The 72,089-nt window shown below is 35.8% G+C and overlaps 2 protein-coding genes across 5 annotated transcripts; one reads left to right on the top strand and one right to left on the bottom strand.

Annotated features, from left to right (window-relative positions):
• The first annotated feature begins 39,697 nt into the window (after positions 1-39,697).
• On the top strand, positions 39,698-40,520 carry LOC127133603 (zinc-finger homeodomain protein 6). The gene has a single exon (XM_051061745.1). It carries the CDS (start codon positions 39,841-39,843, stop codon positions 40,378-40,380), a length of 540 nt encoding a protein of 179 aa, XP_050917702.1. The 5' UTR covers positions 39,698-39,840; the 3' UTR covers positions 40,381-40,520.
• Positions 40,521-43,682: 3,162 nt separating this feature from the next.
• LOC127133619 (putative 3,4-dihydroxy-2-butanone kinase) lies at positions 43,683-53,616 on the bottom strand. 4 transcript variants are annotated; one of them, XM_051061747.1, is made up of 21 exons: positions 53,316-53,616; positions 52,196-52,269; positions 52,038-52,104; positions 51,717-51,829; positions 51,564-51,611; positions 50,855-50,926; positions 50,686-50,775; positions 50,312-50,485; positions 50,042-50,086; positions 49,246-49,329; positions 48,041-48,096; positions 47,263-47,393; positions 47,079-47,171; positions 46,824-46,888; positions 45,990-46,127; positions 45,847-45,887; positions 45,502-45,585; positions 45,344-45,417; positions 45,119-45,231; positions 44,942-45,037; positions 43,683-44,073 (listed from the first exon to the last, which is right to left on the bottom strand). In XM_051061747.1, exons 1-21 carry the CDS (start codon positions 53,350-53,352, stop codon positions 43,948-43,950), a joined length of 1,821 nt encoding a protein of 606 aa, XP_050917704.1. In that variant the 5' UTR covers positions 53,353-53,616; the 3' UTR covers positions 43,683-43,947. The 4 variants fall into 4 exon arrangements, with proteins under 4 accessions (XP_050917704.1, XP_050917703.1, XP_050917706.1 ...); XM_051061746.1 differs by having other exon boundaries at positions 45,990-46,133; XM_051061749.1 differs by lacking the exon at positions 53,316-53,616 and adding an exon at positions 53,105-53,296 and having other exon boundaries at positions 45,990-46,133.
• Positions 53,617-72,089: the final 18,473 nt, after the last annotated feature.

Below are 72,089 nucleotides of genomic sequence, written 5' to 3' on the forward strand. Positions count from 1 at the left end.
TGATGGGATCTCCACCTCTACTGGGAGTACAGCCTCCATGCCATAAACAAGAGAGAAAGGGGTTGCCCATGTTGAAGTGCGGACAGATGTACGATAGCCATGCAAAGCGAATGGTAGCATCTCATGCCAATCTTTGTACGTAACAACCATCTTCTGGATAATTTTCTTGATATTCTTGTTAGCAGCTTCAACAGCCCCATTCATCTTGGGTCAGTACGGAGAAAAATTATGATGTGCAATCTTGAATTCACTACACAGCTCTTTCATCATCTTGTTATTCAAGTTAGATCCATTATCAGTAATGATCTTATCTGGCACACCATATCGACATATGAGTTGATTCTTGATAAACTTCACGACCACCTGCCTGGTCACATTTGCATACGATGCCGCTTCAACCCACTTGGTGAAGTAATCAATTGCTACGAGAATAAATCTGTGTCCATTGGACGCTTTCGGCTCTATCATGCCAATCATGTCAATTCCCCACATGGAGAAAGGCCATGGTGATGAAATCACATTCAGAAGTGTCGGAGGAATATGAATCTTATCCGCATAAATCTGAAACTTATGGCATTTCTTCACAAATTTGTAGCAGTCAGACTCCATTGTCAGCCAATAGTAGCCTGCTCTCAACATCTTTCTAGCCATGGCATGTCCATTGGAATGAGTACCAAATGAACCCTCATGGACCTCAGTCATCAACAGGTCTGCTTCGTGTCTATCCACGCATCTGAGCAGAACCATGTCAAAATTTCTCTTATAAAGCACATCACCATTGAGGTAGAAACTGCCTAACAATCTCCTCAAAGTCTTCCTATCTTTCACAGACACCCCGGGTGGGTAAGTCTGGTTCTGAAGGAAACACTTGATATCATAATACCATGGTTTGTCATCTTTTACTTCCTCTACCATAAACACATGAGCTGGCCTATCCAAGCGCATCACGGTAATATTGGGAACTTCATTCCAAAGTCTGACCACAATCATTGAAGCAAGTGTAGCAAGGGCATCTGCCATCCGGTTCTCATCTCGAGAAATATGATGGAAGTCAACCTCAGTAAAGAACGTTGAAATCCTCCTCGCATAATCTCTGTATGGAATGAGGCCAGGCTGATTCGTTTCCCATTCACCCTTAATCTGATTAACAACGAGGGTTGAATCACCATATACATCAAGATGCTTGATCCTTAGATCAATACATTCCTCCAATCCCATAATACATGCCTCATACTAAGCCATATTATTCGTGCATTTGAAAGTTAGCCTTGTTGTAAAAGGAATATGCACGCCCTGAGGAGTAATAATCACGGCCCCAATACCATTTCCATACTGATTTACAGCGCCATCAAACACCATACTCCATCTGGAACCAGGCTCTGGCCCTTCATCAAGTGTAGGCTCATCGCAATCTTTCACTTTCAAATACAGAATTTCCTCATCCGGGAAGTCATACTGAACTAACTGATAATCTTCAATAGGCCGATGTGCCAAATGGTCAGCCAAGATACTACCTTTAATAGCCTTCTGAGCTCGATACTCAATACCATACTCAGATAACAACATCTGCCAACGGGAAATTCTCCCTGTTAAAGTAGGCTTCTCGAAGATGTACTTGATTGGATCCATTCTGGATATCAACCAAGTCGTATGATTTATCATATACTGGCGTAAGCGCTTAGCAGCCCAAGCCAAAGCACAGCATGTCTTTTCAAGCATTGAGTATCGAGACTCACAATCAGTGAACTTCTTACTCAGGTAGTAAATAGCGTACTCCTTCTTCCCTGATCCGTCTTGCTGACCAAGGACACAACCCATCGAGTCTTTAAGAACAGTCAGATACATGATCAAAGGTCTTCCCTCTATAGGCGGAGACAGAATCGGAGGCTCAGACAGATATTCTTTAATACTGTCGAAAGCTTTCTGGCAATCCTCGGTCCAATCATGGGACTGATCTTTCCGGAGGAGCTTGAATATAGGCGCACATGTGGCAGTCATGTGGGATATGAATCTGGAGATATAATTCAAGCGGCCAAGAAAACCTCGGACTTGCTTCCCAGTTTTGGGCGCAGGCATCTCTTGTATTGCTTTGACCTTTGCAGGATCAACCTCAATACCTCTTTCACTAACAATGAAGCCCAATAACTTGCCAGAACGGACTCCAAATGTACACTTGTTGGGATTCAGACGAAGCTTATATTTCCTCAAACGCTGGAAAAGCTTCAACAAATGCTCTACATGTTCAACTTCTGTTCTTGACTTAGCAATCATATCATCAACATATACCTCAATCTCCTTGTGCATCATATCATGAAACAAGGTGGTCATAACTCGTTGATACGTGGCTCCGGCGTTCTTCAAACCGAAGGGCATCATTCGATAACAGAATGTTCCCCAAGGTGTGATGAATGTTGTCTTCTCCATATCCTCGGGTGCCATTTTAATCTGATTATATCCGGAAAATCCATCCATAAACGAGAAGACTTTAAATTTAGCTGTATTATCTACCAACATATCACACCGTCCATCTTTCTTAGGCACGGGCACAATATTGGCCACCCATTGAGGATATGTAGAAGTCACCAGAAACCCCGCATCGATTTTCTTCTGAACTTCCTCTTTGATCTTCACTGCCATATCAGGATGAGTTCTTCTGAGCTTCTGCTTTACAGGCATGCACTCAGGCTTTAGAGGTAGGAAATGTTGCACAATATCAGTATCTAGACCAGGCATGTCTTCATATGACCAGGCAAAGACGTCAACATATTCTCGTAGAAACTTAATCAACCCCTTCTTAACAGATTCTTCCAGAAGTGCCCCAATCTTTACCTCTCACACACAGTCTTCAGACCCCAAGTTGATTGTTTGTAGATTCTCAAGATGCGGCTGAATGATCTTCTCTTCATGCTCAAGTAGTCGGGTGATCTCATTAGGAATCTCTTCAACATCATCTTCCTCTGCCTCAAATACATGGAATTCAAAATTGGGAGATGGTGTTGGGTCATTATGTTCAATGGGTCTAGAAATCAACCTGCATAATGATTTTGGATATGGAAAGCTTTAGAATTCAAACAAGGCAAATCATTATGCAGATGAAAAGATTGATTTTATTCTTATTTTTAGGGTTTTATGTGATCACCAATTTCATGCAAAAAGCGAAAAGGGAAAATAAATGGAAAAACAAAACATTTAACATGAATTTATTGAATGAAAATATCATTGTATTTATGCGCCATCAATGTCATCACTCCTCCTTTTGGCATGGGAGAAGGGTTTCTAAACAAAGTGATCATTACGTTGACTTATGGACAACTGTTGGAATATCCACAGCGACCCAATTGTTGCAGACCCCTCCAGGGATGATGAAATTGCCAGAATCCTTTGTATCTTCTTCTAAAGTGGCAGCAACCTCCTCATCTAGACCAGTGTGGATGAAACCTCCACTCTTGAATAACCCTTGCTTGTTGAAAGTACTAGAAGAAAAACCTATGCCAGCCCGGGACTCGTTGTCTTCTAACTCAATCATTTTTCCTAAACCAGTGGTTGCACCACGCTCAATGGCCAACTTTGCATCTTTGTAGGAAGCAAATGAAGGAGTTCTCTTCTCAATAGGCTCAGCTATAGATAAAGCTTGGAAAGGAGTTCCAATTTCAACCTCAGCATTTATATAAGAGAAGGAAGACAAATGTCTAACCATGAGAGCCTTTTCTCCCCCTACCACCACCAGCTTCTTCTTTTTCACAAATTTCAAATTTCTGGTGTAGGGTGGACGTCACGGTGCCTGCTTCCTGAATCCATGGTCTGCCTAAGAGACAGTTGTACGATGGGTGAATGTCCGTAACCTGGAAGGTAATTTGGAAATCACTGGGTCCGATCTTGATTGGGAGATCAACTTCCCCAATCACAGTTTTACGAGACCCATCGAAAGCCTTCACAACTACTCCACTCTGCCTCATGGGAGGTCCGATCTTGATTTTGGTTACATTTTGATTTGGGGGCAACTCTTGATTACTCTATCTTGTTTCTCTAACCTGTTTGTTGAGTTTTTTGTGAGGGCTCACATGACTCTTGCAGAGATGGTCTGGTGTTCCACTTTATTTGTGGGATACCCCCTGGAGGTTTATTCCGATTACCTATGCTTAATGGCTTGAGATATTTGTTTGTGACTGCTTATTCCAAAGGATGGGAGCTACTTGGATCATCAATATGATCTCAAGAGGGGAACTCCCAATGTGGTTTTATTTTCTTTTCCCTTATCTCTTGTATGTTTAGGAATTTAACCCTTCTTTTTTTTCCTCATTCTAACCCAAGCCAAAAAAAATTGTGCAAACAATAACTTTTGTTTTCAACATTAGAAACCTAAGCCTTATGCTTTTGATTTTCAAAACTTATTTTTCATAACACTTATTTTGAATTGAACCTTTTAATCCACTTTAATCCTATTTTTCTAAATACTTTTAATTGGTAAATATAACCCATTCAAATACTTTTTGTGGTTTCAATGGCCACCTTCTTAATCAAACCTTTTTTTTATAACCATTAGCTATTAGGTTTGAGTTATCCTTGAGGTAGATATAATACTCACCTTTATCCTTAGTGATGGACAGTGAGTCTTCCATGCTTTTTATAGGGTTAACCCCTCACTAGCATGTTGAAGTTATCCTAATCTTTTTTTAAGATGGTACGTAGGCAATGGGTTCATCCATTCAAATACAAAATGTAAATAAATTTGTATATTCTTTTCTCATCCCTTCAATCATGTTTGCACAAATAAATTTTCACAAAAAAAAACAACAACAACCTTACAACAAATGTGAAAAGGGCTCCCTAGGAGTACCTAGGATGCTTTGGGTGCCTAACACCTTCCCATTGCATAACCAACCCCATTACCCAGATCTCTGACATTTTTACTAGTTTTTAATTCGATAAAACTTTTAGGTTTTTGTTCGCTCTCTAACCATTCCTTTGGATAAATAGAAGTGCGGTGGTGACTCAACTTGTATGATTTACCTTGGATTTAGTCAATATCTCTAATGGTAACGAATACCCCGCTACAGGCATCTATCATGGTCATGCTCATAATGACTGTAGTCACACAACAAATGATGCATCTGGACCAGAGACTGTTGAATATGACTGACATATTTGACCTTGTATTTTCCAGGGCAACCCTGGACCATGTTGACAGATTTCCCATGTTCGGGCAATGCGTTCTTCTTCACATTAGGGCCTACGTCCTCAAAACATAGAATACCACACCTCACAAGGTCTTGAACCTTGGTCTTCAAAGGGTAACAATTCTCCACGTCGTGGCCGGGAGCACCAGAATGGTAAACACAATGTAACTCGGGCTTATACCACCACTGGGGGTTAGCAGGTATAGCCGGTGGGTCTCTCGGAGTAATCAGCTTCCTTTCTATCAAAGAGGGATATAACTCTGCGTACGTCATAGGAATAGGATTGAAGGTGACCCTTTTCCTCTCGTAACTCGTGCTGGTTTGATTACTATTTCGAGGCTGGTAGGCCTGCTGCTGCGGTCGGTGTTGTTGTTGTTGATATTGCGGATGTGGTTGCTGATTGTTACTATGTTGCTGATACTGTTGATTGTCTCTGAAAACAGGTGCTATATGAGCCACCTGGTGTTGGTTACTGGCGGGACGCACAGTCTTTCTCCTCACAGAGGGTCTTCTTGGTTTCTCATGGGAGATCACAGCATGTGCCTCTCCATCTTTCTTCTTTGCAAACGCCCCATAACGTTTGGCAGAAGAGCCTTCTTCTCTAGTTAACCGTTCTTCACGGACCCCTTCTTCTAGACGCATCCCCATATTCACCATCTCGGTGAAGTCAGAAGGAGCGCTAGCAATCATCCGCTCATAATAAAAAGAACTTAAAGTCTTCAAAAAGATCTTAGTCATCTCTTTCTCTTCTAGCGGAGGCACGATCTGTGCTGCCACCTCTGGGCGTACTCCTTAAATGTTTCTTTATCCTTCTGGGACATGGCTCTCAATTGATCTCTATCGGGAGCCATATCCACGTTGTACTTGTATTGCTTGACGAAGGCTTCGCCGAGATCATTGAAGGATCGGATGTTTGTGCTGTCTAAACCCATGTACCAACGCAAGGCGGCACCATACAGACTGTCCTGAAAGTAGTGGATGAGCAATTGGTCGTTGTCGGTCTGTGTCGACATCTTCCTGGCATACATGACCAGGTGGCTGAGAGGACAAGTATTTCCTTTGTACTTTTCAAAATCAGAGACCTTGAATTTCACAGGGATCTTCACATTTGGAACCAAGCAGAGTTCGGCAGCAGACTTGCCGAAAAGATCCTTCCCTCTGAGAGTTTTCAATTTCTTGCGAAGCTCAAGAAATTGATTGTTCATAGCATCCATCTTCTCATAAACATCTGGACCCTCAGACGGCTCAGAATAATAGATGGTGTCGTCTACCCTGGGCAAAGTATGCACGACAGGAGGAGGAACGGCAAGGACCGGGCTAGATGCCGACAGAGAAGCAAAGGTAGGAACAGGACCCTCGGGCATGAAATTGGGAGGCATCCCCCACGGGAACCCGGTTGGCATGCCTGTTGGAACAAAGTGTGCACTGGCAGCGGGCACAGTAGCGGAGACAATCTCGGGGATAACTGTCCTCTGGGGAGGAGTTGAAGGTGTCGGAGAAGACTGGCTCTGGGCAGCCATGAATAACTCCATTAGGGCAGTCAATCAGGCCACTTCCTCTTTCAGCTCGCGGTTCTCTTGCTCTAAGTGATCCATCAGTCTTGAAATGTTGGCTCTAGTGTAGTACCGGTGAGTCAGCTTGTCTTCAAAATAAATGAAGGACACAGAGTTAGACCACAGGGCAAGGGACTGGGAACAAAACCTGCTTATGCATATGATGCATGCAATGCTTGTGCATATGATTTGTTTTTTATTTCAAAGGAACTTTAGAGTTTTATTTGCAAATTCTGGAAACATTAAGCATTTTATCACATATGGAAATATCTCATCAAATAATATCAGGGAAAAGAAGTGCAGCATCGTCAATCATATACAAGAGAAAACGAAAATAATCATCCTATGGATCCCTAGAAACAATCATCCAAAGCTCGGGACACAGGAAGATAAGATGCGCGAAGCCTCTTCACCTCCCTCTCGTAGGCTGCCTCCATATCGGCCTTCTCTTTGGCGAGTCGATCATACTTCCTCTTCTAGAACTTAGAAGATTGAGGAAGTAGAGAAGTTCATACATCATCAGGGTCATCAATAACCTGATGCTCAAGAAACTCAATCAACGCATCCTTCTCCTTAATCTGCTGAAGCAACTTTTCACGTTCACGGATCCAGGCACGTGAACGGTCTTCGTCTCTCAACTCCTCTACTCCTTGATTAGGGAGGGTTGAAGGCCCAGCCATAGTCATAGGTGTAGGTCTCGGATACTCGTAAGGCATGAGATACTCAGACGCTCTCTTCCTTACCCAAGCAGTGTAAGGCTCCCAAGCAATGCAATTCTTCGGACCTAGCTCCCTCCTTCCTTTCCTATGAATCTTGCGCCAAGCGCGGACCATCCTAGCTTTCAAGCCTTGGGGATCTTTACCATCCTGAAAGAATACACCCTCTAACAGAATGTTATTGGGTTTATCCTTTAAGGGGAACCCAAGTTGCCGACGTTCCAAAACAAGATTGTAGTTAATCCCACCACATGTACCAAGAAGAGGTACATTGGAGAATTCGCCACAAGAGTCAATAATCCGCACACCATCATACACATGGTTATACCAAGAGATATCATCATTAGTGAGAGACATAAGTCTCGTGGACCACCGTAGACATTCCTTGTTCTCCTTTAAAGCGACCGTCTGAGGTAAGTGAGAAATAAACCACTTATACAACAGAGGCAAACAACACACAATGGCGCCACCACCCTTTGCATTCCTCATATGCAAAGAGAAGTAGGTATCGCCCAACAGAGTCAGAACGGGATTAAGAGTAGAGAAGATCCTAATAGCGTTCACATCCACAAACTTGTCGATATTGGGGAACAATACCAATCCATAGATGAGAAGTACAAGTATGGCTTCAAAGGCATCCTCACTCATGGCCTTCCCATATATAGTAGCTTGAGCAATGAGGAACTCAGAAGGGAGACCTTGGATTCCTCCTTTGGTAGTCATATGAGCATCAACCAGAGATTCATCTATGTGCAACATGTCAGCTATCTCTTGAGAAGTAGGAATACTCTCCAAGCCACTGAACGGCAACTGGTCTAGAATAGGTATACCCACAAGGTAAGCATACTCCTCAAGGGTAGGCAAAAGCTGGAAATTCGGAAACGTGAAGCAACGGTACAAGGGATCATAAAACTGCACCAATACACTCACCACTCCTTCATCCACCTGAGTAGTCAGAAGAGGAAGAAGCTTCCCAAAACGAGCCTTGAAACCCAAAGGATCTAATACATAGGATGTCAGATTCCTTAACTCTTTCAAATCTGGTTGCCTGAAGTTGTACTTCTTTGTATTCCTTCTTTGTCTTTCCATGTCTGAAAACTTTGCAAATAAACCCCTTAAGTTCCTTGAAAATTTTCTTATTTATTGATGATATGGATGCAAATGGGTGCATGAATGCATGAATGCAACAATCACACTCAAGGATCAAGCAAAGCACACCAAACAAAGGTCATGGGATGGATCATGTTATCCTTAATATCAATCATCCATTTTGGTGGATTATGGTTTACACCTTATCAACACCCAAGTTCCATTGATATTAAGGATACATGAACGGATCAACCATGAATCAAAGGTTTGTTGCAAGTCACGAGCATGGAGTTTAGGTTAAGAACCACCCAAAGGGAGTGTACTAAGGTTTAAACCTGCCAAACATGTTCTACAAGAGGTTCCCATAGTCATCATCCCATCTTTCAGATATTATTGGAGAAACGACTACTCGTATTCCGAAAATATTCTCAAGAGAGACTCTTATGAGTGTAGTATCGCGTAACAATCGTATCAAATCTTACATTCGAACGACTTTCGCACTACATCCTACGAATAGGCCAAGATGGGTTTGGTAAACTAAGGTCTTTGGCTTCTAAGGTCTATATTGGAAAGAGTAATGTCTAACCACAACTACTTGTGTGACATTATTGATCCCAACATGACCTCCACCAAGTGAATGGACTTGCAAGTCAACTTGCTAAGGAATAACTCCACACAAGTCGACAAGACTATGCCATTCTCCTATCCTAAGTGCACTCGAGTTCGAGTACAGAACTCATCTCACAAAGATCACCAAGCACAAAAGGAATTAATATCAAGCAAATCAATCATTACATACAATATAGTAATCCCAAATTGCACAAAAATATGTCACACAAACAAATACAATACAACAAGCATGAAAAGTCGGCAAAACCCACTAGGCAAATACACCTCCCCAGCAGAGTCGCCACTTTTCTGTAGCGGGGTATTCGTTACCATTAGAGATATTGACTAAATCCAAGGTAAATCATACAAGTCGAGTCGCCACCGCACTTCTATTTATCCAAAGGAATGGTTAGAAAGCGAACAAAAACCTAAAAGTTTTATCGAATCAAAAACTAGTAAAATTGTCAGAGATCTGGGTAAAGGTTGTGTTTTGGGGTGAACGACGTTACTACGCAATCTACCGGATGCTCGACCTTTGGAGACTTACTCGCCTGTAGTAGAAGGAGATAACGTGTTCTTAGGAGAAGAAAAATCAATGAGTTTGGGGTGTTTAGGGATGCTCATGCAAAAAGGAAGTCCTAGATGAAGGAACCGCGTTACCTTAAATGACATGCCACGAGAGGCTATACGAAACCTAAGAAATTGGTAACATGCGGGAAAAGTAAAGGGATCGAGAGATCTATCGTACGGATAAAGATCCGAAGTAACAGCAATTAGATAAATAAGAAACCCAAAGACTCATCCAAGCTAAACACCATCAAAGAAAGCGAGTCAGTACAGGTAATCGGAATAGACCTCCAGGTGGTATCCCACAAATAAAGTGGAAGACCAGGCAAGCCATCTCTGCAAGAATCATATGAGCCCTCACAAAACAAAATTCAACAAACAAGTTAGAGAAACAAGATAAGGTAATCAAGAGTTTCCCCCAAATCAAAATGTAACCACATGAATCATGCCATTAAAATTCACAAAAAGCAACCAAGGGTAGGAGGCCTAAACCTCTTGTCAAACACATGCATCAAAAGGGTATCAAATTCACCCATAATACCTCATGCATTCAGAGCATTTAAATTAAAAGCATAAAGTAATGGGAATAAGGGCAAACCTGATTGGAGAGACCGATGAAATTGAATGGCACGGTTGGGTTTGCAAAGCACTCTTAGGGTTTATATAAGAGGGAATTGGTTCTTTGCCGATGAGTTCCCTTCAGTCTCTGGAGGTTGCTCTGAACTCTGTTAGCTCTTCTCTCACTATCTTTTTCCCTGTCAGGGTAATAGGAATAGAATTCTTTTGTTTCACTGAAACTCTGAATTTATAACCTGATTTTTGTGGACCTGTGGGCTCAAATGAGAGAGGCCCAAGTCCAAAAAATTCCTGTTATATTTTATTTTTTTATTTACTTTTTTTTTAAACACATGGGCTTCGCCTAGCGAGCATGACAGTTCAAGAAATTCCTCTGAGCGTAGGTGATTCTGGTGGCTTTTCTTGGGACTCGCTAGGAGACCCATTCTGCTCGCCTAGCGAGCATGACAGCTCATGAACAATCTTTTGCTCCTTCAAGATTAACATTTTGACTGACGAATAGACCCCATTTGAACCTGTTGGAAATATCTCAAGCCATTCCCTTGTGTTGACTGATCATCTAAATAGAACCCAAAAAGTGTCTTGGATGATACTCAAGCTTCAAACAAAAGATGTTAGTGACACATTTTTGTGCTTTTGGTTAGTAAACAAAAGTAAGAGAAACAATGATGTATAGTTCAAGCATGCTTGGTGATCTCAAACCAATCATAAGGAGTCCCACCCAAAGGCAAAGGGAACCAAGATGTTAAAGATCCTTGAGGCAATGCAAATGCAATGTTATGATTCCATGAGGGATCTTAGGGTCAAAATTGGGGTCTTACACGATGCATGTCAAAAGGGGAAGAAAACCAAGTCAACTTTCACATCCAAAAATGTGGTGTCCACTTCTAGGCCACTACAACTGTTACACATGGACTTATTTGGTCCATCAAGAATAAGAAGCTTCGGAGGTAACTTATATGCTTTAGTTATTGTTGATGATTATTCTAGATATACTTGGACTTTCTTTTTAGTGCAGAAAAGTGATGCATTCAAAGCATTCAAGAAGTATGCAAAACAGATTCAAAATGAGAAATCATTAACAATTGCCTCCATAAGAAGCGATCATGGTGGAGAATTCCAGAATACCTCCTTTGAAGATTTTTGCGAAGATCAAGGTATATTTCACAACTTCTCGGCTCCAAGGACTCCACAACAAAATGGAGTAGTTGAAAGAAAGAATAGGTCATTGGTGGAACTTGCAAGAAGAATGCTTAGCGACTCAAATCTTCCTAAGTATTTTTGGGCGGATGCGGTTAGCACGGCATGTTTTGTAAGCAATAGAGTTAACATAAGACCTATCCTAAAGAAGACTCCATATGAACTCTTCAAAGAAAGGAAACCCAACGTCTCTTTCTTTCACATCTTTGGATGCAAGTGCTTTGTCCTAAACAATGACAAAGACAACCTTGGTAAGTTCGACGAAAAATCGGATGAAGGTATTTTTCTTGGTTATTCTCTTATAAGTAAGGCATACAGAATTTATAATAAAAGAATTTTAAATATAGAAGAATCCATGCATGTTAAGTTTGACGAATCTAACCCCTCGAAAGAGGAAATTGTTGTTTGTGATGATGATGATGATTTTGTAGAAATTCCTAAAGAAGATACTTCAAACAAGGATCAAGAAGCACCGATTCAACAAGAGTCGAATGAAAATGATCTACCTATGGAATGGAGAACTCATAGAGATCATCCCATTGACAAAGTAATTGGTGACATTAGTCAAGGTGTTGCTACAAGATTGAACCTCAAGGATGCATGCTTAAACATGGCGTTCATTTCGCAAATAGAACCTTCCAAAATTGATGAAGCTCTAGAAGATGATCAATGGATTGTTGTTATGCAAGAAGAATTAAACCAATTCGAGAGAAATCAAGTTTGGGAACTTGTTCCTAGACCAAGTGGTAAGCACATCATTGGAACAAGATGGGTGTTTAAGAATAAGCTTGATGAGAATGGAATAATTGTTCGAAACAAAGCAAGATTGGTTGCTCAAGGGTACAATCAAGAAGAAGGAATCGAATTTGAGGAAACTTTCGCTCCGGTTGCAAGGTTAGAAGTTATTCGTTTATTACTTGCTTATGCATGTTCAATGATTTTTCAGCTTTTTCAAATGGACGTCAAAAGCGCCTTCTTAAACGGCTTCATCAACGAAGAAGTCTATGTCAAACAACCCCCGGCCTTTGAAGACTTCAAGTATCCTTCACATGTATACAAATTGAAGAAAGCGCTCTATGGATTAAAACAAGCACCAAGGGCGTGGTATGATCGTCTAAGCAATTTTCTATGTGAAAAAGGTTTTGAAAAAGGAAAAATAGACAAGACTTTATTTATCAAGAAGATAAAAGGGAATACCTTACTTGTACAAGTCTACGTAGACGATATAATCTTCGGTTCATCCAACAAAGAACTATGTGAAGAATTTGCGTTGATAATGCAGGGTGAATTTGAAATGTCTATGATGGGAAAGATGAACTACTTCCTTGGATTGCAAATCAAGCAACTAGAAGACGGAATCTTTATCAACCAATCAAAATATTGCAAAGAACTGCTAAAGAGATTAGAAATGGATGGTTGTAAAGCAATGTCAACACCAATGGGCTCTGGAACTTATGTTGATCAAGATGAATCGGATGTGTTGTGCTTGGATTGTTTAATGCAGGGGGGGTTTTATATGTGATCATCTCTAAGACGATAGGGGGAGTATGAGTTCAAACTCTATTTGGTTGTCATCATCAAAAAGGGGGAGAATGTGAAGACAAGCCTCCTACAAGGTTTTGATGAAGACAACATATCAAGCTCTCCACAATCAAAAGAATGGAAAAAGAAGATTACTTCAACTTTGCTCAAGCCTTCATGAATCTAATATAGGTATATGAAACTCTTGACAAAATACTCCTAGTGCTCATAAGCTTTTATCCTGCATTAAAAATTATCATTCTAAAGTTATTTTTATCATGGTTAATTATTTTAAATGGTGTTTAAAAATTGCATGTGCAAAAGTTTTTTACTTAGAAAAATTTTCAAGATTTTGGACATGTCAATCGATTGATGCTACATGACAATCGATTGATCAAACCTTCTGTTTTAAAATTTTTCATTTTTTAAATTGAACCAATCGATTGATGCTACATGACAATCGATTGATCAATCTTTCTGTTTTAAATTTTTTCGTTTTTCAAACAGAACCAATCGATTGATGTTGTATGTCAATCGATTGATCTTAGTATATTTTTTCATTTTTTAAGTTATGTCAATCGATTGGTTGAGTATGTCAATCGATTGATGCTGGAAATATTTTGAAAAATCTGAAAAAATATTTCATCATTAATTGCACCATTTCATCCTAACTTTCCATGATTAAAGCTTGCAACTTTTCATGATCAAATGTCTGATTTCATTTCTAAACATTGTCTTGTTATGATTGAAGGGATGCATTCATACTATAAATAATTTTCATATTTTCATTACAAAATTTTCACCTCTTTTCAAAACAATTTGCAAAATCTCTCTACATTTAATCTTCATCTATTTCTCATATTAAGATACTTTTGGAAAAAGAATTTTCATATCATTTTCTTCAAAACGTACTCTTGAGCACTTAGAGATTTTTTGCCTTTGAAATTTCATATTGTAAGACCCCAATTTTGTCCCTAAGATCCCTCATGGCATCATAGCATAGCATTGCATAACCTCAAGGATCATTTGAGCGTCTTGCCTTCTTTCCCTTTGGGTGGGATATCTTGTGAGTGGTTTGAGATCACCAGGCATGTTTGCATTATATATCATTGCTTTTCTTGTTTTAATCACTAACCAAAAGTACCAAAAATATGTCATCTAACATTTGTTTTGCAGTCTAAGCAAGCACAGGTCAAGCAATTCAAGAGCATCCATTGTACAAGAGCTTATGGTATTTTCTTGATGTGAGGACCACATGATTATCATATTGAGCTTATATGAGCTAGAGGTCCATTTTGAGCAAATTCCCCAAGTGGTAAAGGTTCAAATTCATCAAAGCATGTCAAGGTCATCTGAGGACCAAATGATCAACTGTGCAGTCAACTGAAGGCTTTGAGGTGTGGGAAATGATTTGAGACATCCCATTCATGTTCAAACAAGGTCTATTCATCATTTCAAACATCTATCTTGAAGATTTTGAAGTCATAGCAAAAGTTTCCCAAAATGGAAAGTGACCTGTAATTTCAAGTTTCCAAAAATGGCAAGTTTTTGGTCCATATTCAACTTGACTTTCCAACATCAAAGAAGCTTAAATTAATTTTTGGTGAACATGAAAGTTGAAGATCTTTCTCTCCTCTTTTCAAAAAGTCCTATATCATGATCATCTGATAATTGGTTGAGAAGTTATGAACAAATGATCACAAAGTATGCATGGAACTTCAAAATGCCATAACGTTTGATCCAAAACTCCAAATTGGTCCACTCTTTTTGCAACATGCTCCTTGTGGCCAACACTTTCCAAATCAACCATTGCCTTGCATGAAAGAAGCTCACATGTTCAAGTGTCCAAACATGTGCATTTTGGAGGGAAAATGGAGAATTCAAAATTGGTGGATCATATAAGCCATTTAACCATTCCATGATGTTTATTGGATGATTTGGAGTGAAAATGAACCTTGCATGGCACTGTTCACGTGCACATTGCTCATGCCACCTCACACTTGCCAAATTGGTCATTCACCTTATTTCTCTTTAATTTTCAATTAGCCAAAGCCTAATCTTGATTTCAGCATGATTAAGGGATGGTATATAAGCTAAATCTTAATCACAATTCAGGAGAATAACAAAATTTGGATCAAATTTTTCATTTCCCTCTCAATTTTCTCTCTCTTCAATTTTCAAATTTCCTCACACAATTCATCAAAATTCTTGCATAAACATGTTTATCATGCATCATTGATGAGGAATCAAGGCTTGGATTGAAGAATTTGGTCAAGAATCGTGCATACACAAAGCTTGAAGATGAACATGGAAGCTTCAAATTAAGCTAGATCTGGTGGATTTCAATTGCTATTTCGTGTATAAAGCTTCAAATCAAGATTACTGGAGTGGATCTGGAAGTTCTGGAGCCTTGAATACAAGAATTTGAACACTGCAAGTTCAAGTAAGCTGAAATTCAAATCTCTTGTTTTGCCTTTTCATTGCCATAAACATGTAGATCTTGTCTTGCTGATGATGCTGATAGTTTTAGAATTTAATTTGGTTAAGAATCGAGTGAGATATGTGGAAATGAAATTTTGATGCTCAATATGTTTCTCTTCAATCCATGCGTATCAGTGAGAATTAGATCAAATGAGTGTGAGATTCGTGTTCTACATAGAAAGACCTTCCCAATGATGTATGATATGTTAGTTTCTGGAAAAAACGACTGGAATCACTATTCCGGCCGTCTGGTTCAGCGCCCTAGGGTTTTGGCAATTAGCGCGCGTTAACCGTCCACACCTCAGTTCGAACCTTCGCGTTTGCACTTTATTTTGTTTAAAATTCCACTTGAGCGCGCATTTGACCTTAGAGACCTGTGTTCAAACCTCAGCGTTTGTATTCTTTTGATTTTCCAATTGAGCGCTTGGTCCTTGGATGCACTGGTTCGATCCCTGCCTGATGCATGTTGCTGATTTTTCATTTCAAATATCATTTTCCATTATTTTCACTATTATTTCCTTTTATTTCATCAACCTCTAAAAATCATAAAAAATAGTATACATGTCCAAATTAATCCAAATTGTTTTTCACATGTTTGTTTTGATGTCTATTATTTTTTTATATTAATTTCCTGATTTTTGTATTTCTGGATTTTTAATTGTGCTTGATTGTTTGAACATGATGCCAAAATGACATGTTGTGCTAATTGATTTGTGAAATGCTCATGGTTTATCCAATTGCTTTGAAATTTGACATGCCTGATCATAACATGAGACATGAATTTTTGGCTTTTGTTTGGCATTTTTACCATTTAATATCACTGTTTTGGACACATGGACATGTAGTGTGACATTTGGTGTAACATTTTGTGCCTTGCATTTGTGCATTTTCATTCATACACCAATTGAACTCTTCTGGACATAATTTTTGGTATGATACTTGTTCTTAACATGTTGAATTCACATAAAAAAATTCATGATCATTGGATGTGTTTTTGTTTTAATGTGGATTTTCTATTTTTGATGTCCAATTTTGATCACATTGCTTGCCTTTGCTTCATCTTGTTCATTTGATGGATTTGCATTATGAATTGGCTTTGGTACTTTGGAGGACTCTTTCTTGTTTGATTGATTGTGCTTCATGTGAAATATTGACTTCTGTTTTGGTCATTTGACTTGCCTTTGACCCTAGTCTTTGCACTAGTGGTTTGTACTCACCAATCCTGTTTTGTGTTTCAGGTATTGAGCATTTAGCACTAATGATTGGTGTGGCCTCATTATTTGAGATGCCATTTGCTTTGATCACTAACTCTTGTTGTGTTGTAGGTCTATTGATGTGATGAACTCACTTGAGTGCTTTCATTTGTAACTTACATTGTGAAGATATTGAAAAGTTCCACTGTGTTGACTGTTGGTTTTTCTGAATACAATATTAATTGTTTGGCTTTTGTACAGGTACATTAGTCGCTTTTAGCTCTTGCTTGAGCTTTGCTTTGGTTTGTGGTTGGTATACCACTTAGGTAACCACTCTCTTTCTCCATGTAGTCTGGAAGTCCTGTCGCCTTTTTGGCAGGCATTTGGCTGAAGTCCTCCTTAAGAGGCCATGATTGTGATTGTTTACATTTGTGCTAAAGACCTCTAAATGAGGCATGTTACTTGTTAAGTCCTCCTAAGTGAAGAGGCAATTGACAGATAGAAGGGATTTGCAATAAATCCCCTGTTATCCAGTTGAGTCTTTCATTATGCTCGCACTACGTGCTGATGCTTTTGAATAAACACCCAAGATCTTGTATAGAGTCAGTCAGGTGGAATAGGGTCCCTCATTCTGGATCCCCACGCCTTCTTTATCATAAGCTCACCCAGGCCAGGGTTAAGAGCATGAGGTCTCATCCTCATTTCCATTTCATCAGCTTCACCCTAACTCTCAATGTTAGTGGTTAAGAGCTTCAGAACACCCCTACAGTTTTGGCTTGTTTGTCGAGGTTGATATGACCCCTTGACTAAAGCCCAACCAACTTGTCTGAGCCTCTTGTTTGTATATAGAGGGTGATGCATGATTTCTTGTTTGCTTACTTGTGAATCTTTCATGCGTTTTCTTTTCATGCATGTTTGTTTGTTTTGAGGAGTTAGATGTAAGACCATTGATTGGCTTTCTGTTTCCTGTTTTGCTTGTGGAGTTAGATGTAAGACCATTGATTGGCTTTCTGTTTCCTGTTTTGTTTTGTGGAGTTGGATGTAAGACCATTTATTGGCTTTCTATTTCCCGTTTGTTTTTTGGAGTTGAATATAAGACCATTGATTGGCATTCCGTTTCCAGTTTTGTTTGTTCTCTTATGAGACTTTACTTATTGTTTTTGCCTTGTGTTGCCTAATTCCAAAGGAACTTACTTGGATCATTTCTATGATCTTGAGAAAGCAACCCTGTTTGTGGCTTTGTCCCTTAACCCTCACCTTTTGCATGCTTAACTTGGATTCTTTTTCATCCTTAACCCAAACCAGAAAACTTTTGCGCAAACATCTGACTTGTTTTCAACATTAGAAACCTAGGCCTTATGCCTTTGATTTGCAAACTTTCTTTTCATAATACTTATTTTGAATTGAACTTTAAGTCAACTTTGACATGTTTGTGAATACTTCTAATTGGTTAATTCCACTCACTCAAATGTGTTTCTTTTGTGGCCCTTGTTCACTTCTTAATCAAATTTTCATGCATTAGCCATAGATCTGAGTTACCTTAGTGGTTGATGTGAATCTCACCTTTGTCCTTAGTGATTGAATTGTAAGACTTCCCTGCTTATTATAGGGTTAACCCCTCACTAGCAGGTTGAAGCTGTTCTCACATGCTGGACTTGTGGTTGTTCAGGTTGAGTTTTCTCCCTTTGATAACGAAAGACATTAAGGCTTTTGTTTAAAATCAATCCACTCATTTGTTTTGAAATTTTTTACCCGAACTACGGGGTTTTGATCCTTATCTTTCATGAGAGGGTACGTAGGCAATGGATTCATCCATCCAAACATAAAATGTAAATAAACTTGTATATTCTTTTCTCATCTCTTCAATCATGTTTGCACATAAATAATTTCATAAACAATAACCTTTGCAACAAGTTGTGAAAAGGGCTCCCTAGGAGTACCTAGGATGTTGTGGGTGCCTAACACCTTCCCATGACATAACCAACCCCCTTACCCAGATCTCTGACCCTCTTTTACTAGTTTTGTTTGTAAAACTTTATAGGTTTTTGTTCGCTTTCTAACCATTCCTTTGGATAAATAGAAGTGCGGTGGCGACTCGACTTTGTATGATTTACCTTGAATTTAGTCAATATCTCCAATGGTAACGAATACACCGCTACACATATTGAAAGAGAAGAAGACTCTAATCAATTGATTAAAGTCTTATACAATACAATTAATCAAATATTCATTCAAATACTTTGTAAAATCCTAAGTACCAAGGATTGTTTGGTTTTAGGTGTATTGCTTATAATCCAGGATTGTTGGATATAAGTGTTAAGAAAAGGAAGGATTGTTTTCTTTTCTTGTTAGTTAAGTTTTCAAGAGGATTGTTCTTGATTACTTAGTTAGAGGCTTGTTCTAAGTATCTAACATTATAGTGAAATTCTCTTTCGTGTTTAAAGGGGAGTGGAGTACTCTCGATCTGTGAGGGGAACCACTATACATTGTGGTGTTCTTTACTTTCCGCACTTTACCGCATTTCATCACATAAGCTTCTCAAGAAAAGTAAAATTCAATAAACCGTAGAAAATCCGGAAAATCGTCCAAGTGCCTCATTCACCCCCCTCTAAGGCACTCCTTAAACTTACACATCTTCTGTTTGGAAGTTCAAACTCTAGAAATTTACTTCCCTTTTCATTTTAATTGACTTCTGCAAGAAAGAGGAAGAGAAAGCAATCAAATCCAGATCATGATCAAGTGGACTTAGATCAACTCGAAGGCAATTTTTCAGAAACTTCTTCTCTTCCATTCTCCCTCAATTCTTCACCATTTTTTGTGATTTTTGGTTGTCTAAAGTCCTATCAATGTAGGCAAGAAGATTGAATTGCTTTGAGGTCAAGTCGAAGCAACTCAGTTCATGATCCTCAAAATTCAAATCCTTATATCTTTTTATATACTTGGAATTGGACAAAATTAAGGCCAAATTCGAGCTTCTGGGCATTTTTTCTTTAAATCAATGTCTTGCTTTTTCATTTTGGTGATGGTTGATGGTGGACCAGTCCGGTGAGGTCCACCAGAGAAGAAGACCGGAGCCCTGGCTCCGATGTTGCGTTGTCATGCATCTCTGCCATAGGATTCATTTGAATTATTTTAATCTTAGGCGTTGCTTTTGATTACCACGCGTGTGTTTCAGTTGACCAAGGCACATGTGGAACGCGCGTTTCTCACCATCTGATATGCCACCTCAATTAATGAGGGAGATCAGATGGTTCTCTTTTTTTTGAATTTCTGATTATTTCATTCAATTGCTTATTTTTTAATTAATTCATATTAATTTCGTTATTAATCCAAAAAATATGGGACTTTCACCAAAAAAATTCAAATATTTTCCTCTTTCATTTTCTGAATTAAAATTATTTTTTTGGATTAGTTTTAATATTTTTCATGATTTAATTGCTTTTATGCATAATTTTAATTATTTTAAAATACTTTTGACTTTTCGAAAATTATGAAAAATTTTGTCCAAGGTCCTTTGACCTTGTTTGACCTATGATAAATCTCTTGGCCATTTATTTGGTGTTTTGAAGAGGTTTTAGGTTTTTGATCAAACATAATTCAATTTAAATGCATTTTAATTAGATTTTTAATTGATTAATTGTGTAGAAATTATATTGAGCTATTTTTATTGACTTGTGAAGTTTGACTATGTGTTTGGGCCTTGCTCAAGGTTGATTTGACTTTTGTTGGATTAAAATCATTGGATTTAGGGGATTGATGAAATGTACATTTCATTTCCCAAAATGAATGAATGATTTTAATTTGATAAAATTTCTCCCATGACCAATTTGTGTTTGTCTCATCTCCCCTTCCTCGTCATCTTCAATCCCATTTTATCCCATCCCTTTCATTGACCAATGAAGTCTCAATATCCTAAGGCTAATTGGTTCATCAATAACTTTGTGTTAGATGAACCAATACAAGTATGGATGAGATTAGATCCATCTTTTGATCATTTTCTTTTTGAGTATGGTGTGTTTTAGGAGTATGGTTCATTATACCATATCTCTAACATGCATTAACACCAAAAAAATTATTGCCCGACCTCAGATAGTTGTGACTTCTACATAAGTACAATTACGATTGCTTAACATATCACTAAATTTTGACCCAAAGGCATGGCATTTTAATAAGTGAGATTGTAAGCCTCCCCCCTTTCATGGTATTGTATGGAAACTTGGCCTTTTTGAAGGTAGAGAAAAACAAGAAAGGGGGGTTTGAATTGTTTTGGGCAATAAAAACTTTTTGAGGACTTCGACACACGCAAAATAAAAAGAATTTAACACGGAATTTTATACTGGTTCGCTTGAAATTCAAAGTTACTCCAGTCCACCCGGCCAAGGTGATTTCGCCTTCAAAAAGGACTTAATCCACTAATCTTGAAAGTTTACATAAACAACCGTTTAAGAGAAATAATCCCTTAACCCTCTCAAGTATTCAGACTTCATAGAGTCACTTGAGGAAATATCTTAGCAATGATATGATTAGTAATGAACATTACTTCTAACAATAAGTAGATATTACAGAATATAAGAGCAAGAAATGTTCTCACGTTAGAGCGGCAGCTCGTGAGAGAGTGAAAGAAAGTAATGGAAGAAATTTATTCTCGTGTATCTCAGGTGTCTTTCTTATGAAGCGTTCCATCCTTTTTATATGAGAATGAGAGGATCGTTGGGTGATGTTAATGACAGAATCTTGGTCATTGAAGAATGATTAATGTCATTACTCTCCTTGTTCTTTCCAAAGCAGTATGGAGCATAATGACTTCTTTCTAAAAATAGTTTCTTTCCATAAGCAATTTTCTTCAACGTTAAGTTTTCTTGAGTCAGGGAATCCTGTAGTCAGAGTCTTTATTTAGAAATGTTTGCCTTGTATCTGACTTTATCAGAGTTTATCTTTATTTGACTTCTTTAGAGTGTGCATCTTCAGAGTCTGGATTCATTCTTCTCTTTTAGAGTTTCTCACTTCTTTAGTTTTGTTAGCGCATGTGTTGGATCAGAGTCAGAGCCTTCTGGTTACGTATCTTCTGAGTAGTATCTTAGCACTTGATTATGTATCTGATGATTGTCTATCTGATTGTTTTAATCAGAGTCCTGCATACTTAGAAAAATTTCGTTAGGGTACCATTTTTGTTTCATCCTTTGTTATCATCAAAATCTTAGAGATACATTGTAGAACTAAATTTGTTCTTACAATCTCCCCCTTTCTGATGATGACAAAACAAGTCAAAATAATGATGAAACAGTATGTAATATCTTAGAAACAGATAAAGGGAATGAACTCCCCCTGAGTTAGATCATCATATTTAACAGACGTTCTTACCGAACCTTTCTTGTGTGGAGTTGGTTTTGTACCTTAGCTATTTTCCTGCATAACTTTAGTTATCATAAGTCATTTAGGATTTATTAATGTTCGCAGTGGCTTGAGAGGTTTTAGATATATATTTTCATCAGAGTTGTTTTAGTTCTCCTCCTTTTTGTCAAAATCAAAAAGACTTAGAAAAAATAGGCAAGAAATGGAGATTCATATAATAGAGAAAAACAGGTACAGATAGGCAGCAACAAAAGCATAGATCAGAAAGCAAAAAGAAACATCAGAAGAAAAACCAACAAACAAAGAGCCTAAGTGCCTAGGGGTTTGGGGGCGGAGGCATCCTTTGGAGCAGCTGAGTCAGTAGGTTCTGAATGTTGGTGTTGACGGAATTCTGGTGATCCAACCTAGCTCGTACCACCTGTTGTTCCTTTTGCAATTCCTCCAGAGTCTTTAAGACCGGAGGGGAAAAACCAGAGGTAGATTTCTCCCCCTGAGTCAAAGCATTAGCCCTGGCCTTGGAAGCTTCCTCTGCAGCAATGCATGCTGCTTCTTCAGCGTCGGCTTTTGCTTTTGCCTCAGCCTAGCAGCAGCAGCTTCAGCTGCAGCAGCAGTAACTTCAGCAGCAACCTTTTCTTCAGCTTCTCTGATCCTCTGCTCTTCTTCTAGGCGAGCTTTCTCTTTTGTTTCCTTCCTGGCCTTTTCCTCAGCCTCTCTGGCCAAGTGAGCTTGGAGCCTTATACCAACATCTCTGATGAAGTCGTTGCGGACTTGTTCAGAGAGGCCTTTCAGTTTGAAGGCTTCAGAGGTCATCCATTTGATCACTCTATTTCAGTGGATCCTCACAGTAAAGGGATCATCACTGATTCTAGAGTTGATAGACAGAGACTTGATCTTTTCCATTGAAGACTCTGTGAAAACAGTTATTGCTTCTTCTAAGGTGGGGAAGGCAGTTTCTGGTTCAGAGTTAGAGGTTAGGGAGGATGGTGGAGTTTGGTTGGTGTCATCTGGATTTTGAAGAGGAGTGATGACGGCAACAGAGGTTTGTGGTAGGGGAATATCAGAGGGAGATGGTGTTGTTTGTTCGGGTTGAGGATTTGGTTGAGTTTCAGATGGTGAGGGTATTGGTTGCTCATGAGGTGGACTAGGTTATGCAGATGGTGAGGAAGTGACTTCGGGTTCAGATTCAGTTTGTGATGGCTGTTGAGAGGTCAGAGCACGAGCTTAAAGTTGAGCTAGAGTGGAGGATTGGGGGTTAGAAGGTTCGTTGTCAGATGAAAGAATATAGTATGGTGGGGATGAAGGTGAGGATGATGATGGTGAGGTAGTTTCATTCGCCTTCTTGGACTTCTCAAAGGGCTCTCGCATCCTCTTCATGAAGTTTGGTGGATGCTCAGGTAGCCAGTCCACTGAGAACTCAGAAATGTCCACCCCCTTGGTTTGCAAGAGCTTATAGATAGTAAGCTACCACTTATGGAGGGTCAATCTTGGAGAACATATAGAGATCGTTGGGAATCTTCCTCTAATCCTTGAGTGTTTCCCATGAAGGTTATAGAGTTAGTTTAGCTCTGATTTACTCAATCATCCCTATACTCTTCAGATTCCGAGCATTTAGAGGTTTCCCAATGTCAACAGTGACATCCTCCATTAGATTTTGATGGATCAGGTGATCCACTAAGCCACTCTCGATTAGAACATCCAAGATAAGTCTTCCCAGAGGAATGTAGTTTCTGGTCTTCATGTTATTTCTGGTATCTTTGACAGAGTCTCTGAGATGCTTGAAGAGCAATGCTGGCAGACTCAGTTTCAGCCCCTTGTGGATGCAGTACATAATTCACTTCTGATTTGGGTTGATGTAGTCAGAAGAGTTTGACGCAGGGAGATGATGAATGGGGCCTAGGATGATCTTCAGCCAAACACGAAGATTCTGATGGAGTTCTTTGTTCTTGGAGTGTTTGCCCTCGGCGCTCTGTTGAAAGATAGTGGGGGCTATTTCCTGGGATAAGTATTTTTACCTAGGGTTAATGTTGTAGATTCTTCTTCCTCCTGTCTTTTCCATATTCAGAAGGGAGGCAATTGATTTCTCAGTGATGACTATTTTGACTCCCAGAACGTGAGAGACGATGTAGTGATCATCTGAGTCTGCTAAACGCCAGAATTCCTTCACCAGATATGTGTACACAGGGTCGTAGAGTCTCTGAAAATAGGTTTCCCACCCTTGCATTCTCTACGGCCTCTGAAAATAGGTTTCCCACCCTTGCATTCTTAACTTTTCAGTTAGGTCTATGCCATTTCTCTTCATATTTTCAAAATCCACCAGCGATTCGCACAGTACCTCAAGCTTCTCAAATGGTGTTGCTAGGTGGACGTGAGGTTCACTGTCAAGAATGTGGGGCTCCCTGTAGATAGGGGTCGAGATAATGCCAATAGTTGCAGTTGATTGTTAAGTAGAAATGGGTGTTTGATCCGTTGAATCCATTTGTTGTGAGTAGTTGTAGGAGGATTGTTGTTGAGCATCCATGTAGAACAATGTTGAAGATGAAGGTTTGAACGAAGAACTTGTTGAAGATGAAGAAACCTTGATGAAGATGATGAAGAACTGAGAGAGAGAGGGGGGGTTTGTGTAGGGCGTGAGTGTAAAGTGTGAACTTGTGATGTGTGAAATGTATATATATATATATAGATGCATGCAAAACGACAGCAGTAGAAGTAGTTTAGTTGTTCAAAAATAAATGAAGCACGTTATCCAAGTTTACACACTTGGAGGAGAAATGATTATAGCCTATGATGGAGATCTAATCCCCAAATCAACATACTGCTCGAGGAGATTTCAAGAGTTTGTCTCTTGATTTCTGCTAGACAGTTGTCTAGAAGATTCAAAGTCAAATGCATGATGCTCCACGTGTTGATTTATCTGATCTTCAGGAATACCAAAGGGTTGGGTCCTGAGGATTTCTAATTTAGATGACTCCTAACTGGTAGAAGCATCAGAGTCAGATCCAGATACCAGATGTTTAATTCAGAGTCTTGTTTTGTTGTTTCAGAGAAGCACAATTATTCTGGACAGATTTGAATGTTCAGATTTTTCAAAATAAAAGAGAATATGTCTTCAGCGAGGGGTTTAGTAAAGATGTCATCCCACTGATGGTTTGTGTCAACGAATTTTAAAGATATTATACCTTTCTGAACATAGTCTTTAATGAAGTGATGTTTGATTTCTATGTGCTTAGCTCTGGAATGCAATATAGGATTCTTACATAAACAAATGGCAGCAGTATTATCACGGAAGATAGGAACGTTACTCTCAAAGATCAGAAGGTCTTCAAGTTGATTTTTCATCCAGAGCATCTGAGTAGTGCAGAATGACGCTGATATATATTCTGCTTCTGTAGTGGATAGGGCTATGGTGGATTATCTTTTGCTGGCCCATGATATAAGATTATTTCCCAAGAACTGGCAGTTCCCATATGTACTTTTACGTTCCATTTTGTCCCCTGCATAATCTGCATCACAATAACCAAAGAGCTTATACTCTGATGTTTTCTCATACATCAGGCCAAGGTTAGGGGTTCCTTTTAGATACCTGAGGATTCTTTTAACAACTGTTAAATGAGATTCCATGGGATCTTATTGGAATCTGGCACAAAGACATACACTAAACAAAATATCAGGGCGTGTAGCCGTCAGATAGAGAAGAGAGCCTATCATACCACGATAGAGCTTCTGACAAACCTTCTGGTTAGTTTCTTCCTTCTCCAAAATGCAGGTTGGATGCATTTGTGTCTTAGCAGGTTTACATTCATCCATTTCGAATTTCTTCAGAATGTCTTTTATGTACTTACTTTGATATACGTAGGTAGCTTCTAAAGCTTGATTGATTTGAATTCCCAGAAAGAACTTTAGTTCTTGCATTAAGCTCATTTCAAATTCTGCCAGCATTAGCTCAGAGAATTCTTGACATACAGAGGGGTTAGCTGAACCAAAAATAATGTCATCAACATATATCTGGAATATCATGAGATCATTTCTAATGTTTTTACAGAAGAGTGTAGAGTCAACCTTTCCTTTAATAAAATCATGTTCTGGAAGAAAATTACTTAATCTTTCATACCAAGCTCTAGGAGCTTGTTTTAGTCCATACAATGATTTCTTTAGTTTAAAAACGTATTCTAGACATTTAGTGTTTTCAAATCCTGGAGGTTGATTGACATATACTTCTTCTGATATATAACCATTCAAGAATGCGCTCTTGACATCCATCTGATATAGTTTGATGGAATGATTTATAGCAAATGAAACAAGTAAGAGAATAGATTCTAACCTGGAGACTAGGGAAAAGGTTTCATTATAGTCAATGCCTTCTTATTGACTGTAACCCTGTGTCACCAATCGTGCTTTGCTTTTGACTACTTCTCCCTTTTCATTCAGTTTGTTGCTGAACACCCATCTGGCTCCAATAATGTGAGTTCCTTTAGGCTTTGGGACGAGATCCCAGACGTCATTCTTTGAGAATTGATCTAGCTCTTCTTTCATAGCCAGAACCTAGTCATTATCTTGAAGTTCCTCATCACAGGAGGTAGGCTCGATTAGAGATACTAATCCCAGAGGAGTTTCTTCAGATACTTTGAATGTTGACCTAGTTCTGACAAGTTTATCCTTGTTTCCCAGAATCAAATCTTCAGAGATATTGGTGCAAAATCTTGATCTTTTCTGGATATTTGAGGCTTCAATTGCATCTGGACTTTGTTTGTCAGATACTTCTGGTGCTTTAGTCTTTTCGTCAGAGCCTACAAGAGTGATCTCCAAATATGCAAGTTTCTCAACTAGCTTTGACTTTTAAGTGTGTAAGACCCCAATTTTGACCCTAAGATCCCTCATGGCATCATAACATTGCATTTGCATTGCCTCAAGGATCATTAGCATCTTGGTTCCCTTTGCCTTTAGGTGGGACCTCTTGTGAGTGGTTTGAGATCACCAAGCATGCTTGAATTTTATATCATTGCTTTTCTTACTAACCAAAAGCATAAAAATATGTCACTAACATCTTTTGTTTGTAGCTGAAGCAATCACAAGGTCAAGAGCTTCAAGGAGATCCTTTGTGCAGAGATAAGGTCAATAGGAGATGAAAGCAAGCATGGTAATGGTCCCCAAAGCTATCCTCCATCAAATATGCCTCCCTAGTATCTCAATTCATCATTTTGATCAAAGCAAGTCAAAGGGTTTGAGGTTTGTTCCCCAAAGAAACCCTAATTCTCTGTGCACCACAATGCCTTGCTCTTGAAGCAACCTCAGCCCATGATCAAATACAATCAAGGGAAGTTATTTAATTCATCATTCCATGCATATTTGAACTTATTTTAGTGTCCTCAATCATCAATTCATCAAAATATGAGTCATGGACTTGAGAAGTTGATCAGTCAATTCATCTGACTATTTTGAAATGCACTAAGACCTAACTTTTTGTGTGTTGGTCAAATGGAGATGATCCCAAAAGAAACAATGTTCTTAAGGACAATATTAACAACTTTCATGTTCATCAAAAATTGATTTGAAGCTTGGAAGGTCATCTCCCATTCCAATACATTATAGGTCATTTTGACTGAAACTCTAATTTTGGGTCAACTTCCCAAGGACATAACTCATTCATTTTTTATGATTTTGAGGTGGGATCAAATGCATTGGAAATATTAATATGTCTACTTCAAATGTTATGTTGAACAAAATTTCAAAATCTCAAAGGAAATACATGTGATAATGCAAGAAATTATAGGTCACTTTGGACCAAATGCATTGAAAGGCAAAAAAGTCCAACTTCAAGTGTCCATAACTCCTTCATCAAAAATCCAAATGATTCAAAATTTAAGTCCATTTTGATTTTCTTGAAGAGATATATAACTTTGATGTTGGAGGTTTTTTCATTTGGGGCTTGCATCATCAAAACAGAAGGGCTTGAACATTGGCCAAATTTAGAAACTTTGCCTTTTCATGTTTTGCACCTTGCACTTTAAACTCAAATTTCACCAATTTCCACATTTCAAATGGATTTTTTCCCAACATAACAATTGTTCCTTACATCAAAACCTTTCCAACCATAACTCACATGCTCATATTTGGATTTGGCAAATGGTATTTTCGAAGAGGAGAAGTTTTTGGTTCAATTATGCATAACACTTCAAAATTCCATGCACAAGCAATTACCATTCAGATTACATGTCCATTTCACTTTGGTATGATTTCAGATTGCATTTGGCATTTAATTTGGGCCTTTTGCATGATCATGCAAGCCCATGCAATGAATATCCATTTGCCATGCACACGGATTTGATCACACTTGCCTTGCCTCTCCATCTATAAATAGAGGCATCATTCCATTCAATTTTCATCCATGAATCAACCTGAAATGCTGCAGAACTGAAAACCTAACCTCTCACCAAAGAAGCTATTTCACTTTTCTTCAAATTTTTCAGATCTAAAATTCAACTACATCTGGTTGAATCTTTGGATCTAAAGCTTCTAGACCTTCATCCTATACTCCATTGATCTTCTGTTTTGCCAAAGGAAGCAAGGAAGCAAGCTCAAATCTCCAGAATCCAAGGTTATTCTTCAACTGGTTTTTTCTTCGAATCTCATCAATTATTGATCTATTTGCTTGGATTTTGTGTTGGCTGAAGTCCTCTTCATAGAGGCAATTGATTTGAGTACTTAATTGTTGAAATCCATGAAGTTCACTTGAACATCACAGAATTTCCATCTCTGATTTCTCTCAATATAGAGATCTAGAGTGGAATTGAGTGATACAGGGATGATGTACATCATCCCAGCTTTCCAATGATGTATGGATCGTGTATTTTGGTTAAGTTTTGGTCGTCTGCAATTTTGGTCGGAAAATACAAGCTCACCGGAGAAGAAGGTGGCTCCGATGGCCGTCCCATTGCCAGATCCAATCTGGATCGTTGGATGCATTTTCCAGATCTAATCCTGGCCTTCGCTTGTTATGACTCATTTTAATTCATGGTGTTACGCGTGGACTTTGGTCTATGGTGGAAGCGCGCTTCTGGAGCGTATGATATGCCAGCTCAATTAATGAGCTCAGATCTAACGCTCCTTGTTTTTTTGAATTTCTTATTTTCTGATTTTATTTCTGTTATTTCCATTATTTTCAAAAATTCATATCTTCTTCATTTTAAATCCAAAAAATATGGGACCAATTGCATTCTTCTCCAAATAATTTCTAGTTTCTAATTTTGATTTTTAATATTTTTTATTTTATCATTTGATATTTTTGTGAATTTTCTCTTTTCTGGTTGTTTTTAATTCATTTTAAATAGTTTTTGATATTCAAAAAATACAAAAATATTTTCCTAACCTATTTGAATGATGATGGATCTATGAAAAATATTCTCATTAATTTTTTAATTTATTTGAGATTTATTTGAGATTTTAGTTCAATTAGGTTATTTTTATTCATTTTTAATTGATTAAAAATAGTTTCTGACTTTTAAAAATGCTGAAATTTTTTGTCAAACTTTGTTTGACCTTGTTGAACTTGGGATAAATCACTTGGACCTTTAAAGGTTGATTTGAAGTGATTTTGAAGTTTGACCTTTTCTTTTATTTTTCATTCAAGTTTATTTTAATATTAAAAATGCCAAAAATATTTTTGTTTATTGTTTAACCTCCAATCTTCATCTCATTTCTGATTTCTCATTGTTTGACTTTGACTTTCAATGTCATTTGGTCAATACACATGGATTGGTACATTTTTTATTTCACCTTATGCATTTTGATCTTTCCATTTCCTTATCTCTTCTCCTTTTTTTTCTTTTTGATCAATGAGTTGAAGGTTGATAAGTTGGCATTGATTAAGGAGACTTAATCTTCCTTGATTCAAATCTAATTCATCTTGATCAATTGATCAAGTGAATGGCTTTGCATTAAGGATAGGTTGTTTCCTAAATCATGCAAAAGACTTAAACCAATACAAGATCAATTCTCTTCTTCTTTTTGGCATGGCAAGTTGTTGGAACTTGGTTCACTAATCAAGACTTCTAACTTGTGTTGTTGCCTACATTATTATTGACCGGCCTCAAATAGTTGTGACTTCTACATAAGTCCAATTACGATTGCTTAACATAGCGCTAAATTTTGCCTTAAGGCACACTAACTATTGACCACTAACAATTAACATTTACCTTATGCACTTTACTTTTATGCAATTTACCATTCTTGTACCTATTATTCATTTGCTTTTTCCTTTTGCTCATTGGAGCACATGTTTATGTTAATGCCATTTGCCTTTTGCCCACTTGGGTATATAACTGTGTATATATCTTTTTGTGCTTGTGTTTGTCTGTTTGTTGTGAACCAAATACAAAGAATTGGACAAAATAGACTTAGACTTTAGGATCTTCCCTATGCAAATTTGGAGTCAAAGAGCAACTAGGCATTGGGCCTTTAGAGTGCTATAAAAAGTCAAAGAGCAACTAGGCATTGAGCCTTTAGAATACTTAAAACTTGAAGATGAACATTGAAAGGACCATATTCTAAACTCCCTCTTGTCCATTCTTTGATTGTGTTATAGAACCTTTTGATGTGTGTTTTCTTTGTGCTAGGAGTTCCAACTTGAGCTTAATTGAGGAACCATTACCATGAGCTTCTAAGATAGAGAGATCCAAGATACATTGAGGAGTCTTTCCAAGAGTTCATTTGATTGTTGATTGCTTGAGTTCATACTTTGTGTGATTGCTTATTCCAAGGATGGGAGCTATTTGGATCATCAATATGATCTCAAGAAAGGAACTTCATTGTGGTCTTATTCTTTTCCCTCACCTTTTTGCATTGCTTAGGACTTTAGCCCTTCTTCTTCTTCTCTCCACTCTAACCCAAGCCAAAACTTTTGTGCAAACATCTAACATTTGTTTTCAACATTAGAAACCTAAGCCTTATGCTTTTGATTTTCAAACTTTCTTTTCATAATACTCATTTTGAATTGAATCTTTAAGTCCACTTTGACCATTTTGTATATACTTCTAATTGGTAAATATAACCCATTCAAATGTCCTTTTGTGGTTTCAATGGCCACTTTCTAATCAAAACTTTTTCATAACCTTTAGCTATTAGGTTTGAGTTACCTTTGTGGTAGATGTAATACTCACCTATATCCTTAGTGATGGACAATGAGTCTTCCATGCTTATTATAGGGTTAACCCCTCACTAGCATGTTGAAGCTATCCTCACATGGTGGATTTGTGGTTTTAGGTTGAGTTTTCTCCCTTTGATAACAAAAGACCTTAAGGCTTTTGGATCAATCAATCCACCCACTCCTTTTGAAATTTTTACCCCGAACTACAAGGTTTTGATCCTAATCTTTTTTTAAGATGGTACGTAGGCAATGGGTTTATCCATCCAAACACAAAATGTAAATAACTTGTATATTCTCTTCTCATCACTTCAATCATGTTTGCACAAATAAACTTTCACAAAACAACAACCTTGCAACAAGTATGAAAAGGGCTCCCTAGGAGTACCTAGGATGTTTTGGGTGCCTAACACCTTCCCATTGCATAACCAACCCCCTTACTCAGATCTCTGATTCTCTTTTACTAGTTTTTGATTCGATAAAACTATTAGGTTTTTGTTCGCTTTCTAACCATTCCTTTGGATAAATAGAAGTGTGGTGGCGACTCGACTTGTATGATTTACCTTGGATTTAGTCAATATCCCTAATGGTAACAAATACCCCGCTACACAGTGTCAAGATTATCATCAAATCTAACATGTATTGATTCTTCCATAATTTTGGTTTCTGTGTTGTATACTCTGTAGCCTTTAGAGCGTTCTGAGTATCCTAACATAATGCATTTTTGTGCTTTTGAATCAAACTTGTTCAGATGTTCTTTAGTATTGAGAATAAAACAAGAGCATCCAAAAGGATGGAAATACGAAATGTTGGGTTTTCTTCCCTTACACAGTTCATAGGGAGTCTTTTCCGGAATAGGTCTTATAGAGATTCTATTCTGAATATAACACGTTGTATTTACTGCTTCAGCCTAAAAGTGCTTAGCCACATTTGTTTCATTGACCATGGTCCTGGCCATCTCTTGGAGTGTCCTATTCTTCCTCTCTACAACTCCATTTTATTGTGGAGTTCTAGGGCAGCAGAAATCATGGGATATTCCATTAGAATCAAATAGTTCCTCAAAAAATTTATTCTCGAATTCGCCACCATGATCACTTCTGACTCTGATGATTTTAGAGTCAAATTTGTTTTGCACTTTGGAAAAGAAGCTAGTGAATACAGAGTGAGACTCACTCTTGTGCTTTAGGAATTTTACCCATGTCCAGCGACTAAAATCATCAACAATAACTAGTCCATAATTCTTTCCATTAACTGACGTTGTCTTAACAGGCCCAAACAGATCAATGTGAAGAAGTTCTAGAGGCTTAGAGGTGGAAACAATATTTTTCTTTTTAAAAGATGTTTTCAAAAAATTTCCTTTCTGACATGCCTCACACAGAGCTTCTGAAGAATACTTTAGTTTAGGTAGACCTTTAACTAACTCGAGTTTATTTAGTTGAGAGAGTTTTCTCATGCTAATGTGGCCCAAGCGTCTATGCCATACCCATTGCTCTTCATGAATAGACATCAGACATTTTACATTTTGATCTTTTATATCTAAAAGATTTATTTTGTAAATATTGTTTTTCCTCTTGCCAGTGAATAGAATTATTCCATTGTTCTGATTAATTGCTTTACATGTTTTTTGATTGAAGATTACATCATAACCGTTATCACTTAATTGAATTATTGATAACAGGTTATGCATTAATCCTTCTACATAGAGAATATCAGATATAGAGGGAAAATTTCCATTACCAATAGTTCTGGAGCCTCTGATTCTTCCTTTCTGATTTCCTCCGAAACCTACAAAGCCAGCATCTTTAAGTTCCAGGCTTTGGAACATATACTTTCTTCCCGTCATGTGTCACAAGCATCCAGAGTCCAGGTACCATGATTGGTATCTTAACTCTGCTGCATAAGATATCTGCAACATAAACAATCTTATCCTTTGGTACCCAGAATCTTTTGGGTCCTTTGTGATTAGTTTTCCAAGAGTTTCTTAGAACTTTGGGTTTTCTAGCATTATCAAAATGTTGTGCTTGTGTATGTGTGTAGTGATAAGAAAAAGGAGATTTTGGTTTTTCATTTGTAAGAGATTTATCTTCATTGGGGACATACCATATTCCTCTTTTATTATTCTGACTAACTCCATAAATCATGGATGCCATTCTGCTTCTTTCTATCCTATTTTTCAGAAACTTTTGAAAAGATTTTTCATATTCATATATTATTGTGTTAGAAATTTGTGGGGCTTAAGATAACGCTTCTTCAAGTTTTAAACATTGTTTATTTGTAGAGTCTATTTCTTTTGTCAGAGTTAGGTTTTCATCTTTCAGTTCTGAAACTGTTATCTCAAGCTTATCACATTCTTCGATGGTTCCTTCAAGAACCATTTTTAGTGCTTTAAATTTTTGTTTAAGTTTCTAATATGAGTTCAAAGATTCAGAAAGGCATGATTCAAGGTCAGAGCGAGAAAGATCAGAAAATACCTCTTCAGGATCAGATTTTGCATCTGATGTGTTTCCAGAAGTGGTAGCCATGAATGTAACATTTGCTTGTTCTCCAGAGTCTGATTCAGAGGAATCAGATCCATTATCGTCCCAGGTGGCCATCAGTCCCTTTTTGTTCTTGAAGGAGCTTTTCTTGAAACTTTCTCTTCTGGAGCTTTCCTTCTTCGACTTTGGACATTCGTTTCTGTAATGACTTGTTTCCTTACATTTATAGCATGTTATTTCTTTGTTAGATTTACCTCTGAAAGTTGATTCTAAGCGATCTCCCTTGGGTCTTGGTCTTCTGAAGTTTTTATTCCTTTTTCTCCATAGTTGTTTTACCCTTCTGGTCAAAAGGGATAACTCTTCTTCATTGTCAGAGTCTTCCTTTTCAGAGTCATCACTTTCTTCCTCTTCAGCTTGGAAGGCTTTGTTCCTTTCTGGTTTACGTCTTTCAGATCTGGACTTCAGTGCTACAGACTTGATCTTCTTTTGAGGCTCATCTTCCTCAAGTTCTATCTCATGACTACTGAGTGAACTGACGAGTTCCTCAAGGCTGATATTGTTCAGATATTTTGATAACTTTAATGTTGTGACCATTGGTCTCCACTTTTTTGGTAAGCTTCTGACTATCTTTTTGACATGATCTACAGTTGTGTAGCCCTAGTCCGGAACTTTGAGTCCTGCAATTAAAGTTTGCAATCGAGAAAACATTACCTTTATAGCTTCATCGTCCTCCATCTTGAAGGCTTCGTACTTCTGAATTAGAGCCAGAGCCTTTGTGTCTTTGACTTGAGAATTTCCTTCGTGAGTCATCCTCGGGGAGTCAAGTATTTCTTTAGCTCTTTCCCTGTTGGTAATCTTTTCATATTCATTATAGGAAATGGCATTTAGCAGTATCGTTCTGTCTTTGTGATGGTTTTTAAAGTCGTACTTCTGATCATCTGTCATTTTGCTTCTGGCAATGGCAACGCCAGTGTCAGACACAGGAGGTGTGTAGCCGATTGTGACTATGTCCCATAGATCAGTATCATAGCCCATAAAGAAACTTTCAATTCTATCTTTCTAGTAATCAAATTTTTCTCCATCAAAGATTAAAGGTTTAGCATTGTAACTAACTCTTTCATTGGTGTTGGCCATAGTGTTTTTTTCACGCTGGATCTCTCTATATTGTTAAGTGTTTGATTAGAAAATCAATAACAGAGCCGAAGCTCTGATACCAATTGAAGATAGAGAAAAACAAGAAAGGGGGGTTTGAATTGTTTTGGGCAATAAAAACTTTTTAAGAACTTAGACACACGCAGAATAAAAAGAATTCAACATAGAATTTTATACTGATTCGCTTGAAATTCAAAGCTACTCCAGTCCACTCGGCCAAGGTGATTTCACCTTCAAAAAGGACTTAATCCATTAATCTTGAAAGATTACATAAACAACCGTCTAAGAGAAATAATCCCTTAACCCTCTCAAGTATTCAGACTTCACAAAGTCACTTGAGGAAATATCTTAGCAATGATATGATTAGTAATGAACATTGCTTCTAACAATAAGCAAATATTACAGAATATAAGAGCAAGAAATGTTCTCATGTTAGAGCAGCAGCTCGTGAGAGAGTGAAATAAAGTAATGGAAGAAATGTATTCTCGTGTATCTCAGGTGTCTTTCTTGTGAAGCGTTCCATCCTTTTTATAGGAGAATGAGAGGACCGTTGGGTGATGTTAATGACAGAATCTTGGTCATTGAAGAATGATTAATGTCATTACTCTCCTTGTTCTTTCCAAAGCAGTATGGAGCACAATGACTTCTTTCTAAAAATAGTTTCTTTCCATAAGCAATTTTCTTTAACATTAAGTTTTCTTGAGTTAGTGAATCCTGTAGTCAGAGTCTTTATTTAGCAATGTTCGCCTTGTATCTGACTTTATCATAGATTCTCTTTATTTGACTTCTTCAGAGTGTGCGTCTTTAGAGTCTCGATTCATTCTTCTCTTTCAGAGTTTTTGACTTCTTTAGTTTTGCTAGCACCTGTGTTGGGTCAGAGTCAGAGCCTTCTGGTTACGTATCTTCTGAGTAGTATCTTAGTGCTTGATTCTGTATCTGATGATTGTCTACCTGATTGTTTTGATCAGAGTCCTGCACACTTAGAAAAAATTTATTATGGTACCATTTTTGTTTCATCCTTTGTTATCATCAAAATCTTAGAGATACATTGTAGAACTAAATTTGTTCTTACACTTTTTTCCTTCCTTTGGAAGATGTCTTGGTTCAAGGATCCATACTTATGAATAAAGGGTTGAGTGTTCTCCAAAGAATGACTTAATCAATTGAAAAGAAAAAACTCCACTAACTTCTAATCAACTAACATTTGACTAACTTCTATTATTATTGCTTTTAATTTCAAGCCATTTACTTTATGTCATTTAAATTCAAGTCATTTGCCATTTTACATATCATTTCACTTGTTTATGTTTATGCCATTTTCACTTTGCTCACTTGAGCCATATATTGTGATTGTATATATTTTTTTGTGTATCTTGTTTGTGTTTGTGGTATTAGGATTTTAAAATACTTAATAAACAACAAAAAACCCTATAAAATGTTTGTGTGGACTGTTGGATTTGATCTGAGCCTTGGACTTAGAATTAGGCAACATTCCCTATTCAAAAGGACTTGGCCAATGCCAACATTTCTGAAACCAAATTATTGTGATTTGAGCTTTCATCTGATACAAGTATTGAGACCCACTTGAGTTCATCTGTTACATGGTCTTGATGCAAATGTTACTTTGAATCTGTATCTAATGCCTTATTCTGAGCCATTTAAGGAGTATGTCATCTGATACATGGAAGATTAAGAAGAAGACTATGGAGTTGCTAGCTTGGATATGGCTATCTTTATTTGATGCCTTGCTCTTCACCTTGCTACTTGATTATTGATATTGCTTGATTCCAAAGTCCAAAGGAAAAATGGGTTTCTATATGACATTCTTGTCTATTGGATTGCATCCCATTGGTCAGATCTTTTCAACTCTTAACTTTTAAATTTTATGCTTAGGATTAGTCTCTCTATCTCCTCCCACTTCTTAAATTTCAAATCTCTCCCCCCTTTCAAAATCTTCTTTGCTTGTGATTTCTAAACTTAGACTTTATTGCAAATTAGAAACTTTGGCCTTAGGCCATTGCATTTTTTTAACTTTTTTCTTAAATCAAACTTGTACATGAATCTAACCATATTGACTTAAAATTTCAAAAGACAAAAAGAACTAACACTCATTCAAACTCTTTTAGGTCCCTTTGTGCCTCTTTGAAATTTAAAATTTTTGATTAAAAGAAATTCACTCATTTTGAAATTGATACCACGAACTACGTGGTTTTGATCCCTCATTTTTATGTTGGTACGTAGACACAAGTCCGAAGGTCTTGTCAAACACAAAAATATAATTAATGAATTCTCTTCTCATCCTCACACTCTATTTATTGCAAACATCATTTTATACCAAAAACACATACACACATAAAAAGGGCTCCCTAGGAGTACCTAGGACACTTTGGGTGCTAACACCTTCCCTCTGTGTAACCAACCCCCTTACCTGTAATCTCTGGCATTTTATTAGTTTTTATTTGAAAACTTTTTATCTTTGGGTTTTGTTTGTACTTTTTCCTTTTCCTTTGGAAACAATAAAAGCGCGATGGCGAGTCTGGTTTTATTGACGTTAAGTTTATCCATTGCTTAATGGTCATGAATTTACCGCTACAGAAAGGAGGATGCCAAGGTGTGATCCCAAAGCCAATGCAAATTGTGAGATATCATGAGGGATCTTAGGGTCAAAATTGGGGTCTTACACTGACGAGGATTCTCAATCATACTTCTCATGTTCTTCAACTCGTTAATTTTCTTCTCAAGAGACTTGATTTCTTTGTTTGTTTATTTCTCTTATGAATCATACTTTTACATATAATATTTTCGTCTTTGAGTTCTTTCTTATATTTTTTTAGAGAATCATAATGATTTATTGATAGAATAATAGTGATCTTTGATATTTTAATCAAGTTGTAGCTTGTGATGTTTGACAGATTTGAGGTTCGAACTAGTGAATGTAACATTATATATTAATGATAAAACACTTTAATAAACAATAATAGATATAACAGTAGTTAGAGGTGCCTCTCTAGAACTTCTTAGGTAAAGCTTCCTGAAAGGAAAAGTAAAATTAAAATAAAAGTACATAAGTGGAGTTATGTGATACTCAATTCCACTTTTGATTTAAAAATTATAATAAAGATATGATCTTAATTCTTTGTTCCTCTGTTGCTTCGTCTTACTAATAATTAATTTTATTTTCTTAAATAAAATAACTAAATAATGTGGAATGTAAACTAATTTCTCATTAGATTTCCTAATAAGGTCCTCAACTCAACTAAACTTATACGAAAGCCTCGAAATTAACCTACCTAAATTCTCTTAGGGCATAAGAATAATTTAGGTGAATTCTTGAAATATACTTATAACTTTATCTTGACCTAAGTCTTAAATGCTTAAGCCTCGAACGTGAGAACAATTTAAGAACTTAAGTGCAACTGACAATTAAACTTAAGGGATTGAATAAATTAGGGCTACCATAAAAATCTGGTTCCACTCCTGCGATAGTAAGATTGGAGATAGATTAGCTCTATAAATGATGCCCCACTTATCATGAATTACATGTCTCGTCTTATAAATGGAGAATCCACTTAACTAAGACGGATCTTTTTATTCTCACTTAACTAACGGTATAGTCTTCTTCTTTAAATAACAAAATTGGTGAGAAGAGATTCTTCATTCTAACATCCTCTCATCTTTAAAATGAAATTTTGAAACTTATCTTCAAGTGGTAGAATGATTATCTTTGTCTGGTGAGTCGTCTGAGGGTGATTGGTTAAACTAGAAGACTTATCAATAATATTAAAGTGATCTCTCTCTCTCTCTCTCTCTCTCTCTCTCTCTCTCTCTCTCTCTCTCTCTCTCTCTCTCTCTCTCTCTCTCTCTCTCTCTCTCTCTCTCTCTCTCTCTCTCTCTCTCTCTCTCTCTCTCTCTCTCCCGCGCCCGAATATGCCGATGGTTATTAGACACACAAATTCACATTTCTGCAATAAGAGTACAGCTAACCGAGTTGAGATGTGTATGGTTTGACAATGCAAATTGAGTCGATTCAATCATTTGAAGAATACTCAAATCAAATCACTCCCCTTTTGTGTATAGGGTAAGTCCCTTATTATTTTGTCGCGCCACTCTAACATTCTCTGCAGTTAAGATATACTTCTTGACTTCTGATCTTCAGTTCTCTGATTGTTAATATATTACCATTACCATTGTGCATGAACTCTGTAATATGCACTTTCATGCCTAGCCAATGATAATCTTCTTCAAGCTATGATATATCTCGATTGAATTGGGATGAATTGTGAAACTATTATCACAAGCTTCATTTAAGAGAGTGTTTCCAAACTTGAATCTCAAAGTATGTGTAACCTTTATTTGAGGGGAAAATACTTATTCTACTTCATTATCTGACTTCGACAATTTAATGTTTGCTTCCAAACATTTTTAAAATTCGAACTATATGTTGCTAACCCTGAATCACATAAATAAAACTAATTTGAATTTACATAACAAATCAATTAAATGTAGAACCCAAACAAAACACTTATTTAAAAGGAGTATCTGAACTCATAGGTACATCCTATTCGATCTTTAGTATATAAAAGAGTATATACAAATAACATTGTTTTTAATAAAATTGTTAAAAATAAGAAGAAAAAACAAATAAACTCTTGAAAAAAATGACCCAAACATTCACTTCCTAGTGCTCACTAACCTACATCAATATATAGTCAATAATAGATTCAAGTAATATAAAATTGCTTCTAACCCTACATCATATGTATATAAGTAATTAAAAAAAATTGAAAATAAAAAACCCATGATATATTTTTCACCTTGTGTATATGCTATGAAGATATTGCATAGTTGTCTACAATGCTAGCATGTCCACAAAATGGGGAACACTGTAAATATCCCCTCCAACCATACCCTTTCATGTCATTTCCAAATTAAAATCATTTCATATTTTCATTCACTCATTCATTATATAGTTCCCATAAACACTTACACAATAAATAACTTAACAGAGAGAAAATAAATAAAAGAAATCCAAAAAAAAACAATGGAAGGAGGAGGAATGTTATCATCATCATCATCACCACATTCACAAAACTATATCTACAGAGAGTGTTTAAGAAACCATGCAGCCAGCCTCGGAAGCTACGCAACCGACGGCTGCGGAGAATTCACCGTCGACGACACTTCAGTATCAGCAGCCAACAGTCTCCAATGTGCAGCCTGTGGCTGTCACCGGAACTTCCATCGCAAGATAACCGCGACATATGCGACGATGGCGCGAGATAACGCCATTGTGGCAGTGTCGGATCAGGTGATGGAATATTCCGGTGGTGGAGATGGGAGGAGGAAGAGGTACAGGTCAAAATTCACGGCGGATCAGAAGGAGAAGATGCTGGGGTTTGCTGAGAAGCTAGGGTGGAAGTTGCAGAGGAAGGAACTTGATGAAGAAATTGAAAGGTTTTGTGAGAGTGTTGGTGTGAGTAGGCAGGTTTTTAAGGTTTGGATGCATAATCATAAGAATTCTTGTTTCTCTAATTCTTCTGATCCTTCTGCTGGTAATGCTAATTCTTCTCTTACTCAGTAGTTGTGTTGTGTGTGAAGGAATTTGGAAAATTAATGTAGTATTTTAATTATTGCTTTATTTTTGTTTTTTTCTTTTAATGTTTTTTTTTTCATCATGACTTGTGTGTAATAATTTTTTATGATTTATTTTTGTTTGCTTCAGGATTATTTTATTTGTTTTTTTAGATGCATGTTTGATCTATTGCAGAAAAAATGATATGGCTAGTTTAAGATCAAGCTATCTATGAGAAAATGTTTAGTCATCATAGATAATTATACACCTTAAAAATTGTAGTGTTTTAAATCTACTCAGTTATGTGTCGCATATATTCGGATTACATCTAAAAGTTTTAACATTGGATTTTTTTTTTACAAAATCTGTTTCATTTTCTATAGATCTTGGAATCTTCTAAATACACATTTTTGGTCCAGCACTCTTTTGATTTTGGTAGGCAACTCATGATCTAATGGATAGACTCAAATATCGTATTAGAGTATCTGATTTTGGCATAATTCATCTCTATAAAGTTGATTTTATAAGATTGAATTAAATTCAATTACAATTTTCAAAATTTTAAAAATGGTATGAGAGTCTCGTTTAAGATCCATTAGGTCGTCTACTATTAGTTTCTTCGTTCAGATCATTATCATTTATATTCACGCATCAAATTCATTAGTGGGCGTGGAGAGTGTATTAAGAGTTTAACTTGGACAATATATAAGTCGAACATAGGTTTATAAGTGTTGTAATTTTCATCTTATATACCCGTTTTTAGGAATAAGTTAGTTCAAACTTTAATTCTAATATGATATCAAAATCGTCCATCATTAATATCTACGTGACAAATTCAACAGTACTAGGAATGAGGAAGTGTATTAGAAAAATCACAAAATTTCACATTAATTTGAGATAAAATTTAAGATTAGGTTATATAATGTAACACTTTGACTTTACAGCAAGTTTATAAAGTTGAATTAGATCATTATAATAATATTTATGTGGTTAGTCTAGCCTCACACTATCTATAAAAAAAATGTTTTGTCATAAATAAATTGGAGCAGAATTGACTGACTTTGTTTTTATGGTGACTTTGTCACTTTAGTATATTTGAGAGAAGCAAAACCCTGATGACCTCTACTCTTAAAAAGTTGTAATTTTATTGGATTTAAGGGATTAGTCTACTCAGCTAAAAAATTGTAACTTCTTATTTGTTTGACAAAATCAGTTTCGTCTTCAATAATGAAATTAACTCTTTCACATTGCATTTGGAACATGATAAAGGAGGAGAAAAGTTTCACATAAGAAAAAATCACGCATTATATTTTAGGGAAAAGAAGTAACTGTAAATTATTATTTCTTGGTTTTGCTTAACTTCTCTCAATTTCTTTGATTGATATTATATTTTCATTATTTTAAAGTGAACAATAGTCGTTGTCATCAAATGTTTTTGTTAAGAGGATAGCCTACAAGTCTGTCATAGTAATAGTACTAGCGCAAAAAAAAAACAAGCAATATTAAAAAGCAAAAGTATCATTATGATTAAGAGTCACTCCCTCACAAACCAACTTGTTTCATGATTAACTTTGCAATGACATATCAAAACAAAAAAAAAATGTAAAAATTGTTTTTTTTTAACTCTTCCTACACCATTTTTAGAAAAAATATGTTTCATCATAAGCATTTATATTTTATAAGGGGTGATTAAATTTCCCCCAATTATTTGAGTTAATATGTTATACTAGTACTTATTTGTTCATAATTAATGAAATGTTACCCTTAATTTGAAAGGTATATTAGACTCAATCATTGGATCTCTCTTATTCTTATCGCACATTAATTAAGTGACCCCTTAGGATTTAAATGTGTCGACTGGACCACTGATCCCATGTACTCTCTAGATTCAAATTTGCCTTCATTATACGCAAATCCAAAAAGAATTCAGAGGGACATTATTCATGTCCCTTCCTCCACAAAGAAAGATAATCAGAATTACAATGACTCTCATATGTAACCCAACCACATGATCTAGAAACTAAAAAAAGAACAAAATTTATTTAATGAAAATGAAACATTTTTTAAAAAACAGTCATTAAAAATAATGCAAAGGTGCGCATGAAATTGAAACATTGGACAAAGACCACAGTTTTGGTAAAACTACCTGGCATGTTGCTAATATTGAGGTGTTGCTCTTATTATTAAGGACAGAGGAAAAGACAGCACATGCATTCGCAATTTGTAAGTAACCCAACCACAAGATGTTGAGAGAGGGTATAGACCACCTTTTATGTATAAGCAACTTGTGGTGTACTGTTCCACTCATCTCTTTCAAGTGGATTTTTCCAAAACGAGGGTATCTTTACTGTTTTTTAGCAATGTGTTTAACAGTTTTACTTTTCCAAATGCAGGTTTTTTATCATACATTTTTTTATTTGATCAAACTGATACTCCATTTATAAAACAAAACAAAGTGGTAAAATCCTACTCTTTGAGAACGTGGTAAAATGCTCTCTCTATGTTTTAAGAAACAAATTCATTTAAGATATACATCGAAAGTGTAAAAGGATTTTACAGCATCAATTAATCATATATGTTGGATATTAAAATAAATTTGATTTTTATTTTAAAAACTTAAAAAGTAATACAAACGGGTTATAAATTTGATTTTTATTTTAAAAACTTAAAAAGTAATACAAACGGGTGAAACGGGTGATAGTAATTAATCTCTTAAAAAAATGTCATTTAATGATTATTATTCTTTTAATTATATTTTTAATTATTATATACACCATTTTTAATAAGTTAATAAAATTAATTTAATAATATTTTTAACAATTTTATTGTATTTCTCAATTTGTGTAAAAAACATTTAGGCAAAATTTATTTCGACACAAATAGAGTAATCATTAATTGTTGGTAACCTAGGAGTATCTAGTACAGAAATATCACTACATTGATTACTAGTCTACGTCATAAAACGAAAATGTATGTTATTAAAAATGATAAATTTAAAAATTGTTAATGAAGATTGACACAAGCGGTTAAGGATTTGAATTTACTTTCTTTCATGAATCAGAATTCATACCCCATCAAAGCCACTAACTGAAACTACTTACAGTTAAAATTTGTGCAGCAATCCTCTGAAGTGGACCCTTATTGACAACTCTAACATACATTAACAACCATATTCTCATTCTTAAACTTTATTTCATTTCATCATTTCATTCTACATTCTAACCATTCCATCTTATACACTTGGATGCCCAAAAAAAAAGGGTCAAATACAAGAATAAAGTAAGACCTGATGAAAATCATAAAACCAACCATGAGAAATACAATCATGAGATCACATTGAGAAGAACCATATTGTCAACTGTAGTAATTGAATCATCAAATTTACATCCAATCGGCTTTAAAATTTGGTGAATACAAGAGTGATTAGCAATCACTCTCCCAGCATTATGCAGAAGAGACATATGCGGAGAGCTCAATGGTACAAAATTGAGAACAAAACTTGGCTTAATCTGCACAAACAGGAGATTGCACTAACAGCTATGTAGGTTTATTTCCTCTTGTATTTTTCCTTGAAGACTATTTATTCTTGTATTTATCATTGACGGCTAAGGCTGCAGCTCTGTACCATGACGCTGTGGCATAAGCACCCGGATCAGGAACTGATGACTGAATCTCTCGAGGCACGTAAAGTGTACGCCCAGCCTGCATAAGCTTCCTTATCAGATCAACTAATAATCTCTTATGAAATATCATTATTTGTTATTTGGCGTTATTTTAGAACTATTGGTAAATGGTTATTAATGACAATGATCTTCTGAGAAGATCCAGAAGCTATCATACACAAACACACATAAACATGACAACGTGTAAAATATAGGCCATTAGGATGAAAGACTTCATAATTAACCATTAAACCAGGCTCACTTAAGCACAATTGATAGCCTTTATGAGTTGCAAATGGTAAAAAGTAAAAGCAACTGCACAGGAAAAGTTTCACAGATCCAGAAAGAAAGAAAAAGACCGACAAACTTGATTGACAGCATGGTCTTGGGTCTAAACCCTGGCCATTGAGAAAACAAGAAATTCGATATAAAATTTACCAAAGAGGTCCCAGCATCGTTCATTGAAAACCCAACCCAATTCAATATCCCTTACTCCCCATTTTTCTGGAAAACAAAAGAGCATAAAAGATGTGACCTGATGTAGGATCCAAAACTTATATAATCTTGAACCATAAGAGAACGCACAAGAAACAATCCCGATATTTAAAAACGATTATAAGGGCGAGAAATTTAGCTAGGGGCACATAAATATTCCTTTATAAATCTTTCTTCTATGAGAATCAGAGAAAAGTTTGAATATGGTCAAATTCTACATACTAATTTTAGGATCATACTTTTGGTCACTATAAATGCAAGTGAGAATTACATTATCAGAGGATCATGTTGAATGTTATTCACTGATAGTGTGAAAATTTAAATAGTGTATTAAATTCAAACTCTGATTTATAAGGGGGAATCTACGCTAAAAAACTTCCATCTCTTAACAAAGAAACAATAATAAATGTCACCTTTGCTCGCATTTTCTTGGTTGACTCGGCTCCATCAAGTGCAGCCTGAGATGAGGTAAGAAAAGCAGTGGCAGGATCATCACCAGAAGATAGCCTCTGTAAAACCAAGGCATAGTAAGTAACACTAAATTATGTCATGGGACTAACAAAGCAAATGAACAGCTATATAGTCAGCACCTCTTCAAGTGATGACAATGCTGGGATAAGGGCATCTAGCAATGTTCTGTAACCAACTTTAGCTCCCCCATATTTACTAACAGCATCAATGGCCGACGCAAGTGCTTTAGCCCCTGAATCAAAAGACTCATAAGGGATGGACAGTTCAACCAAATCGAGATAAAACAAAGGAAAAATAAAGATTAAACTCTGATTGGATGCTGCTGGATTTGGATAATATTTTACATTGTTTTGATGTGATAACAGAATGGGAGCTTGTTTTCAGCTGTGCACATGCCGCCTTACATAAAATTGAATATCTGGAAGAAAACAAACTAATAAGAAATTGACAATAATCAGACAGCATAAATAATTTAACTTCAAAAAAGGTGAAGGAATGATACATGATCCCACTTGTTCCTCCCATTGATTTTCCAATTGTTGATCCAATTTCACCGACAGTTTCTGCAGCATCATTCAGAGGGTAACTGTAAAAACAACAGCTCAAATTAACAAGGCTATTGCAGCAACCACCTTTGCAGTTTCTCAAGGGTACCAAGTGTTATTTATAAAGCAAAAATAAGAAAGTACTTTTACAATTAGACTAATATATCCCATAATCTAATACAAGAGCTAATAATTGGTCATGGACCAACTTGACATATTAGCACCAAATCATTCATGATTATATTGAAGCAAGTAACCGAAGAATATATCTAAAGGCTAAGCAGCATATAGAACAGACTTACTTTTTCATGTCCTCAAGAACTGCCTTTGCACCTTTGTACATCTATATAGAAGATAAACCAGTTACAAGAAACGTAAATGATACATCAACAGTTACATTAAACTATATAATAAATAAGCAAACAATTCCGAGGATAGGACTCACAGTTGACCCACAGTCACCATCACCAACTTTAGAGTCCCATTCATTTAGAGTGTCTTTGAGATGTATCAGTGCAGTTGCAGCGGCTACAATGACTAGCTCAAGAAGTTGTCCTTGCTCAGTTAGTTTCAGAGGCTGACTCTGTGGCTTACATGAAGCAAATATGGAACCAGATTTCACAAATTATATTAGTATATAAGAGACGGGTAGGGGGACTTCTGACCAAAAAGAAAATCCCTCTAGATGTGGCCTTCTAGAGAGATACATAAATTGGTAGGAGGGAAAGGACAATAAATGGTTGAAGTTGAACTATTGCATTAAATATCATGAAAAGTTGAACATAAAATTTGCTGCAAACACTATTTTCTGTTAACCACGTGAAGTCTCAAGGTAACTAGAAAAAGATTTGTTGGAGATAATGAATATATTAAACACAAATGAAATATGATTATCATCTTAATTTTTCTCATGTCTGCGCCAGAAATGTGCTATTGTGTAAATGTAAAATTAATTCCGACAGTATTCACATAGGGTTATTTCAAGGTATGTGTAAACTTCTAGTGAAATAAATTATTAAACCAACAAAGATGTCAAATTGCAGCTAACACAGAGAGCCAACAAAGCTTAGTCCCAAACATAAAAAATATCAAGTGCTAGTCAGCAGATATGAGCAATTAAAACAGAAAAACCACTGATGCCCACATAATCTGATTAAGAAATCCACATGAACTTCTTCATAGGATTGTTGTTATAAAACATTATCTTTCCTTGACCGTATTCTTATATTACAACTTTTGAATGTCATAGCAAGAAATAACACAATTTCCACGGATATACCTCAACAATCTTGGCTGACCGAGGTCGTGGAATTGGAACAGGAATCTTTGCAGGCAGACGATTACCTTGAAAGAAAGAACAACTTCTAAAGCTCAACGTTGAGTAATTATTTAGCTATCATTAACATCGCAGTTGAATGTATATTTTAAAGAGGTACAAAGACATGTTATTAAGAGCAATACAGATTACTAAAACATAGTAAAATCTCAATGTAATAAATTTGATTGATGACACCAATTACAATAAATTACTGACCACTAACTCCAACAGGCCAATAAGGAGCTTTCGTCTCAGCATCCAATCGTTGAAGAATAGACCGGTCAGCTCTCATGATAGAAATTGATAAACCTGAAGGAAAATGACATGATAATCAGAACAGAACTGCTAAATGAAACTCGCAAAAAAGTTGACTGCCTTGACATTATCTATAGCAACAAACCTTCCATATCAAGAGAAGTCATGAATGACCCTGTATAAACTCTATCAACAGCCAATCCGTGCTCCACCATCAATTGAGGAACTGCTTTTCCTGCTGCAATCATTAGTTCCATTAAGGGGGTGCCACCTAACCTGCATTTGAAGAATCTTTTAGATAAATAAATGATCTCTTTAAATGAAACTTTTATATGCTCAAAAGCAATCCCACACAACAATAAAATGAAAGAAAGCATTTTCCAATCTAATATTTGAAAATAATGATTATTGAGTTTGGAAAACCACTTTTTTAAAATTAACATGTATGCTCGTTTTTTTTTTTAAATGAAAAATGAATTTACAGCATATTAGAGAAGTTTAAAGAAGGGAGATAAAAAGAAAAACCTTCAAGAACCCAACAGCTATCTAAAGAGTCAATAAACTTTCAATAATATAAAATAATCAAACCGCACAATTTTTCAATTTAGATAAAAGCATGCTCCTAGATAGAACATTATGGCGGAAGTTGATCCATGTAGCCGGCCCCACTTAATGGGATAAGGCTTGGTTGTTGTAATCAAACCGCACAATTTTTCTAATGCAACTTCTTGTTGCAGACAGGATTGAAGTTATCTTTAACCAATGTTCGGTAATGAGAATATCTATCCAACCCACTGCACTCGGAGACTTGAAAATTTTAATGAAATGATGTTTGTCTCCCAATAATAATACACATATTTTATATGTAAAAAGCTTTAAAAATAACTTAAGTTCTTGAGCAAAGATTAAACTTAGAAACCTACCCATTGACCATGAGTACCACTCTTTCACCCCGAGATATTGGAAGATAGTTTGTTTCCTGCAAATATTTGTAAAAGAAAAATATTGCAACTCATTAGAATGATAATTGCACTGCATTCGAAATACAGACACAGTCACAGAGCTTCAATTAAAGTGAGATAATGTTTGACAAATAAATGCAATTTTTGGGTCAAACTATGCATATACCCGACATCCTTTTGTAAGATATAGAATCTTTATGCAGCTAAGAGAATGGGTTATATCATGGGTTTTCCATGTCAAATATTAAGTTGTGGAGGGCTTTATCATTTGAACATTTTACAATTTTAATTGGTCATATTTCATGTAAATTGAATTCATAGTATAAGTTGTCATCTGTGTGTTTTCCTGTCCCTCTCTTATTTTTATAAATCATGTACTGATATGATCTAGCAAAACTTCATTCGCTTTTGTTGCTACCATCAACATAAAAATAAATCTTACACTAAAAATTAGGAACTGAGGTTAATGGGTAATTATTTGACAATAAAAATCCATTCAATCACTCAATTCTCCTTAAGGATAAGTTTCAGTACTTTAAAATGAATAGAACAGAATAGGGCAAAGTAGAATAGAACAAAGATTTCACTGATGAGATAATTTACGATGGAACATAACAAAGTTTACATTCCATCGGTTGAGAGTGGACCAAATGGATTGTATTATAACTATTTATTAGTTTTTATCCTTATTTTAACACAAATATGACAATAAAATATAGTTAAAACACCAAAATTTTCAGCCCGATTATTTACAAAAAAAAAAAAACTGTTTTTTTAGTAAAAGAAAAACAGACCAGCTTTTTCCAAGATGCCTGTGTATGGAATGCCAAACAATAAGAATATAATAGACACATAGGAGAAGTCCTTAGTAGTAAAAATGTAGAATAGAAAATTTTCAATGGCAAATAGAGAGAAGAGGAAAAAAGTGCAAAAAAGAATCTTAGAGTACACTAAAACTCCAGACTCTTTAAATATTTAAAAAATATCCTAATGCAGTCAACAAAAACTATTCATGGCTAAACATCAGTAATCTCTTTTATTATTTAAAACAGTCAACAAAAACTATGCATGGCTAAACATCAGTAATTTCTTTAATTATTTGATGAGGTTGCTGATGCACCGTGTTTTAAGAACATGGAAAATTTTCCATACATATTGTGGCATACCTTGGACAATATTTGATTCAGAAGCTGAGAAACCACTGCCTCTACAGGCTGTATATCAGTCACATGTGCACCAGGTTCCCCGTGCTGTAAAGAGGTAACATTGGTTATCACCATAAAATGAAATTTGGATGAGAAAAAAGGAAGTGAAGACAAACCTCAATCATTTAAAATATAAACATGGTTAAATTACTCTATAGATCCATATAGTCTGTTAAATTTGCATATAAGTCCCTAAAATTTAAATGCTTTTAATGGAATCCTTACAGTTTTAATTTTTTAAATAAGTCGTTAATAAATCATTAACTTTTTTCGAATTATCTGGACCGTTTCAGAGTTTATAATAAAATATAGTGATCAACTGAAAAATAGCATTGCTGAGTTTATAAAATATAATAAACTTATATAATACTTTCATAATAACCAATGATTTAGTGGTTATATATATATATATATATATATATATATATATATATATATATATATATATATACATACATATATATATATATATATATATACATACATATATATATATATATATATATATATATATATATATATACATACATATATATATATATACATACATATATATATATATACATATATATATATATATATATATATATATATATATATATATATATGAGGACTCCTTTAAAAACTTTTAAATCTTAAAGGATCTATATAAAAATTCAATGAAACTACAAGTACTTATAGTATAATTCAATCTATAAATATCAAATAACTCCCACAAAATATATTTAAAGAATAATGTGTTAAGAAAGGGAAGTACTAAAGGAAATGAATAGGATGGATTTCGACAGCCGTGGCTTGTTAACTGAAAACCACAAGAAAAATAACAGAAAGAACATATTTCAGATTACAAAACTTATTGCATATCTGAAATTGCTTATTTATAAGTCAAAAAAATAAGTTGACGGCTTTCTGAGGGAACGTTTTTAAAAGGGGCGGGTCAGGCCTCATTTTTTGCATTGCTGGAAAAGCTTTAGAGCTTTATGGTTTATATTTTTAATGTTGAGGTGTCAAAATACAGGAAACTTACAATTCCAAGACCCACTTCCATTTTTGTTGGCCCAAAACGATCTGTAAAAATCCTACCAGGGAGTGTGCATGCTTTTAAAGCAACGCCCATTGTTCCCACATTTTCAGACGCATATCTTGCTTCCGCAGCAACATCAGCAAGAGAAAGACCAGCATCTGCAGCAGCTCCTGCAACCTGCCTTGTTCAAAACAAAAGTATATTAAACATGTATAACAACTTGGCACTATTGTAAAATATGTTGTCAGAGATATTTAAAATTCTAATTTCAAGAAAGTCTCCGATATTGTAACATGAAAAGGAGTAGTTTAAACTGTATTTAAATACAGAAGGGCCAAATAAAATGCAAAAGAGCAGAAATGGCTTTGTGGATGAACCTTATGAACCAGAACAGTCCCTGCCAATCCTCTTCTTCCGGCCATCTCTAGTGGTGGTGGTATAGCACAATCATCCTCAACAATCACACTCTGCACAGTGAAAAAATCTTATGACACTTATAAACTAATCATTTTAATTAGAAAGAGAACATTTTCCAACTAAACATACCTCTACTTTATAACCTTCAGATTTTGCTTGCTCAGCAGCCAAACCAAAGTTCAAACGATCACCAGTATAGTTCTATCAATACCCAAAATCGAACACTATGAATCCAGAAAAAATAAGCAAAATCCTCATAGCTCTTCATAAACTGGTCTAACTTGTACAAAAACCATACTCAATGTCTAATCACAGCTCAAAGCTGATGCAATACCGATTTTGTTATATGGGATACATCCTGTCAAATACTATTTTAATATTTTAGAAAAACTTTTATTTTTCACTACTTTATGACTAATCACAGCTCAAAGCTGATGCAATACCGATTTTGTTATATGGGATACATCCTGTCAAATACTATTTTAATATTTTAGAAAAACTTGTATTTTTTACTACTTATTGTCTTCTCATAGGGCAGACAACAATTTCAAGTGATAGGACACCTAAGAATAAAAATGTAAGCAACGCATTCTTTGACGCACACTCTATTCTATTGGTTGAAATTCACGTGGGTCATACCAAACTTATTTGGGATCGACATAATTTTAAGGGACTCGTTTGAATTTCAACCAATAGGATTGAGCGTGATGTAAAATGTGTATTAGATATTGTCATGCTAGCACTCCTCAGCTAACAAAAAATTCTAGCAAAGTGCTAATGTGAATTGTACTTCGCAACGCAAAGTGATAATGTATTACACAAGGAAAATGAATTATACCTTTATAATAAGAAGACATCCCAATGGACCAGTTACAGTTCGTATCCCCTAAATTTGAATAATAACAGGTGCATTGGAATCATTAAAGAGTTTGGTTTGTTCAATAATAACTAGAAGTACAATGCATATCTCTTCCAATAATAAGAAGCATACAGCAAGAATAGCATCAACAGTTGGACTAGCAAAGACATCGCCACATATGGCTGCAGTCAGCATTCCTTCCCCCACAAATCCAGCGTGAGCAGGCTCATGGCCACTTCCACCTCCTGCAGCATGAAATGCAGAATTACCACTCTCTTATTGAAACCCAAGTGGGTATAGAGCAATTAAAGATGTGAAATCACCCTAAGATATGTTTTACAATTACATGGTTAACTATCATATTCCACTCCCTCGATATTAGATGGGGATCCAAACAATACAACTCCTAATAAAGAACAGAAAAGCAATATGACAATATCAATGATCACTCACCAGATATGACTGCAACTTTATCATATGGTGGACCAGGATAAACATCAGCACGAAACACAACCTTCACCTACATTCAAGGAGAATAAAAAATTTAAAAGTAAGTCTTCAGGAACTCTAGTACATTCATAATCACATTTGTCATATATATGTACTCATACACTAGGATAGCCATCTAAAAACTGCAGTGTAGGATATGTCTCCATAAGACCATCAATGAATTCAGTCTCAACATCTGCAATCAGATTAAAGAAAAGAAAAATTATTCAACTTCGAATAAGATAACCATTCCTTTATTTTTTTCAGTTTTTGCATTTGATCTAATTAGTATTATTACATTACAAAAGCAGTTAATAAAAAATTAACAGAGTCTTTACATCTGTGGTAGCAAGGAAATAGAGAATCAATCTTCAATACAGTGTTTTGAATCAGAATATTAAGAATGCAATCAGTTATTTTTGTAAATCAAAGCTCAGCATGGTTTAGTCAAAGAGGATAGTCAGAGCTTTTCATGTTCAAATAAATAGCAAAAAAACAGAGATGACAAGAACATGAACTGAACCGAAGCGATTACAAAGCACAAACTAAACAACTATGATCCCACTATTCAAAGCACACAAAATTTTGATGCCAGTTAAAGTAGACCTAGGTTACACAGGAATTGCATCGAATAATATGAATACAAAATGTTTTCTTCAGTGTGATTCAGCTAGAGACTATTGCTAATTCAATTCAGATTCAAAAAAATTAAAATAAACCAAAATATTGAAGTCGACAAAATGAAGAGAATCAAAACGTTACATGACAAGAATCCGAACGAACAATTGCAATTTTCAACTATAACCGTCAACACGATTCATCGCAATCCAAATGCTAGAACAATTCAATTCAATTCAATTCAATTCAAGTTCAAACATAATAAAATAAATCAACAACATGTTCATAGCACGATTCTGAACCTAACGACTGCAAAAACGCACAGAGCATTACAAAATTCAACCGCAACTATCAAAGAAAACCAGATTACAGGCAAATCGCATCAAACAGTACAAATACAAACAACGATTTACCTCATTCGAAGCTCAATACTATTCCGTGAGATAGAAATGCTAAAACAATTCAAATCCGAACATATCAAAAATTAAAGTCAACAAAATATTTAAATCGCATCAATTTTCAACTATAACCGTCAAAAGAAGTATCAATTCGGAAACGAATTTCATGATTTCATGTTTTCACCACGCTGAGAAATTGAACATAGAAAAAATTGAGAAACTGCACCATTCGGATCGTTGATGAGTTTCTTAGCCAATGACATCGCGACGAGTTACGAGTTACGAGTTATCGGAACGGTGAGGCTCGTGTTGTTGAATTTGAAGAGTGATGGAAAATGAAAACCCTAGAAACGGTTTTGCATGAAACAGTGACGAGAGAAAAAAAGAGAGTGAAAGAGAAGAAGAGTTGTTAATACTTCGTTGGTTTGGTGAAAGTGTGAGGTGTGGTTATTTATACGCACACGGAGAAGAAGGAAAGCGAGGGAGAGTTGATAGTTTTTCTTCTTTCAGAAAGAAAATTAAATAAAAATTAAAATGTTTTTGCTTTATCCAAACTTCAGTCTCCCGATACTCACGCACGCTCGTTCAATAAAAATGTTTTTCTTGTTTTTAGCAATACATTAATTAAACTATTGAGATTTAATTATAGTAAGATAGTAATTCAAAGACTTTAATTAATGATTCTTTGTCCAAAAACAATTTTAATTTATGATTTTATAAATGAAACTTTCTTCTTCTTTTTTATGTGAAACTGCTACTTTTTTTCTTTCCTTTTTTTTTAATGTGAAACTGCTACTTTAGTTCTCATAAAAATTGTTTCCTTTTTCATTTTAAGCATTCATATGTTTGTTTATCTTATCTTTATTAATGACGGGAAGGAAATCTTATTTTATAAAATATGTTTATATTTCGTATAAAAGATTATTATGGAATTAAATAAATTTTAAATCCTTATTACTGTCAAAAAAATTAAATCCAGTTAAAGTTTAAATTTATATTCCTTTTTATCTTCTAAAATATTATTTATTTTAAAAAAAGTATTTTATAAAAAAATTAATCTTTTTAATTTTTAATAGGATTTAATTGAAATACACCGACAATATAAAAGGATTTTACAGTGTCAATTAATCCTAGACGTTGAATATTAAAATAAGTTTGCATAATAATTAATCTCTTTTTAATATATTAAATATGCATATTTTAAAAAAAATATATAATAGTTTTTTATTTAATGTATTTTTTAAAGGAGATACTAATAAATGTTTTTCCATTTCAAATTAATAAACATTTTTCCATTCCAAATTAATAAATATTTTCCATTTTCTAAAGGAGATGTTAATAAACTTTTTTTAAAGGAGATATTAATGACATATTAGCTTTTATTAAATAAAAATAAATATTAATAAACATAAAATTAATTACAACTTATATTTCATTTCAAATTAAAGGTCTACTTTATTATTTTTCTTTTCTCTAATTATTTGACGATTTTTTTAAGTGTCGTTTTAATTTGTGTAATGATAGCACAAAAACCACAAATAGAAAGTTTAGGTTCAAAAACAATTAAAAAAATTAATCTTATGTGTTTAATAAAATTAAAATATTAGTTTTCCATTTAGTTTTTAACTTATGTTGCACAAGTTAGTATTATTTTTTTAAAATATCAAAATAATATTTATTAATTTATTTTATTTATTGTATTTTAATTCATCTAACTATTTAATTATGTATTACTATTAATAAGATTATTTTAGTGAATGACATTCATTTAGTCATTGAAACTAGTATTACTTACCATTAGTTTATAAACTGAAAATGAATACCTAATTTGAGAGGAATGGAGTATCAATTTATAGAGATCAAAAAAGCATTAGGGTTGGATTACTCAATGGGTTGGTCATACGAGGGTTCATGGGTGTGAGTTAATCTGCATACTAGTTGATCTAAACTGAATCAATTTACTAATGATCTAAATTCGTTAATTTATAAATATAGCTAACCCAACATGCATAACTTTAGTTCGATTATTGGTTGAGTTTCTGAACTCATAGACTCAGATGATACGACTACAAGTGCATTATTATATTGTGTGATAAATAAAATGGTCCCCACAAGGACTTGAATTGAGCATTGATTTTTTACTTTTAGGGTGATAAGTTGAATGAGTATAAAATAGTTGGGTTGATTTTCATTTTAAAAATAACATTAAATATAAAGCATTGTAATATATTTTTTAATAAAATCTACCTCGGCCATTAAAAAGAACAAAGTCTAAAATAAGGCATAACTAGCCTATTTTATACAAAATCTTTCATAATGCCACTAGGAATATAATAAAAAATGTTGAAAGAATTGCAATTGACACCCCACTGTTCGTTATGAAATCGACACAAGTGTTTCCTTCTCTATAGATGTGTGAAATGAACAAGTGTCTATGAGAAAAAAACCAAGCAACTAAGTCATTGATATCTTAATTGCCAAGGCAATAGAGATTGATTATGGAAAGCTTACATGACATTTATTGAATCAGTTTCAATCCAAAGTTTGCATCAACCTCTTTCCATTGTAATCTTCATGGCTCGCGTAACTGCACTAAACTCAACAAGATAAGAAGAATACCACTCAACATTTTATGTAAAAGTAAGCACAAAACTTTCATGATTGTTTCTAAAAATCCCTCCACAACCGGCAAGGTCGAGAGTCATGGTGGGGGATGCCACAAGACCTCTTTGATTTGAGGAGCACAACAAGGAGGTCTAACATCCAACTTAAAGGCCTTAATGATTTGGAAGTCACCTACTGAGGAATAAGTTGTAGTAGTTGAGTTAGTACCAGTCAGCACAATATGATCTTTAATTTTGCTTATTGTGTGCGAGACATTAGGAGGTTTTCCGCTAAATCTATCAAAATTCCTTACCACTCAAAGATTGCTTAGAATGAAAGTAAGAGAGGTTTTAAGGATTATGGAACATTTCTAGGACCGATTAGTGATACAAGTTGTCCATCAATCTTCTAAAAGTTGTGGAGGATTATATATGTAGATAGTTGTGTAGAACCAAATCCAAATTTTCTTTGAGAAACGGCATTAAAAAACAGGTGTTTCGAGGTTTCAATATTACTTTTACAAAGGTTGCACCTGTAGGGTATTTGACAACCTTTGTACATGAGATTATCATTTGTGGGCAGTTTATCTGACACCAGCTTCCAAATGAACATAGATTTGGATGAAGGAATATCCTTGCACTAAATGATTTTAGCCTAGTCATAGCTGATAGATGGAGCCATGAATTTGTAAGCCTCTTTCAAAGTGAGGTTCATGTGCGGTTCAGGGGCCATATGAGAGAATCTACATCGTTGGTATTACTTATATGGATACCTTGAAACCTATCATGAAGGACGAGAAACAGAGACTTACAGCCATCAGGAAACTGCCATTCACCATTGTTGATGAAATATGCAACTTTGGTGTATAGTGAAATGTCATTAGATTAGAGAAACTCAAATCTTGTTTCAAGGATGGGGGAAGAGACACACCAAGTATCATGCCAAAACTGAATTTCGTTCCAATCGCCTAGGGACCAAGTGGAATTAAGCTTCACAGTGTGAAGTTAATGCTTGATTGCGGACCACAAGGATGAGAATATGTGATGCCTAATAGTGTCATAAGCTTTGAGAATACTACTTTTCATAATGATAGCCCAATCATCTTTACTAGTAATCATATCCCACCAAACCTTCAATTTGTAGATCTATTTATACTAAAAAGGGATCTCAAACCTAAGCCTTTATGAGCCAAGGGCCTTCACATTTTCTTCAAAGCAACAACTACCAACTTCCTTTTATTAGTTATGCCGCTCTATATGAAGTTTCTGATTGCCTTCTCAATGCTCCTCAGTAAAGAAACGGGTCAGGAGTAGCAAGAGATTGTGTGAATAAGCATAATTTGGATGACAGTCTTAACTAACATGACCCTTCCAGCCATAGAGATGGTGGACTATTTCCAAGCAGTCATCTTTTGAATGATTTTATCTACAATCGGTTTAAGGTATGAAATTATGTTCTTGGGGGATAGATGTTGGACACGATGTCTGGGACAACTTGTACATTAATTTAAAACAGATTGACAAATACTAAGGAATTAAAACAAAAGGCAATAAAGAACACAAGACAATTGGTAACTATGTTCATTGTAACATCACCTACATATGGGGGGCTTCCAACCCAAGAAAGAAAATTCACTCTTAATAGTATTAGTACAATTAGTATTAAATGAAAAAACCTTTTTTAATGCCCACTTCCTAATAATACTTGTGTCTTTCTATTTAAGACTCTTCCTAAATATGATAATCCCTCTCACTTTCTTTTAATCACCACCCTTTGGATTAATGCATTTAAAAGATTACAGATGTTGAATTACAACTTAACTAAACAATCTACCTTTATGCCTTGAATGTTCAATTTAGGGTTATTTAGAGGTTTACAACAAACAACAAGAATATAAAGACTCAACAAAAATCCTAGCACACTAGATCTTTAATGCTTATGTTGCATTCTCTTTGTTGATATGAGGAGTCTTTATATAACAATTCATTTGCTGGACTTTTCTCCAATGAGCATTTTAATTGATGACACCAGATTTGATTTTGATGAAGATTTGATTTGATTTGATCTTCATCTAAATTGATTTGATCTTAATAAATCTTTTAGAAAATCTTACTAATTAACATATTTCTAAAAGATACAACACATAGATGACAAATATCCTTGAAACCAAATCAAAAACTCACTCAAATTTACTCACTGAATCTGTCTTTCAAACTGAGGATAGATGTTAAACACATGCTGGAATATCTTGTCCCACATGTTGCATCTTCACCAAAAATACATCTTGTATTATCCATGTTGTTTTACCAAATACGGTCAACCAAAGGAACAACAATTTCCCCCTTTGGCCAATTTAGGATAAAAGAACTTACAACCTTTCAACAAGATGTGCAGGAGTAAATAAAAAAAATTGTATTCAGGAGAATACACGCATACACATATCACAGTAGAAGCACATACTTGTAGTGAGACTTACACACTTTCTCACACATAAACATGCTAACATAGTTGAAGGTCATATATTAGGCCAAATGCTCCAGCATATGAGCACACAACTAAACAATATGAGTATAAAGTAGCACTCCACACACCACATCGGAACATATACAGTAGCAGAAGCAGCACACATATCAGATAACTTGCAAGGTGGTTGCTACACCTCAATAGGAAAAATCAAACATGAACTCACAACATAAGCCGGGCATACATGCATGCACACACACCACCATTAATCCCTATGTTTGCTACTGTTTGGCAAGGGTTTTAAAAAAAAATAGAAAAATCATTTATAATGGACAAAACTGAGAATTATTGTCGTATTAGAACCATTTTCAATAATAAAGAGCCATTACAGACGAGCAAAGGAAAGCAAATAACATGCCCATATACAAGGTTCAAATAAAATAAAGCTTTGATCAAAACATAAAATGTTGCAATCACCAACATCCAACCATAACTTATGCTAAAAGACTTCAGTCTTCAGAGCTTTCCTCTTCTTTCCCACATGCAGTTTCTTCATCTTTCTCACTTCCAACTTCTTCCTCTTTCTCAACATCCTCTTATTTGGACATCATTTTATTCATCCTATCAATATTTTTCTTCCTTAAGGTGCATGAACTGATAGTTTCTTCAAGGGCTTTTGAGACTTCCTTAAGTTCAAGCAAAACATCCTTCTTGGTGGATTTGGATAAAGGGGAATAATTTTCATCAACAATTTTATCTTGATTTCTTGACACCGCAGTGTCTGGAACATGTGTTCCAACAAACAACATGTAGTTAAGAGTCAAAGGCATTGCCTTTTTGTTCTTAATTTTTTCAACATGCGTAATATTAGGGTGTTGGTTCAAGATGATTCCAATGTTAAAACAATGATAATCTATGGGAAGCTTAACAACAAAGGAATCAGCATGTGTTTCATGGTTTGATCAAACACATACTTTCCAAAATTAGCTTAGACTTGGTTCCTATTAGAAAGATTATCTTGGCTAGGGTAGAAGTTATACCTGAATTGTGGTTGGTGGGTGCCGAGTTGGCTGCCCCAATCTTGTTCAGTACTACATATTTCATACTTATACTTCTAAAGTGGAATAAACCTTTCTTCGCCCATTACTTGACTTTCCCAACATTATTTCTTTAGCTATCTTGTCAACATAAGAAACATTATTAGAATCTACAGACTTATTTATGCCTAAATACTCATTTATGATTTAATGAGAGAATTTTATTCAAAAACCTCTCACATACACTTTCCTAATTCTTTGCTTTCTTCCATATTACATTCATTAGATATGTTGACAATAAACTCCTTGACAATTTCTCATAACAAGGACACATGTATGACACGATCTTCATTAGTCTAGCATCCTTCAACAAATCCACAATTTCTTAACAATCAATAGCTTCTTTGTTAAGCTCTATTTCATGAGCAATTCTTTTTTGAAACACATATTTCAACTTCTGCATACTTGCTTTTGAATGGAATGATACATTATTCAAGGGAGTGGCTGAAATATTAACATGAATCATTTTTCCTCCAATCTTTCTCCTAGAGGTCACAATGTCCAAGACATCTGGCTCATCATCTGTCTCAGAGTCACTTATTTGCACAAGTTTTCTCTTTAGACACTTCTTCTCAGCATCCTTTTCTTCTTCTTTTTCAAAAGCCCTTTTATATGAGATTTTTGTTTCACCTTCTCAACATTATTCATTGCATACTTGGGAGTAACAAATTTTAGCTTCTTCTTGCCTTTAACTCTATTAGTTATAGACTTAGCAATACTTCTCATTACTGTCATTGTAGGTTCTTCATCAGTCTCAGTTTCTTCATCAATATTCACCACTTCTGTTTCTACAGCTTTCTCTTGAGGTTTGGTAACACTTTCAATAATATTCTTCGTGATATTGGCAATGGAAATATCATCACCCTCATTGTATTTATCAGTATATTTACTCTTATTACTCTTGGCCTCAGCCTATACATTATGAGGTTCTACATCACTCCAATCTTCATAGGAAGTATCATCCAGACGAGTGTCAAACACATGAATATCCACAACTGGTTCAATAGGGGGTTCAGCTTGTCGTTCACCAGATGTTGGAACATATGTTTCAACATTTGATTTAACATGTGGATCAACATGTGATTCAACATGTGGTTTCTCAATAATGTTTTCAACATGATCAATTTTTTCCAAATGAGGTTAGACTCAGATTCCTTAGTAACATTCACAGATTCAACAAGATTATGAACATGCACAGACCCCCAATGTTTTTCCCAATGGGGTTGGACTCAGTTTCCTTTTTGTGTTTGAGGCTTACAATGTCGTCACGCCCGTGGGAATTGGTCCCGCCTGACCCCTAAGAGGAGTAACCTTTGAAATATTTCTTTAGGTAGCCTTGTTTGATTAGACACTCTATCTATTTCTTGATCTAATATAAATCTTTTGTGTGATGTCCTTTCACCATATGAAATTTAGACCATCTTCCAGGCTCAGGTCCCATAACATTTTCCTTTTGAAGCAGGAGGTGTAGAAATACCATGTAGGTGGAGAACTTCGCACCATACCGGTTAAAAGTGAGCATTTATGGGCTTGAAGCTCTCCACAACCTTTCTATTTCGCTTAAACATTATATTGTACCAGACAGGCGAGGTGCATTTACTTTTCCATGGGTGTTGTGCGCCTTCGGTGTTAGGAACACACTCTTTCACACCATAGGCTTTCATCTCAGTGTTACTCTCCTTGCCCTTTATATAGAACTTCACCCTTGTGACTACCTCTGCTATCCAAGATCCTGGTCATTGGGAGATGGATTCTTTAAAGTGCCTTGCTTTGAGACCATTATGAAATTCCCATACGAACATTTCTTGGTTTTGATGGATAACTCTAATGGTGGCTTCATTGAAACAAATGCGGTATTTCCTAGGTGACTTTGAGGTTTGGATGGACCATCATAAGGTTGCATCTCCGAAAGTGCTTTTCAAAAGCTTGCACTTCAGAGAACCAAGAGCTCCTATGATGAACATCTACGTGTTAATGGAGACAACATATTTTTAAGGGTCACCACGCCCATCGAACTTCGCCAAGGAGGGATGCTTGAAACCTTCGGGGGTAAGTGCTTCCCATATCTCGTTTGAAAGTGGATATGAGTGGTTTCTTATTGGTGTTGTTAGATGTTTAGGGATTAGGAAATTATCGTTCAGATGTTGATTCTAACAGCGTAGGTTATCCAAAGTGGCACACGTCTTCACTATGGCGTTTGGGATCGTTCATACATCTAATATCCTCATACGGGGGGATTGTTCTCTCTTAGCCACCATAACTGGGAGGAGTTAGGGTTAGGAGCATAGGTTTTGGCGAGTGTTATGATGGAGGTGATAAGTGAAGGTGTAGCCCATGTTAGTTTTATCGGGGTCCCACTATGGGCGCCACTGTACTTATCAAAAAGCTTTAAGGTGATTGTAGGGCTAGCTCGCGGTGGTGAGAAACTCTATTTTGAGGTGATTGTGGTAAGGATAGAGTAATCTCACGTTAGGTGAGGAGTTTTGTGTCTTTGAGGTATTCCATGTGTATTTGAGTTATCTCCTTAACCCTAAAATTGGGGTATTTATAGAGGCTTATGAGCCTAGATTTAGGGGGCTCATAGGACATATTAACCGCTCCATTTTTACTGGGGAAGACTTTGACTACCTATTTCTTAGGGGTTCATGGTCAAGACTTCCTGCACATGTTGTAATAGGTTATGCCCATGCAACCTATCCACATTTCTCATCAAGGTAAATAACCAGTAGAGTAAAGGTTATATATGGTCGCCATACTCCAGGGTGATTGCCTTATGAGACTTTGCCCAATGCAACCTTGTGATAGGCCTTTACAAATATATCACTATAAAAATAAAGAAAATTAAACAAGCAATAACATGATACAAAGTAAGAAACAATAAATTAACTTAAGAAAAACCTTATATTATTACTAAAATTGAAGCAGAGGAATATCGAAAACCAAAACTAAACATATTAGATGCTTCTAAATTTCCATAATGTTAATAAAATGAGAAGATGACTAAATGATGACGACATGCCTTATATTATGAAGAATTTGATGTCCTAATTATATAATAATGATCATTCTCATAATTACTTGGCAACCCCATTAAGCAAAACTAAATTTGACAATTTTCAAAAGTTGATGGAAAAATACGATTGTGATGCTTCAACACGAGTTGACTATGTTACCTTCTAGCTTTGTTGATCTCATCTTGAATTTTAAGATTATTCGTATTTTGTCATACTAACAACATGTTGTGTTGCCTCAACACTATCCGACAGTGTTGCTTGTTTTCTCTCTCTTTTTCCAACTTTTCTCGATCAGTTTTACTTTTTTTATCCAACAATTTGTCTATAGTGTTTCTTTAGTCAATATTATCCTTTAAAAACACCTTTAGAGATTCTCTTGTTCTTTAAAAACAAAATGTAGTTAAGAAAAGTCCTTAAATTAAACTAAGTGAATTAACTTATCTTATAACCTAAGGGCTAAATAAAGTAAACTACCATGTTATAATTAATTAGTATTATCAATATTTAGACAATGAAAAACTACCTTAGGATTGATGCATTTCATGTATTTTCACTACAATAAAAAATATCTTTTACCTCGGTTGAAAAAGAGATCTTACATCGGTTTCACATGCGAGGTAACGAAGGGCATCAAGAAAAGTGCATATTTTACCTTTCGGTTAAAAAAACGACGGGTATTATGTAAAGGTCATGGGTTTGATCCCCATGAAGGTCTTTTTAAAATCTGAAATGGCGAAAAACATGTCTCTCTTCGGTTTTGACATTTCACCGAAAGATATACCACTTTTTCACCTCGTTTTTCTCATAAAACCAATGGGTAAAATAATTTTGAATTTATTAAATCTAATGTGAATGACTTATTTTACTAAATCCTATACTGAAGATATAACTTCTCAAATTTGGTTAGGAAAATAATTATATGAACAATTGTGTTATATTTGAAGAAAACCTTATATTGATTAATCATTTTAAAGCATCATGTAACTCATCATTACTCATCTCACGTTTTTTTATGGTTAAAACCTATCAATGTTTCAAGTTCTTTATTCAACACTTACTTTTCTACTTATTCTTGAAAAATGAACAAATATGAAAGAAAGTTGAACAAAAACTAGAAGCACTAGAGAGATTTTAACCCTAAAAGAGCATGAGATAAATGATGAGTTGCATAATGGTAGAAAAACATTATTCAGTGTAAGCTATGTTTCTAATACAACATCATTTTTCATATGATTATTTCCAAAATCAATTTAATAGGTTATATGTTCAAAGATGGTTAGTGAAACAAACAATCAACATTAGATATAATAAACTCAACTCGATGAAATAAAATGAGAGTTGCACAAAGAATCACAAAAAAACATAATCTCAATATCAATATTAATCTCAAACTCAAACACAATAACGACAACTAAACTACAACATACAAATTTATTAAAGTCAACTAAAAAACAACAACTTAAATTAAACAACATCACAAAAAAAAACAATCAACAATATCAATAACAACAACATCAATAAATAACCTTTAGGGTTTAAGGTTTCAACAACAAGAACAAGAACATTTGAAGCTAGCGGAAATATACCCGAAATCATTGCACGCTCAAATACACAACATAGTCGCCATCAAACTTTATTTATTCCCGAAGGAAAGGAAAAACATCGATAAAACTCAGGGGAAATGAGATAACTGGATAAGAAAATCGATTATGAAAGGGGAAGGTATTAGCATCCCTTACATCCGTTGTACTCAAGGAGAATCGTTTTGATTGTTCTTGCTCGAATGGGTGTTATATATTAAGGTTACTCGCAAAAGAATAAGGTAAAAAGAAAATAATAGATAAAATGCTCGGTGAGGATTTGGGCCCTCATGCCTATGTATCCTTATAGTGCAATAACGAATTCAGAGCTCCGTAGTTCATAGAACTAATGATGAGAGGTGAAAATAAATTATGATCAAGGTATGGTCTGAACCAAAGGATAATATGATTTGAACTCCAAAAAGGGATGAAATCTGAATCCAAGAGTAAAATTGTTATAGACTAAGACGTGAAGGAAATTGCGCATACCCACTATATTATCATGACCGAAAAGAATGAATTAAGTGTTTGGTTTTATAGCACAAGCAACTCTTGGTTCATAAGCTGACACAAGATAAAGCTCTAAAAGATAATGTATTTGGCTCAAACATAACAATATATCACATGGAGTGAATGATTCAATGATTGAAGGTAGATAGTGGCTCATGAAAGATATGAATGGTGCCCTACGGCAGAAGAAGGAATAATTAGGATTGTGCTCGCCAAGGGTTTAAAGCCTTGTGCCTACATACTCTCATCATGCAATGAGAAAGTCAGAGCACTCGTAATTCGTGGAATCACGAAAACAAAGGATGAAACAAAGAAGTGTTTGTATAAGCAACAAGGACTAACAAGATAAACACAACTAAAAGGGTATGATTGAAGTGACGAACAATAACTTATACCAAAAGATAATGGTAGCATGGGAACCTATAAAGGCAAATGAACTTTGAACCAAGGAGTAAACAAACAAACCAACAAGTGGGGGGCTTAAGGCATGGTATCACTGTATTGGAATGACCAGAAACAAAGAGATTTAAATGTCTAGAAATAAGCCAAACAACTCTTGGTTCACAAGGTGGACTGCCGCTATATCGTCCTAAAAGGGTATGTACGGGGCCCATAGGAAAGTGTTGTTTGGGTACAAGAAGCAGCGTCTCATTGTAGGGAATAAACGATTTGAAAATTGAAGAATAATGGTATCTTAGATCCATGGAGGAATAAACTCTGAACCAAGGAGTAAACCGGCGTCTTGGCCAAAAAATAAAGAATAAAGTGTTTGGTGTCGTTACCAAACAGCTCTTGGTTCACAAGGTGGACAGCCGATATATTTCCTAAAATGATGTGCATGGAATCCAAGAAAACATGATATTTTATATAAAAAAGATGGTATTAATTGATGAGTGGTCACAACTGAGGTAGAAATAAATAAGGTAGAAATAAATAGGGTAGCTCGCGGAGAATCTGAACTCTCATGCGTACGTATTCTCACCGTGCAATGAGAAAGTCAGAGCTTTCGTAGTTCAGCCTACTACGGCTGAAAAAAGGAAGATAGATTGATTTCCAAGGTACATAACCCTTTGTAAGACCCCAAATTTGACCCTAAGATCCCTCGTGATATCTCATCACATGCATTAGCATTGGGATCACACCATGGCATCCTCCTTACCCCTCATTCGTTGGGTTTGCATTGGGAGAGATCGCCAAGCGCATTTGATTGTATCATACTTTGTTTTCTATTATTTACTCACCAAAAATACCAAAAATATGTCAATGTATAGTTTGTTGCTTTTGTAGGTCATGTGTATACTCACCTATGCTCCATCAAGTTCATATCGAGGGTTTGAAACCCTCAATGCAAGGAGATCAATCAAGAAATGGTTATAGACATCATATACGGATCCCTATGGTCTTCACATATTATTTTGATCAATAATTCATCAAGAGTTTGAAGTTTGTTTGCCTTAGAAGCCCTAATTCATTTGGGTGTCTTGTGTGACTTCCTCAACAAATTTCTTCATCAATTTATCAAATATTTCAAGGGATACTTCATATTACATCATATTATGCATATATGATCCTCCATGAGTCCCAAAAGTCAAGAGAATGTCAAGCTATCAAGATGGTTCATGGTGGTTGACCAGAGAAAGTCAACTGGTCAAAACTGGGGTTCCCTAGACCATATCTCCTACAATTTTTGTCATATGAAAATGATTCCAAGATAAACGTTACTCCTTATGACATTACAAACAACTTTCATGTTGAATTCAAGAGCTAGTTTTGCTTGGAAAGTCATGTTTTATGGTAAAACATTATAGGTCATTTTGTCTGAACCATGGTTAGGAGGTCAACTTCCCAACACCATAACTTGCTCATTTTTTATGATATGAAATCCATTAAAATTAAATTATCAAATTAAAGATGTATACTTCAACTTTTATGTTTTAAATAAGTTCAAATTCAACTTTCAAATGTATGTTCCAAGAGGAAACATTATAGGTCATTTTGGGTCATTACCATTGAACAAGTGATTTTCCTCAACTTCTAAAATGCATAACTCCTTCATGCCAAATCCATATGAGGTCAAATTGGTGACCCAGATGAATAGGTTTTAAAGATATACAACTTTGATGAAGTAACTCTTTCGATTTGAAGTCCATAGCAAAAGTTATTCAAGGTGGAAGAAGTGACCATTTGACTTGGTACTTAGAAAATTTTCATATATGTTTGATTTGAAGGAGAATTGCGGTCCAAAACGCAACGGAAATTAAAATTTTCTCCTTTAGAGATCCTTACGAATGGTCATGATCAGTGATAGAATATTTACCTCTTGTGATGATCGAAACCTTTGGTGCAGATCTCTTGTGACGATCAAAACCTTTGATGCAGATCCACGAAGCGATCACGAACGTTGAACGATGACAACGTCTCTACTCAGTCCACACGAACGGGTTCCTTCAATCTCAGTGCTAGCTGGTACGAATGAAGGCTTTGAGTGAGAGAGAGAGAGTGAGAGAAAACGAAAATAATGCAACCGCAAATTTTTGCTTCTGCACAAGGGTTCTATTTATAGAACCACTTGTGTGGGCTTCAAGCTAAAAGCCCACTTAAGTGTATTTTGGCCCATATCTTATAATATGCCCAAAATCACTTAAGCTCATGGTACCTTACCATATTTCGTATTCTACTTAAGTACATCGTACCTTACGATGCTCTATAACTCACTTAAGGGCACCGTACCTTACGGTATTCCTTAGTTACTCTATCTCTCATCAATCCGTCCTTTGTGTGTGACCCTGTAGGTTTTCGTGACGTTGGCAATTATATTAAATCACGCATTTAACATAATAAACAGTGAGCGGTATCTAGCAACACATCACTGCTACCCAAGACACGAAAATGTCATGTGATCTGACAATTCCTTCTGTGATAATATTTATGTGTATAATTACCCCTTTGCCCTTATGTCTATATTGAACACAAGGCATAGACCGTGTCATCCTTGTCCAGTTCAATATTGGGCCCATAGACATTTATCCTGTTATGCAGGATGGGCAAATTCCATCTAGGTCACTCATGTCCCTCAGCATGCTTTGTGGAGTACCCATCAACTGTCTTTATGGTTATCCAGTTACGGACAACGTTGGATCAGCAATAAAACACTCGACTCTACATCTAGGATCCATAGTGGTTTCAGGTCGAAGAGTGGAATACACTATTATCACCATGAGAATAACTTATGACACCTTGCATAACTTTCTATATAGTATTCTTATAGCGGGTCAATCCGGTATAAATATTACTCCTAATATTCATACCTATGTTTAAGACTTGATAACTCTTTATCCATGATCTATGAGATGTGATCATCAGTCCACAAATATAATAGTCTTAATGCTTTAATGTTATCCCACTTCACACTAAAGCTCGACTACGGATACTTTAAGAATAGTGTCCTTATGTTTAATGTGTTCTCATGATTAAGTCACACTTAATACATTAAACGGACTATCTATTCCAGGGACTTTATTAATCAACCATAATAAAGAAAATGCCTTTTATTATTAATAAATAATTCGATACAAGTACCAAAAGTATTGGCCTCTAGGGCTTACACCAACAATCTCCCACTAGCACTAGAGCCAATCAGGCATACCCTTAATACCCATAGATCTAGTATGGCCATCATGCTTCTGCTGCGCAAGAGGCTTTGTCAGTGGGTCAGCAATATTGTCAAGTGTAGGTACTTTACATATTTTCACATCTCCTCTATCTATTATCTCTCGAATGAGATGATAACGCCTAAGTATGTGTTTGGATCGTTGGTGAGATCTAGGCTCCTTGGCTTGTGCAATAGCACCATTGTTATCACAGTAGAGACCAATGGGATCCACAATGCTAGGAACTATGCCAAGTTCACTAATGAACTTTTTGATCCAAACAACTTCCTTTGCTGCACTTGAGGCAGCAATATACTCGGCCTCGGTTGTAGAATCAACAACTGTATCTTGCTTTGAACTTTTCCAGCTCACAGCGCCACCGTTTAAGCAAAACACATAACCAGATTGCGATCTAAAGTCATCCTTATCTGTCTGGAAGCTAGCATCGGTGTATCCAATTACAGCCAACTCTTCCTGACCTCCATATATCAAGAATGAGTCCTTAGTCCTTCTCAAATACTTCAGGATATTCTTGACAGTTACCCAGTGAGCATCACCAGGATCAGATTGGTACCTACTCGTTGCACTTAAAGCATACGAGATATCTGGTCGAGTACATAACATGGCATACATGATAGATCCTATTGCAGATGCATATGGAATCTTATTCATGCGATCCCTTTCTTCCTTAGTTAAAGGGGATTGTGTTCTTGATAGACACAGGCCATGTTGCATAGGTATGAATCCTTTCTTGGAATCATGCATATTAAAGCGTCTTAACACTTTGTCTATGTATGTACTCTGACTTAGGCCAAGCAGTTTTTGTGATCTATCTCTATAGATTCTGATTCCTAATATATAGGCTGCTTCACCTAGGTCTTTCATAGAAAAGCATTTCCCCAACCAAGACTTTACTTGTTGTAGGGTAGGGATATCGTTTCCAATGAGTAATATGTCATCTACATACAATACCAGGAAAACGATCATGCTCCCACTAACCTTCTTGTAGACACAAGGCTCATCTTCGTTCTTGATGAATCCATATTGTTTTACTGTTTCATCAAAACGAAGATTCCAGCTTCTGGAAGCTTGCTTCAATTCATAAATTGATCTTTGTAACTTACATATCTTTTGGGCTTCCTCTGGTATGTCAAATCCTTCAGGTTGTGTCATGTACACATCCTCAAGAAGATTTCCATTAAGGAAAGCAGTTTTGACATCCATCTGCCATATTTCATAATCAAGATATGCAGCGATAGCAAGTAAAATCTGAACAGATTTAAGCATTGCAACTGGTGAAAAGGTTTCTTCATAGTCAATCCCATGAATTTGTTTATATCCTTTTGCAACCAGTCTTGCCTTATAGGTATGTACCTTACCATCCATGTCAGTCTTCTTTTGAAGACCCACTTGCATCCTATAGGGTTAACTCCTACAGGAGGCTCTACCAAGGTCCAAACTTGGTTTGTGTACATGGAATCCATTTCAGATTTCATGGCTTCTAGCCACTTCTCAGACTCGGGACCAGTTATGGCCTCTTGGTAGGTCACAGGCTCATCTTGATCCATGAGTAATACATCACCTTGATCAGTTATGAGATATCCATATCTCTCAGGTAGTTGACGTATCCTGCTTGACCTACGCTGGTTTTGTTCTACTTGAGCAGGTTGCTCTTCCACAACTTCTTGTGTTTCCTGCTCTAATTCCTCCATAGGTGTATCTATGCTTTGTGATTCTTGAATTTCTTCAAGCTCTACTTTCCTCCCACTGGTTCCTTTGGAAATAAAATCCTTTTCTAGGAAAACTCCAGTTCGAGCGACAAACACTTTGCCCTCAGAAGGATTGTAGAAGTAATACCCTTTTGTTTCTTTAGGATACCCCACAAATAAGCATTTGTCAGATTTGGGCTCAAGCTTAGTTGAAATTTGTCGTTTCACATAAACCTCACAACCCCAAATCTTCATGTAAGACATATGTGGTTTCTTACCACTCCATATCTCATATGGTGTCTTCTCAACCTTTTTGGATGGAACACGGTTAAGTGTGTAAGCTGCTGTCAATAGTGCATATCCCCAAAAGGAGTTTGGAAGATCGGCGTGACTCATCATGGATCGGACCATGTCTAACAGGGTTCGATTTATTCTCTCAGATACACCATTCCATTGGGGTGTTCCAGGAGGAGTAAGTTGGGATAGGATCCCACACTCTTTCAGATGGTCATCAAACTCTAGGCTTAAATACTCACCACCTCGATCTGATCGAAGAGTTTTAATATTCTTACCTAGTTGGTTTTGTACTTCATTCTTGAATTCCTTGAACTTTTCAAAGGACTCTGATTTGTGTTTCATTAAATACACATAACCATATCTACTGAAATCATCAGTAAATGTGATGAAGTACTGAAAACCTCCTCTGGCTGGTATGTTCAGTGGTCCACATACATCAGTATGTATTAGGCCCAAAAGATCATTCGCTCTTTCACCTTTTCCTGTGAATGGAGACTTTGTCATCTTTCCAATTAAACAAGATCTGCATGTCTCATATGATTCATAATCAAAAGAGTCCAAGAGTCCATCTTTATGGAGTTTGGAAATGCGTTTCTCATTTATGTGGCCTAATCGACAATGCCAAAGGTAAGTTGGATTTAACTCATTAGGTTTCATCCTTTTAGTATTAATGTTATATATAGGCATCTCGAGATCAAGGACATATAGTCCATTGCTCATTTGTGCAGTAGCATAGAATATATCATTCAAATAAATTGAGCAATAATTGTTCTTTATTATAAATGAAAAACCAAACTTGTCCAAACAAGAAATGGAAATAATATTCCTGCTAATTGCAGGTACATAATAGCAGTTCTCTAACTGAATTATTAAACCACTAGGTAAAGTCAATACATAAGTTCCTACGGCTAAAGCAGCAACCTTTGCTCCATTGCCAACTCGTAGGTCAACTTCACCTTTTGCCAAATCTCTACTTCTTTTTAGCCCCTGCACATTTGTACAAATGTGAGAACCACATCCAGTATCTAATACCCATGATGCAGAAGTAGATAAATTTATTTCAATAACAAAAATACCTGAAGTTGAAGTCTCTACTCCATTCTTCGTATCTTCCAGGTACTTTGGGCAGTTTCTCTTCCAGTGTCCGGTCTTACCGCAATGGAAGCAGGTGCCTGTCTTTGCTATGCCTCCTCTAGGCTTCAAAGCAGCAACAGTGGGTCTGGAGTTTGGCAACTTCCTTGCCTTTCCCTTTATCACCCTGCTTGGTAGGCCTTTTGTTCTGTCTCTTTCCATTTCCGATCATCAGAATGGACTTCCCTTTTGTCTTCAGATTCTGCTCAGCTGTTCTCAACATGCCTAGCAGTTCAGGAAGAGATTTATCCATATCATTCATATTGAAATTTAGGACAAATTGACTGAATCTTTCTGGCAACGATTGCAAGATCAAATCAGTCGCAAGTTCCTTTCCGAGGGGAAAACCCAACCTTTCAAGGTTTTCCACATACCCAATCATCTTGAGCACATGGGGACTTACAGGGGCTCCCTCAGCTAACTTGCTTTGAAAAAGGGCTTTTGAAACCTCAAACCTCTCATGCCTTGCTTGCTCTTGATAGAGCAACTTCAGGTGTTCGATCATATCGAACGCTGACATGTTCTCATGTTGCTTTTGCAATTCTGAGTTCATGGTAGCTAGCATGAGACAAGCAGTTTCATTGGCATCATCGACATGCTTCTTATAAGCATCTCTTTCTGCCTTAGGTGCAGAACTAGGAGGTTCCTCTTCAGGAACAGGAGTCTCCAAGACATACAGCTTTTTATCATGTTTAAGGACAATCCTCAGGTTTCGGTGCCAATCCAGGAAATTTGTCCCAGACAATTTTTCCTTGTCAAGGATTGATCGCAAGATGTTGTTAGAGGTGTTTGTTGTCATGGTAATCTACATAAGAATTAATGGAAATATAAGTATCATTGACATATTTAATTAGGCCTTTAATCAAATATGCTCCCACTATTTTACTCAAAACAAATGACCCTCATCATTTGATTCGGAAAATCCCGTTGGAAGATTTTCTAGTG

The sequence above is a fragment of the Lathyrus oleraceus genome, chromosome 1, assembly GCF_024323335.1.
Source record: "Lathyrus oleraceus cultivar Zhongwan6 chromosome 1, CAAS_Psat_ZW6_1.0, whole genome shotgun sequence".
Lineage (NCBI taxonomy): Eukaryota > Viridiplantae > Streptophyta > Magnoliopsida > Fabales > Fabaceae > Lathyrus > Lathyrus oleraceus.

Bases quoted from the DNA above. Each gene is read 5' to 3' on its own strand.
- LOC127133603 (XM_051061745.1), top strand. From the start codon at position 39,841: ATGGAAGGAGGAGGAATGTTATCATCATCATCATCACCACATTCACAA.
- LOC127133619 (XM_051061746.1), bottom strand. From the start codon at position 53,352: ATGTCATTGGCTAAGAAACTCATCAACGATCCGAATG. The intron at 51,612-51,716 runs GTATGCTTCTTA...ATTCAAATTTAG, and splicing joins CTGTTGATGCTATTCTTGCT to GGGATACGAACTGTAACTGG. The intron at 47,172-47,262 runs GTTTGTTGCTAT...ATTTTCCTTCAG, and splicing joins GACTTCTCTTGATATGGAAG to GTTTATCAATTTCTATCATG.